This window comes from Urocitellus parryii, unplaced genomic scaffold (genome assembly GCF_045843805.1).
Source record: "Urocitellus parryii isolate mUroPar1 unplaced genomic scaffold, mUroPar1.hap1 Scaffold_321, whole genome shotgun sequence".
In the NCBI taxonomy this organism is placed as follows: Eukaryota; Metazoa; Chordata; class Mammalia; order Rodentia; family Sciuridae; genus Urocitellus; species Urocitellus parryii.
Genome location: NW_027552943.1, coordinates 32,256 through 90,467, shown reverse-complemented (window position 1 = coordinate 90,467; position 58,212 = coordinate 32,256). Strand labels below are relative to the sequence as shown.

General features: G+C 48.4%; 2 protein-coding genes across 2 annotated transcripts; one reads left to right on the top strand and one right to left on the bottom strand.

Moving 5' to 3' along the window:
* Positions 1–4,142: 4,142 nt before the first annotated feature.
* Positions 4,143–30,348, bottom strand: Map7d1 (MAP7 domain containing 1). Its single transcript, XM_077794568.1, has 18 exons — positions 29,999–30,348; positions 15,095–15,445; positions 14,842–14,910; positions 14,180–14,343; positions 13,464–13,578; positions 11,943–12,053; positions 10,658–10,780; positions 10,411–10,561; positions 10,148–10,318; positions 7,862–8,184; positions 7,275–7,452; positions 7,054–7,192; positions 6,871–6,975; positions 6,563–6,616; positions 6,346–6,388; positions 6,155–6,245; positions 5,848–6,041; positions 4,143–5,678 (listed from the first exon to the last, which is right to left on the bottom strand). The coding sequence occupies exons 1-18, from the start codon at positions 30,042–30,044 to the stop codon at positions 5,668–5,670; spliced, it is 2,439 nt and encodes an 812-aa protein (XP_077650694.1). The 5' UTR covers positions 30,045–30,348; the 3' UTR covers positions 4,143–5,667.
* A 7,070-nt stretch (positions 30,349–37,418) lies between these two features.
* Positions 37,419–50,288, top strand: Trappc3 (trafficking protein particle complex subunit 3). The gene is made up of 5 exons (XM_026393408.2): positions 37,419–37,592; positions 46,747–46,844; positions 47,084–47,183; positions 48,963–49,145; positions 49,536–50,288. Exons 1-5 carry the CDS (start codon positions 37,551–37,553, stop codon positions 49,653–49,655), a joined length of 543 nt encoding a protein of 180 aa, XP_026249193.1. The 5' UTR covers positions 37,419–37,550; the 3' UTR covers positions 49,656–50,288.
* The last annotated feature ends 7,924 nt before the right edge of the window (positions 50,289–58,212 follow it).

The following is a 58,212-nucleotide window of genomic DNA, read 5'->3' as shown; positions in this document are numbered from 1 at the left end:
TTGTTGATAGATTTTTATTTTACTTATTTATACAGGGTTCTGTATAAATACCAGTACCTCACACATGACAGGCAAGTGTACTACTGCTGAGCCACAGTCTCAGCCCCACAAACTGACTTTTAGTTGTTTTTATTTGGGTTCTTAAATTCTACAGATGATGTACTTTTTTTGCATACCTGGGGTAGACGTTGCCCATTCCCCTACCCATGGGAGGCCACTTCCAGCAATACTGGATCCAATTACACTTGGCAACTGTGGACCGGAACTCAGTGATGCAGACTCCTCCTTGGAAGCTATTCAAGTTCTCAACCCTTAATCCAAAGAACCTTCTCAGGTATTACCTCCTATAGAAAACCTCTCCTGACATATCCTCTCTCCCTTGACTCTGGATCAAATATTTCTCCTTCATATTGGTAGAGCACCCTGTGCCTACTTCTGTCATTGACCTCCCACATTCTATTACAATTATATGTCTCCTTCCACTTCCGAAAGCCAGGACCTGGTCTAACTGATTAATTAGTACTCAATGTTCTGGCCAGATCAGAAACACACACACACACACACACACACACACAGTTGTTCCAAAGTGAAGTGGTTTGGCGAATTAGATGGTGATACAAAAGAGGTGTTGTTGAGCTGCCCCTCAGGGTAGGAAGAGGCCTTGCAAACAACAAGACTTTTATTCTTTTTTTCCCTATGTTTCAGTTCAAGGAATGTCTCACCCCTATCACAAGCCCTAATTTCCGGGTGAGGAAACTGAAGCTCACAGAGGTCAGAGGAATGTCTACAGCTCTAGGACAAGTCACTGGCCAAACCAGAAGGACAGGAGGCATTTCCTGACCTCTAGGTCAGGGCCCAGGCCGCCAGCCCTGTGTCTGGTCCACCGCAGCTCCCTCCTCTTCATCTTGACGATGCGCTCATTTAACCACTAGGTGGAGCCAGATGCCCGCCCAAGGGGAGGCTGGGCACACTTTAGGGGTTGCAGCGAAAGTTCCTTTGAGGGGGGCCCACTGGGACTGGAGGGCCACAGGCCCCCGGAACTGGGGAGTCGTGGTACAGAAAGGGTGCGTGTGTGTCGGGGGTGGTTAGAAAGCCGGAGTTCGGGAACACTGGCGGCAGGGATGGAGGGAGGAGCCGCTCCAGGGTGTTTTGTTCGCTCCTTCTAGCGCTGCCTTGTCTGGCCGTGTTGGGGGAAAGGGCAGGGCTGGGGGAAGGGAGGCTCTCCCGAGCGGCGGCCCGGGCTTCCACCTCCCTTCTCAGACTCAGTCAGGGCCTGGAGCAGACAGTACAGTCCTAGTCACAGGCAAGGAAACCAGGAAATCAGACCCGGAGACCAGCTTCCCTGCAGCCTGCGCCCGTTCCTCCAAAGGCGGCCGCCGTGCCTCAGGACTTCCCGGAATCCCATTCTCCAAGTCCTAGCCCTTCAGATAGAAGCTCTAGCATTGCCTTTTTCAGAGACAGCCTGGTTCACCTCCTGACTAGGTCAGATCCCTTATTATTTGCTTTCCTAACACCGCATACTTTTTCAGTATTCTCAGATTGTCATAGCTGTAATTCTACATTTGTTTCTGTTTTGTTTTAATGCTAGGCAAATACCCTATACACTGCCTGTCCTGTTCTATTTACATTTTTGTATTGGAGATTGAACCCAGGAATGGTGTACCATAGAGTTACATCCCTAGTCGTTCTTTTTCTGTTTTTGATATCCGGTCTTACTAAGTTGCCGAGGCTGGCCTCCAACTTGTGATTCTTCTGCCTCAGCCTCCTGAGTTGCTGGGATTACAGGTACCTACCACCACTCCTGGATCTGTACCTTTTCTGGTGTGTGTGTGATGCTGGAGATTGAACCCGGGGCCTTATGCATGCCAGGCAAACACTTTACCAACTGAGCTATATCCCTAGCCCAGATCTGGAGCTTTTAAAAAACATTATTTATTACTAGAGTTCCATGAGGGTAAAGGCCATGTCAAGTTTTGCTCACTTAAAAAAATGTCCAGGGGCTGGGGTGGTGGCTCAGTGGTGGAGCACTTGTCTAGCATGCATGAGGCACTGGGTTGATTCTCAGCACCACATATAAATAAATAAATGATCCATCGACAAAAAAAAAAAAAAAAAGTTAAAACAAAAACAATTTCCAGAGCTGGGGATGTAGTTCAGTGGTAAAGCACTTGCCTAGTATGCACAAGGTCCTGGATTCCATTCTCAGCACCACACACACACACACACACACACACACACACACACACACAAATGATAATAATAGAATAAAATTCCAGCAGTGCAAGGCCCTCCTGAGTCAATTTCCAGTACCACAAAAAAAAAAAAATTAAATTAAAAAAATCTCTAGTACCTTCATACCTGGCATAGAAGGTACTGAACAAATGTTTCTTGAATGACTAAGTAAATCTTAATTAACACACTTCTATCTCATCTCCAAGGCTAGGCCTCTATCAATTCTTATCTGGAACTCAGAAATCACTTCTTGCCTTCCAATTTTCAATCAAGTCTCTACCCATGAGTTTCCCACTCAGAAGGCACAGTGGTCTAGTGGAATTGCCAATCTGATCATGTTACCCTACCCCTTCAATAACCTCAGAGGCTTCCCAGGGCCCCGGGAATAAAACCCAAGCTTCTGACTATGGCCTTACAAGGCCTGGCAGGATCTGGCTCACCTCATGCCAAGCTCCACCTCAAGGGACCTTTTTACTTATTTATTTGTACTGCTTGGGATCACATGCTGGGTGAGCTCTGCCATTGAGCTACATCCCCAGCCCTTAGTGGATTTTCTTTTTTTTTTTTTTTTAATATTTTTTTAGATGTTGATGAACCTTCATTTTATTCATTTATTTATTTATATGTGGTGCTGAGAATCGGACCCAGTGCCTCACACATGCTAGGTAAGTGCTTTGCCACTGAGTCACAACCCAGCCCCCTGAATGGACCTTTCTTAATTCAACAAATATTGAGTAACCTGTTCTACAGGCACTCAGGACTCCGGTAAGCAAAAACAGACCCCTTCAGATTTGCTCACAGTCCTGTGGATATTCAAACACAGCCCTTTCCCACACAGCCTCCTTCATTGCCTAGAAAGTGCTTCTCCTTCTTCTTTCTCTACTTTCCTGACATTGTCCAATCAACATTTGCTCACTCCTAGGCTTCAGCCCAAACCCCATTTATTCAGAGATACCTTATGCTACCCTGAGCTTGGGTCCGACCCCTGCTCTATTCGCTTTTTGCTCCACGTTGATAGTCTTAGTTGCATTTAAAATGTAAGTCATGTAATGTAGCACGTTTTTTATTTTCACGTTTGTTTGTGTGATTCTTTGGTTAATATCCGTCTTCTCCACCGGGAAGCTCAGGAGCTCTGGACCTGGTTTGTGCTCACTGTCAGAGCCCTCTGGTGCTTAGCAGGTACTCCACAGGCAATTTATTGATTGAATAAATGAGTAAATGATTCCCCAAGAGTGTTCAGAGGGTGTTGCTCTTCAGGGAAATCTTGGAGTCTCTGCCCTAGAGCAAACAGGAGCTGGGGGTGGGAGGGGTGTGCAAGAGCTCCACCAAGGAGAGGGCCCAGAGCAGCTGTTCCCTTCCTGCACTTGTCATCCCCCTGGTGCCTATGACTTGGCCCCTGACCACCTTCCCAGCCCCATCTAGCTACTCTCCCCACTGTTTCTGTTGCCCCTACAACCCTGCTTCTCCCCAGGGTGTGTGTGGGTGTGTGTGTGCGCCACATGCTCTCCTCCCCTGTGACTCTCCTTGCTTCTTTTCACATGGCTGGCTTCCCCTCAAGTTTAAGTATTTGTTTATTGTCCCTGTATAAGTTAGAAGCTTTGGGGCACAGGGAACAAAAAACCAATTTGCAGTGACTAAACAGGGAAGGAGTTGGCTAATTCAGTGATGCTCAAGGTCAGAGGTTCTCATCTGGCTGCTCTGCCATCCTTGATGTTGGCTTTGTCCTTAGGTTAATTAGCAGGTGGATGCAGAATTTCAAGCAGCCTATTGGGACTTCATATCATACAAGCAGGGTTTTCTCCTCATAATGTATATTAACTATTGCACTGTGACAAATTATCACAAAACTTAACAGTTTAAAACATTTATTATCTCACAGTTTCTGAGAAGTAGAACTGGTTGGTTCTAGCTCACGGTCTCTCATGAGGTGATAGTCAAGCTGTTGGCCAGGACTGATGTCATCTGAAGGCTGGCCTAGGCTAGAAGATCTGCTTCCAAGCTTATTCACATGGTTGCTGGCAGAAGGCTTTGGTTTCTTGATATGTGGGCCTCTCTACAAGATTGCTCAGGACTGCAGCTGCCTTCCCCAGGGTGAGTGACCCAAGAGAGAGAGAGCAACCACAACAGGCTTCAGTATATTTCACAGATTGGTCTCAGAGTGACACACCATTGCTTCTGCAGTATTCTACTGGTATTTTGGCCCCACCCTAGTACAATGTGGTACAACAAAAGGATGTGAATGCCAGGAGACATTGGGAGATCATCTTAGAGGGTGGCTGCTACATTGTGGTTCCTTTCAAGTGAGAGAGCCTTTTCCAGAAGCCCCCAAGTGGATTCTCTTCACATTTGTTGGCTGGAATTGTTCATGCCTAATCAATAGCTCACAAGGGACTTGGGGCCATCACTTTTGGCTCACCACAATCATGACTGATCTCTGGGGCTTGGATCTGCTAAAGCACAGGGTGGGGTCTAGGAGGAAGATGGGTACCTGAACAAATCAGGATTGTGTGGAATGAGGAAGAGGTGACGGCAATGGATGTCGAGTAGGTGGCCCACAATGCCTATGGTGCTTACTGTTAGATGTAACACACAGGACAGAGGTTACATCTTTTCCTACTACTGCATCTACATTGTGTAGCCCGGGCCTGATGCAGGGTAGATGTGACAATATTTGTTGAATGAATGGATAAATGAATGAATTCATGAGCAGACTGAAAGACTATAGAGCAGGGGGTCTAGGACTGGTACAGGCAGGTAGGGAGAGGTATCCCTAGGCCCTAGGCCCCTTCATTTCTTAGAACTCAGGAATCCACCTACTCCCACCCTCACCGCCAGCTCCAAAGATAGACAGGTTTGGCAGAATTATTCTCACTTTATTTCTGGAGAAGTTTGATCAGATGCAATAACACTGATTCCAGGCGAGGGCGGGGGAATGGGTTCCCCTGAAGCAACCAGTATCCTGTGGCCCAAGGTGTCCCCCCATTCCCAGGCCTGGGTTCTCCCTCAGTTACAGTTAAATAGAGAGAGGAAGATCTCCCCAGGGAGCATTGGAAGGAGGGTTTCCTCCTGCACCTGCCCCCTCCACACAGAGGCATCTGAGCACAAGCTATTTACAGTATTCACATCCACTGTACCCCACCAAACCAAGGCAAATACTACAGATGGCCCTGCCCCAGGGGGGAGGCCAGAGAGGCTGTGAGTGTATGTGTGTGTATGGGGGGTGTCTGCGCGTGTGAGCACACGAATGCACTGAGGGGCAGGGTCTGGCTCCAGCCAAAGAGACATCAGTCTATAAGGTGCAGATTAACAACAGAGAGGACCCACCCCCAGGGGCCCAGGCCACTTCCATCTGTGTTCTGTCTCTTTCTCCTCCAGACATCCTGGTAGATGACGCAGAGGAGCCCTCACAGCCATGCCTGGATCCAAGGCAACCCCTTAAAGGACTTCTAGGGGAAAGGAGGAAGGGTAGAGTCAGGGAAAAGCTTGCCGCCTGGGGTCTTCAGGGAGCAGCAGGGAGAACCTCTTGCAAAGCTCTAAGAAGAGAAGGCAGGGCTCGGGGATCTGGAGAGGGATGCTGGAGGGTTGGATCTGGGTCCAGGAGCCAGGGGTCCCTACCTGTGACCTGTGGAGGCTGCACCACAGCTTTCTTGAGGAAGGCTTCTGCTTCTGCAAAGGGCAGGATTGCCTCTGGTGTTCGACCCAGACTCTTGTCCCCAGAAGGTCCCTTGGGGGAGAAGCCATTCTCTTGGTGTGCTGGAAGAGGCTGCAGGCCATTCACCAGGGACCCAGGTAGCTCCTTGCTTGGCAGGCTGTGAATGAGGGGGCCCCAGTTAGCACCTTGCCTCCCAGTCCCCAGGCCACCCCCCAGGTCTAGCCTAAGGCTGCCTTCCTGATCAGGGTCCCTAGGGCTGGGAGCTAGTACCTCCACTGTGGCTCCTGGGGAGCTGGCTCCTCTTTCTGCACAGCTTCCTTCTGCAACCCTGAGGGTCGAGCCTCTACAACTTTCACAGAATCTATGTCAGGGAAGGAATGGTCATTGGCCAGTGGCTGGCAAGTGATGCTGGAGGTTGGGGATAGCAAAAGGGATGGAGATAAGGGGGACAGGGGCTTTACCTGGGTCAGAATTGTTGGATTTTGCCTCCTTTCTGTCCTGTTTCTGCTTTGAAGAGGAACAGCAGTCAGATCCAAGGGCTATCTGGACCCATCTGACTGTGGTCCTCAAGTCTTCCCCATCTGGGCCTCCCCCACAGCCTCCCTCCTTCTCTGGATGCCTTTCACATCCTCCTCCCCTCCTCTCCCCAATCCCTACTCCCAACCCAGGAATCCTGACCTTGGTTTCAGCAACTTCTGACTTCCGAGTCCTCTTCATTATCTCCTCCAGACGCTGTTTGGAGGCCCCAAACAGTTAGGCCCAAGCCCTAATTCTAAACCTCCCACCAACCTCCCACCAGCCACCCCCAGCTCATAACAACCCTTTTCAAGCCGGGAATCAGAACTGGCCCCAAGTCCTCATCCCACCCTCTACAAACTCTGGGCTGGGCTCTCTGGTTGCATTCAATTAGCACCACCCAACCCAGATGCAGACCACGCCCAGTACATAGACCACGCCCATGTGAGCCCCAAGGGCTCCCCACACACCTTTCTACGCTCTTGCCTCTCCTGTTCCTCTCGCTGGAAGTGCTTTTCCCGCTCCAGACGCTGCCTTTCTGCTTCTTCCCGGGACCGGGCTTCGGCCTCCTCTTTCTGCCAAAAACTCCAGTGAGCTTTGGGCACCTGGCTCCAGCCCTCCTCCCTCCTGGGCCTTCCGGCCAGCTGGGGCACCTGCTTCTGCAGCCGCTCTTGCTCCTCCTGCTCCGCCTGCGCCTTCTCTCGGGCCTCCTGCTCCTCCCGCCTCTGGGCCTCGGCCTCTCGCTGTGCCCGGGCCTCGGCCTCCCGCGCCAGCTGCTCCTCCCTCATTCTTCTGAAGGACAGGGGAAATGAGGCTCAGTCTGAGCCTCTTCTCCAGGCCACAGGGCCCCCTCAGTCCCCGAGGGCACACTTACTTGTCCCTTTCTGCCTGCAGCTTCCGTTCTTGTTCCTCGCGCTCCCGCTGCTCCCGGGCCTGGCGCCTTTTCTCAGCCAGGAGTCGAGTGGCTTCTTCTCGGTCTGTGGTGCCAGCCATGGGTTTGCTAGGGGTCACTGGGGGAGCCGGCGCTGGGGGTGAGGTCAGGACAGCAGTACCTGGAGGGAAGCCAAGACCAGCGAGTCAGCACACATCCGTACAGGCACCTCTGCCACCCCAGCTTACCCCTGCTTCCTGGACCTCAAAGTAACCCACCCACTAAACTGCTACCATCCACACTGAGTGGCCTGTGTTCTGAGGGCTGAACCTGCTGGGGGCAGTAAATATTTATTTTTTTAGTTTTTTAGGTGGCTACAGTATCTTTAGTTTTTATTTTTATGTGGTGCTGAGGATGGAACCCAGTTTCCCACGCCTGCCAGGCCAGCGCTCTATCACTTGAGCCATAACCCCAGCTCAGCCCCTCTTCTTGTACCAGTCCCCAGGCATCTCTGGTGGCCCATACCCCTGACCACCTCCCATGCAGGCAAAGCTGGCTTCCCTCGCTTTTCAGTTTCTCTTCATGCCCACCTGCAGGGATCTCTGCTGTGGGCTGCTCCTTCTGGGGCTGGGCAGGGGTGGGTGAGGGCACAGGTGAGGGTGCTGGTGAGGCTGGAGCTGCTGGCTCCTTCTCATCACTTGCCCTGCTCTTGCTCTGGTTCTTGTCCTCTGGCCCTGCTGTGCTGGGGCTCTCCTTTGCCTCCTCCTTCCTCCGAACCCGCCCCTTGGGTGATGCGGTGATGCCTCTGGGGGACGGTGGTTTCGGGGGCAGAGTGTGTCCTGGCCCTGGGCTGGGGCAGGGGGAGGCAGGCCTGTGCCAGGAGGGAGAGGATGGCCGGGCCTTGGACTTGGAGCTGAGAGAAAAGATGAGGGTTAGAACTGGAGGGCAGAGAGTGTTCAAGCATGCACACCACACTGAGCGTCACTTCCTCATGGAAATGTCCCTCCCCCAGGCTAGGTCAGCACTCCCCACCTATTTGCTCTTACAATACTGTATCATTTCCTCTTAGTGCATACTCTCCAGTTTGTAACTGCATATCATTTGTGAGATTTCTTTCTTTCTTTCGTTACTGCGGAGTGAACCCAGGGGTGCAAAACAACTGAGCCACATCCAGCCCTTTTTATATTTTATTTAAGAACAGGGCCTCGCTAAATTGCTTAGGGCCTCACTAAATTGCTGAGGCTGGTGATCCTCCTGCATCAGCCTCCCAAACCACTGGGATTACAGGCCTGTGACACTGCCCTGACTTGTGAGATTTTTTTGATTTATGTCTGTACTCTTGGGTGTATACACACACACAAACACACACATACACATATATAATCTATAGATGGACACGATAACTTTATTTTGTTTATTTATTTTTATGTGGTGCTGAGGATTGAACCCAGTGCCTCATAGGTGCTAGGCAAGTGTTGTACCACAGAGCCACAACCCCAGCCCTAGCCTGTATTCTTTTTTTTTTAATATTTATTTTTAAGTTTTAAGTGGACACAATATCTTTATTTTACATTTATGTGGTGCTGAGGAAAGAACCTAGTGCCTCGTGCATGATAGGTGAGTGTTCTACCACTGAGCCACAACCCCAGCCCCCTTAGCCTGTACTCTTTAAAAAAAAAAAATTTGTAGTTGTAGATGGAGATGGACAGAATGCCTTTATTTTATTTGCTTATTTTTCTTGTATGTGGTGCTAATAATTGAACCCAGTGCCTCATGCATGCTAGGTAAGCATTCTGACACTGAGCCCCAGCCGCACCCCAACCCCTCTAGCCTGTACTCTTTTTTTTTTTTTTGGTACTGGGGATTGAACTCAGGGCACTCGACCGCTGAGCCACATCCCCAGCCTTATTTTGTATTTTATTTAGAGACAGGGTCTCACTGAGTTGCTTAGCACCTCACCATTGCCGAGGCTGGCTTTGAACTCTGATCCTCCTGCTTCAGCCTCCTTAGCCACTGGGATTACAGGGGTGCACCACCATGCCTGGCTAGCCTGTACTCTTTTTTTTTTTTTTTTTTTTTTAGTTGTAGATCAAATAACCTTTGTTCTATTTTATTTATTTATTTTTTAATGTGGTTCCAGGTTTCGAACCCACCCAGTGCCTTACGCATGCTAGGCAAGCACTCTACCACTGAGCCACAACCCCAGCCCCTAGCCTGTACTCTCAGTGAGAGCAAAAACTAAACCTGACTTAGCTCACCAAAGTGCTTACCATAGTGGTCAGGCACTGTTTTAAGTATTGAGATGCTTCAGTAATCAAAACATGAAAGAGGTCAGGCACCGTGTCCCACACCTCAATCCCAGGGGCTAGGGAGGCTGAGGCAGGAGGATTAGAGTTCAAAGCCAGCCTCAGAAAAAGTGAGGCACTAAGCAATTTAGTGAGACCCTGTCTCTAAATAAAATACCAAATAGGGCTGGGGATGGGGCTCAGTGGTCAAGTTCAAACTCAGGTACCAAAAAAAAAAAAAAAAAAAAAAAAGGAAAGAAAGAGGGAGAGAAAGGAAGGAAAAGGAAAAGAGCAAGATAGAATAGGGAAGGAAAGAGAAAGAAAAAGGGAAAGGAGAAAATACAAACTTGCCCTGAAGGGGCTGGGGTGTGGCTCAGCAGTAAAGCAAATAAACAAAATAAAGATACCGAGTCCATGTACAACTAAAAAATATTTTTTAAAAAGGTATTGTGTTAAGTACAACTAAAAAAAAAAAAAAAAATGCCCTCAAGAAACTTTCATTCTAGAGTGCCTGCCCAGCAAGTATTTGTGAATGAATGCGTGTATGCATGGCCTGGGGTGGTGCAGGGCCCGCCCACCACTTGCACCCACCTGAGCTCAGAGGTGGTGCCAGCAGAGAGACGAGGCCGCACAGTTGCAGGTAGCGATTGGCGCTTTTTGAGGCTGCGCTCCCGGGCCAGGGCACTCTTTTCCTTCTCGTTTTCCCTCTCCTTGTCCTTCTTCTCCTTTTTCAGAAGGGTGCTGAGGTCAGTGCCACTCGTGCTCCTGGGTACAGGCAGCCTGTTCCCCACTCTGCAGGCTGCACTCACTCGGGAAGAAAGGAAAGGAAGAGGAAGAGGAAAAGAGTGCCTGGCCGACGGCGAACCGGAGCGGGGCTGCCCCCGGCACTGGGCTTGCGCCGCTCTCCGCGCTCCCCAGCCGGGGTGCAGCGGTGCACGCTCCGGGGGGCGCTGCATGGCGGTGTCAGGGGGCTGGCGGAGGCCGAGCGCGGGCAAACGGGCACGGCTGCGGAGGTATGAGTGCGGTCGGGGTGCGGCCCAGGCGCGAGGCGGGCCCCTGCCCGGCCCCTCGTGGGGTGTCTCCCAGAGCCGCTGCCCCTACCCTGGTCACGGCCGTTGCGGGGCAAAGTGACCGCACTGCGACTCCGAGCCAGGAAAGAGAGGGTGGGCGTCATCAGACGATCCACTATGCTGCTCTCCCATGCACTCAGCTGCAGGCTGCGATCTGGGGGGAGAACACCAGAGAAGCAGGTCACTACAGGCGGAGGTATAGGAGGGGACAGGTACTGTCCTCAAGATGAGCCCAAGGATTCTCATCCAGAATGAATCTCCTGTTGAGTCACACGGGGCCACACTTGTCCTTCCTGAGATCTGGACCTCCACTGCCTACCCAGACAAGAAAACACTTCCCCGGGGTAACACCCTGCATGGCTTCAGGATTCTGCCTACCACTGTCCCCAGATGAAGTGGCTCAGAACTATGAGCATAAGAAGCAGCCCTGCAGGATTGGTGGAAGACCCAATCCACCTCTTCCATGTCCCTCTGTAGGGTCCTGCCTATTCTGCTCTCAGAGTACTGGTCTGGGGCAGGCATGAGCCTGTGCATTTGGGACAGCGAGGATCCTTGGTTCCTCTGATCCAGTCTCTAGAAGTCCTGTGCCAGGGTGAGGCTGCTAGGGGGCCTGGCTGCCCTAGGCCACCCTGCTCTGTCTCCTCAGCTGCTGGGTTATTTTTAAGCGTCAGTCAGGTGGGGTTGGTGCAGCAGCTGATTTGGTTGCTAGGCAACAAAGCAACCAAATAAAAGCTAAAGAAACTTATAAATAACTCCTACCATGGCTCCTTTCATATGTAAGCACCAGGGCATGGTGGGAACGCAGAGACTGTGCCACCCTGGTTAGCCACAGCTCTGGAACTAGCCAAGGCCTTGGCTGGGGCTCTGAAGGCAGAGTGGGGCAGGGTTGTATGGACCTCCAGGGTGGAGCCAGAATGACCCCCACACAGCACCCAGGCCAATCTGACACATGGGGGTAAGGCCATCTGTCTCGGGTTGGCCCAGGCCAGCTGGCTGTGGTTGGGGATAAAGCTGCCAGGCTATTCCCACTCTCAGCCACCACCCCAACTTGCTCTTGAGGCTCCTGCCAGGATTTCTGCCCTGTGGGCCATTGTCCTTTGTCTCTGTTCTCCTCTCCTGCAGGGCACAACTCTGTCCTGAGGGTCCAGATCCAAATGCCGGCTCCCCAGAAGGGCATAACACTCTGGTTGGGATCAAATGGGGATGGGGACCTGGAGTTTGTGAGGGCTCCAGGGACGGATGTTCTGGCTGGCTCTGGAGGAGGCCTGGTAGGGCTACAAGGGGCTCTAGAGGGGGAAGGCTGGGCCTTCTCTTACTTCTACTGGGGGAGTTCCAGAGCGTGGCAGAGGACTTTGAGAGCCGCTTGTTGATTATAGAGTCCACGTGTTTGGGCAGGTTTACTGCCGACACGGAGCACCTGCTCCCACCTGGAGGGGAAAAGACACGGCATTAGGGCCGGGCCAGACAGGAGCCAGGGGGGGCACTGAGGCCTTCCATGCAGGATGCTCCGAGGGTAGGGTGGGAGAGGGAGGAGTGGGCAGGCTAGGATGGGGAGGAGGAGGCAGATTTGGCCCTGGGAGGAGGAGGATGAGAGGTAGGTGATCAGAGACAACTTGGGTTGGGGGAGCCGACAGAGAATGAGCAGAGGGAGGAAATGGTGTGACTCTAGAAAAACTACAGCCTTCCTGGCCAGACCAAAGGAAGCCATTCCCTAGGCTGGGTGCTGCAACCCCTCCCCACAACCACCCAGCATTGGCACTTGCTGACACTGCCCAGCCAAGGCACTATGGATACAACACCCACATACTGGGACAATGCAGACGTTCCTGAACAGAAGAACCCACACACAATCACTAGCACAAATTCACATATTCATCCAGACACACAAAGACAAAGACATGCAGACACAGGCATATAGAGTGGTAGGTACTTATGCATATGCACATGTGTGTGCAGACATGCACAGACAGAAACACGAATAGCAGACAATGTGTCAGACCCAGATGCACACAAAGCATGAACACACTGAAGCAACCTGACTATAGCTGATATTTATAACAGCTAGCATTCATGGATGCTTACCATGTGCCAGGCACTGTGCTGGGCACCACACACCTGTTACCTCACTTGATTCTCCAAACATCTACCTACAATCTCGGAGGCAAGTAGTATTGTTATCCCCATTTCATGATGAAGAAAGTGAGATGTTGAGAAGTTAAAGGTCACAGCACAAGTGCCAGAGCTGGAGCCCCAGTCTGTCTGACTTAGGAGCCCTCATTGAGGTACACAAGGCCACAAATACACCATTGCAAACACGTCAAGCTACACAAAACAGATCCATGAGCACATACGCTAGAAGGTAAGAGCTAGAAATACTGAATTTTGCCATTGCATAAAGACATCCAAACACAGTGGTACATACATGCTGGCAAAGAATCAGACCAAAATCTATGATGAGTCTACATGAAGAGAACTCAAAGACAAAAATCTACCTTCCAAGAGAGGGGGTGACAGTTTTCTTTAAATATCCAGTGTCTGCAGGGCATTAAAATCCTCTTTTATGTATCATCAACTAATAGTAATTGACAGGAGGAAAGAAGACTACTCCTAAAATGACAGAGGTTTGAAGAGCAAACCAAATGGAGAGAATCCATCTCTGATTTGATAGTGGAAGGGACGATTCGGTTTACAGACCACTCCAGAAGATACAAGTCACGAGAAGCCAGACACACCTGGTGCAGGGAGCCACCACCTCCTTATATGGAAGTTGGCCCCTTCCCCACTTTGCCAGGCCTCAGCCTCGCCCACCCACCCATCAGCCCTTCCAGGCCACTCACTGGTCTTATGTCCTGGGGAGCTGTGGTGCAGGGCCCCTGCCCAGGACCAGCGCTGCTGCCGGATTTCAGCCCATGTCTTCTTCACTGACCGCTGGATGGCTGCTTCATAGCGCTCCTGGAGAGAAGTCTGGGCTCAGAATCATCTACCACATCTAAGAGAAAGCCTTATTTCTCCTGTGACAGTGCCTCCCCCTACCCAAGCTTTTCCTGACTCATTGCAGGTAACCAGGGTTACTGAATCCTTGCTGTGATTAAGGATATGTGCAATAGATCCCTTTGGACTTCTTGGAGAGTTTTTCACTGTGCCTGAGTCATTTCCTGGGTGTTCTGAGCTGTTTTTCTGAGGATGGGGTAGGACTCTCCCTGCCTAGAGCTCCTAGGCAGAGCTATGTCCCACTGGCAGGGAGGGTCCTGACCTTGGGGATGTTTCCCCTTTAGCCTGAGGCCACCTGGCAGGGTCAGGCATCTACCCATGTGGCAGTGCTAGGCACATACACACAACCTATGCTACACACACACACACACACACACACACACACACACGGACACAATCACAGGGACCCACAGTGGCATGTAGGGGAGCAAAGGCGGCCCAGGGTCACAGATGGGACCAGTGGAGACATGAATACCCATGTGCATACAACTTCCAGTACAAGGACATGCAGGCCCCAGCGTGCAGAGCTGTGCAGGCCCAGTACCAACCAGCACCTATGCACCTTGTTTTTCTCCAGCTTCTGCCGCTGTCGCTCCTCCAGGGCAGCTCGGCGTTGCTCGGCTTTAAGTCGCTGTTCCTCCAGCCGCCGGCGGCGCTCCTGGAGCTGCTTCTCCCGCAGGGCCTTGGCCTTCTCCTCCTTCTCCAGCCACACTGCCTTCTTGGCCGCTGTGAGGGGAAAAGGAGCCAGGCCTGTGAGGGGTTCTGCAGTAGGTATGGGCCAGACACCTCCCTGAGACCCTAGCCCAGGTAGTCTCTCTCCTGCCTGCCTAGGTGGAGCCTCCACTCCCAGACCCCCTCTCACATTGAAGGGCTTCCTGAAGACAGGCTTCACGGGAGGCCTGTTTCTCCAGCATTGGCCTCCGGTTTCTCGGAACTGAAGGAGAAAGGGGCTCTTCAATGCAAGATCCCCATCTGACTTGACTGGACAGATATCCGTGTATTGTGGTTAAGAGCGTGGATCTGGGTTGCGATGAGGCCTCTGGGTTTGAATCTCAGCTACTATACTAGCTGTGACTTCATCTCTCTGAGCCTCAAAATGGGCAGAGAGAGTTAAAGGAGACATGCAGAGTGCACATGAAGCGTTCCAGCAGCAGCAGCAGCATCATTCACAGGATGCTAAAGGTGATGATGACCGTAAGGGGACGACGATGCCTCCACACTCACCCAGGTACTTGGCCCGCTCTTCTCGCCGCTCCTTTGCCAGCTTGTGTCTCTCTCCCGACTTCTTTACATCTTAGAAGGAACATGAGCTGGTCAAAATGTCTCCCCAAGGAGCAGTCAGCCTGGGGATCCCTCTGTCCTGCCCCTCTCCCCCTTCATCTTCTCCAAGGAAAAGGGGGTTCCCTCAGGCGGCACTGCCCAGTGCTAGAACATGAGCCAAGGGGTTTGGACCCAAGACCGGGGACTTCACACATACCTTGTTTGGTGGGGGGGCTGTCGGAGGCTGGCACTGCAGTTGGGGATGGCTGGCTACTCCTTCGAGAAGGCCTGGCATCCCGTGGGCCTGTGGCTGGTGGGGTGGGTCCCCTGCTTTTTGCTTCTGAAGAAGGGGATTCTTCTTGCAGGAGGGCTGGCCTAGGCATCACCTGCCCCGGTGGACTCTCTGGTCCCACTGGGAGCTGTTTAGGGCTAGAGGCATTCTTCATGGCAGGAGGGGTGTCCGGGGGAGTGTCTGGGACCAGGGCTGACATTGGTGGTGGCGGTGGTGGGGGTGAAGGGTCTCCTTCTGGAGAAGGTCTTGGCTCTGGGGGGATTCTTGCTATCATAGCTGAAAGACCAACACAAGAGAGGAGTGAGGGTCAAATTGTATATCTGGACCATCGGTTCAATACAGAGCTATCTCCCTTGCCCAGTGGACTTATTCATTTGTCGAGGCCAGTGTGGACCAGACATAATGGTGGGGAAACAGCAGAATCTCCGACTTTGAGGAGCGTGCCCTTTGGCAGGGCAAATAAATAGCAAGGTGGTTCCAGGAGAGGGTAAGCACCACATCCTGAGCAGCATGGCAGAGATGGTGGACCTGCATTTGGATGGCTTCCTGAAGAAGCAGCAGCCAAGCTGAGATCACTAGGATGAGTCGGAGTTGGCAAAGCAAGGAGAAGAGGGTTCTGGCAGAGAACAGCATGTGCACGGGCGGAAAGGAGGAGGGTGTGTTGGAAAAACTGAGAGAAAGTTTGAAGCCCTTGTTCATGCACCAAGTGGTAATGACTGTTTTTCATGTCTTTGACCTCACCCTTCCACTCTACCTCTGGACCTCAGTGCCCAGGCCAAGGTCTGGTTCATAGAGGGTACCTGTGCAGGGCACACGGGATTGACTGGGAGGACGAACAGAAGCATGGGCACAAGTGGGATGCCTGTGTTGCTGGAGTCCCCAGTGCAGCAGACAACCAGCTCCATCTACATCTATTTTGCAGTCTTTCTTTTTTTTTCCCCAGCCGCCCTCAGTTTCTTCTTTTAAGACATGAATATTTCATGAACCTTATACAAGACACCAAAGTGCCCAGTAAGGAAGACAAACAATTTGGCAAATATGCATGTACATATGTGTACACGTGCATGCCAAGGGGCAGCGGAAAGACAAGCTGCAGTCAGGCAGCTGAGGGCCCAGTTCTGATTTCACCACCTCAGACAGGGAGGAAAGTCCTACCTCTCCACAGGCAACCTTGGACAAGCCACTCAACCTCTCTGAGTCTGTTTTCATATCTAAACAGGTATAAAGAGCCCAAGCTAGTGGGGATGACAGTAGGGTACTTAGCACAATGCCTGTGTCAGTAATAATACTAAACTCCCTTTTCCCGTGGGTCTTGTGATGCCTCCAGGACTCTCAAAGAGTATTCTCTGGCCTGGTATTGTGGTGCATATCTTTAATTCCAGCCACTAGGGATGCTGAGGCAGGAGGATTGCAAGTTCAAGGCCAGCCTCAGAATCTTAGTGAGACCCTCATCAACTCAGTAAGACCCTACCTCAAAATTTAAAAACAAAAAAGGACAGGCCAGGCACAGTGGCGCACGCTGTAATCCCAGTGGCTTGGGAAGCTGAAACAGGAGGATTGCGAGTTCAAAGCCAGATTCAGCAACAGCGAGGAGCTAAGCAATTCAGTGAGACCCTATCCCTAAGTAAAATACAAAATAGGGCTGAGGAGGCACTGGAGTTGTGGCTCAGGGGCAGAGCGCTTGCCTGGTATGAGTGAGGCACTGGGTTCGATCCCTGGCACCACATATAAAATAAAGATATTGTGTCCATCTACAACAACAACAACAAAAACAACAAAAATAGGGCCAAGGATGTGGCTCAGTGGCCAAGTGCCCCTGAGTCCAATCTCTGGTACCTCCCCCCCCAATAATTCAAAAAGGGCTGGGGATGTAACTTAGTGGTAAAGTGCCCCTGGGTTCAATCCCTAGTACAAAAAAAGAAAGAAAAAAAAGAAATCCTCTGCACGCCTATAATCCCAGCAACTTGGGCAGAAGGATCACAAGTTCTGGGCCAACCTCTGCAACTTCTCAAAATAAAAACACAGAAGGGCTGAGGGTGTAGCTCAGTGGCAGAGTGCTTGCCTAGCATGGGTGAGGCCCTGAGTTTCATCCCCTGTACTGAAAAACAAAAGTATCCTGTGCATGTTGAGCCCTGATGCCATCTGCTGCTGTCCTGTGGGTACCAATGAGATGGGTGGGGACACAACCACCAACCCGAGAGCAGGACAGTGTCTGTGTGAAGGTGCATCTAGGGAAGCATGTTTTTTTTTTTTTTAAATATTTATTTTTTAGTTCTCGGCAGACACAACATCTTTGTTGGTATGTGGTGCTGAGGATCGAACCCGGGCCGCACGCATGCCAGGCGAGCGCGCTACCGCTTGAGCCACATCCCCAGCCCTAGGGAAGCATGTTTTGCTTTTACTGAGGGCCTGGCCCACTACACTAGGGCCCTGTTCTGGGAATTCGGACCCTCTGTGTGTGAGATAAACTCCCATTCCTGGGAGTTCAATGGTGACTGAAGATGTCTTTGGAGTCAAGATGCCTTTCTCAGGGAGGTGGGAATCTAAGGGTTGTTTTGGTCTCTGAAGCTAGACTATTCGAATATGAATTCTGGTTCCCCACTGTGTGACCTTGGGCCAGTGACAGACCCTCTCTGTGCCACAAGGCCTGTCCTATGAAATGCAGACATTACCTACCTCACAGTATTGTGATGAGTGTCACTCACTAACCATTAACAGTACTATATTCATCAAGAGCTTCCTATGTGTGTGCAGTGCTTTTTACACAAACTTGTTTTAATCCTCAGGAAACATCGCTTTCATACTGAAGAGGAAAGTAAAGCACAGAGAGGTTAGGTAGAGTCATTTGAGGTCACAAAGCTGGTAAATGAAGAGGCCTAGACTTGAACCCAGCATCTTTCACTAGAACCCACACCCTTAGGCAGGGGACCTTCCTGCGCCTGTCTCAGGCTTCTGCTCATTCCTTCCCTTCCAGCTTCCTGTGCTCCAAGTAAGAGCCCCAGCTGAGGCCCTGTCTCCCAGTGATCCCTCCAATTCTGCCAGACCCCTAGGCCCCAAGACAGGCCACCCGGCTGTCCCCTTACCAGCTGGAGACAGAGGCCTGGTCACTGCCAGCCTGTTTCCCAGCCAGTTGCAAACTCTTTAACGCCAAAGGGCAACAAAACTAGTGGCAACCACTGAGTGAGTAGTAAGCACCCTGCCACACAGCCACTTTGAGAGGCAGACTCTTACCCCATCATACAGTGAGGCAACCAAGGCACCCCACTAGCTGAATCGCCCAGGGTCATAAAACTGGTATGTGGCAGAATAAGGATTTGAACCCAGGACTGTCTGGGGCCAAAGTCTGGGTGTGTGAGTATCAAGCTTAAAGGCTGAGGGCGAGGCCTATGTATTGCCCTTATCCAAGCACCTGTGCGTGCTGCAGGTGTTGCAAGGAAAACTGGTAGGCGTTGTTGTCTACACCTAGGAAACTCACACCCACCACCCAGGCAAGAAGTGAATCCCCAAGTAGGTCCAGATGAGTCCTGTGCAGGGAGGCTGGGAGGAGCTCAGCCTATTGCAAGGGACGTGCCCTGGGCGTGGAAAGGTCTTAGGCTGCAGACTCAGACATGCCTGAGTAGATCCCGGCTCTATGTGGGACCCTGGGCAAACTCAGAACCTGTGCAAACCTCAGTTTCCTCACCGAGTTGTTGGTACAGATGTGAGAGGGTATGTCACCTCTGGTCCCTGGCAGGGACTCATTAAGCAGTACCAGGCCAGAAGAATCTGTCTATTTCTGACCTCTACCAAAGAGCCCACTCTGTCCAGCCTTCACTCCACTGCTTAGTGACCAGGCTTTTCTCAAGTGAACTCCACACCACTAAGTCCACGAGCCCTTTCCCACCCTTGTCCTGTCAGCTGCATTGGACAGGTGGACCCTTCACTGCTCCTTCAAGCACCCCCTCAGTTGGCTTTGGAGACCAGAGATCCCTGTTTCCTTCTGCCTTGCTGCCTGGGACTTCTGCCCTCTCTGCTGACCCCTCCCTAACTTCCTAACCTCTCCAGCTGCCTGCCCCAGGGCTCAGCTGCACATGGAACTCACCTCTTCTCTGTCCCCACGCTCTCCCCTGGTGATCTCATCCAGACTCAGGGCTTTAAATACCATCCCTCTGCTGACGACAACCAAATTTGTTTCTCCAGCCCAGACCTCTCCCTCCAGGACCAGTTTCGCTCATGCAACTCCTACTTGACACCCCTGGATGCCCCAAATTTAACACATCCAAACTCAGGCTCCTCTTCCCCCAACCCTGCGCCTCCCCCAGTTTTCCCCTGCTCAGTTAATGGCAACTTCATCCTCCAGCTCCTCAGGCCGCTGAGTCGTTTCAGACTCTTTTCTTACATCATACTCCATGTCTAATTTCTCAGCAAATTCTTTTGGCTTTCTCTTCAAAGTATATCCCAGATCCAATCAGTTCTATCTCCACTTCTATCACCTCGACTTGAGCTACTATCATTTCTTACAATACTCTTTGCTCCCATTCTTTTCACAACATGGCAGCCAGAGTGATTTTGTTTAAAAATAAGTCAGATCATGTCACTCCCAGACAAAATCCTCCCCAACCTCCCCATCTTGTGGGGAGGGAAACCCATAGTCATCACCATGGCCTCTGAGACTCAGGGGATCCTCCCTCCATCTGGAGCCTGCGGCCTCTTGGACCTCATCTCCTCCTCCCTCCTCCACCTGCTCAGTCTCTCCAGCTCTTACTATGTCCTCTCTGCTGGGAAGTCACTGCCCCCATATTCTGCTGACCTCATTCCCTCACCTTCTTCAGATCTTCACTCCAATATCTTTTTCCACAAAGCCTTCTCTAACTCCTTATTTAAAACTAGGAAGCCGGGCTCATTGGTGCACACCAGTAATCCCAGTGGCTCAGGAAGCTGAGGCAGGAGGATCTCAAGTTCAAAGCCAACCTCAGCAAAAGCAAAGCACTAAGCAACTGTAAATAAAATACAAAATAGGGCTGGAGGTGTGGCTCAGTGCCCCTGAGTTCAATTACTGGCACTCGCCCCCGAATAAATAAGTAAAACTATGAACTACAGCTGGGCATGGTGGCTCATACCTGTGACCGGGGAAGCTGAAATAGGAGGATCAGAATGTTTGAGGCCAGCCTCAGCAACTTAGCGAGGACCTAGGCAACTTAACAAGACTATCTCAAACGAAAAAAAAAAAAAAAAAATCATGTAGCTCAGTGGTAAGCACTCCAAGGTTCAATCCCCAGTACCAAAAGAAAGAAAAACAACAAAAAACTATGAACTGCAGTGAAAGTCTCCATCTCCTTCTCCACTGTCTATTTTTTTTTTTACTCCGTTTTTCTCTATAATCTCAACCACCATTACTTCTTTTTTTTTCTTTCTTTTTTAGAAAGGGGTTCTAGCTATGTTGCCCAGCCTGGTCTCTAACTCATGGGCTCAAGCAAGCCTCTCACATCAGCTTCCCCAGCAGCTGGACTAAGGGTGCACAGCCCCACGCCTGGCTGCTAACCCCATTTGAACACTGTCCAACTGCTGGACTATAATCTTCTTGAGGGCACAAAGTTTTACCTATTTTGTTAAGTGCTCTAATTCTAAGGCCAACAGAGCCTAGCACATAGCTGTTCCACAAATAATCGGGGAATGAAGAAATTAAAAACCCCACCCTGGAGGGAGCATCGTCTCCCTTCTTACTTGGAGGACTGCAAAGTCCTGTTTTACCACACCTACTGCTGCTCTCTCCTGAGCAACCAAAGTGATCTTTTCTTTCCTTCTTATTTTATTTATTTTTGTTCTGCTTAATGAATCCAAGGCTGCGTTACCACTTTACATCACCATTCCTTTTTTTATTTTGAGACAGGATCTTGTTAATTCTGAGCCTGACCTTGAACTTGAGATCCTCCAGACTCAGCCTTCTGAGTTGCTGGTATCAGCATCAGGCCACAGTAAGTTTTTCTAAAGCAGATCTGAATAGGTTATTCTTCACTACTTGAGACCTCTCAGTCAGTGCCTTCCCATTGTTCTGGAGATAAAGGCAAAATGCTTCAATCTGATCTATAAGCCTGGCACAGTTCTGAAGTCCCTGTTCCCCGCCACCATACATCTTAAATCTCTTCTACCCTTCTCTTCTCTCTTGCTCTCTGAACTCCAGCCACACTGACCTTTTCTTTAACTCTGATAATCATCCAAGCTCCTTCCTTGTCACAGGGCCTTTGCACATGCTCTTTCCCCTTCTTTTTTCTTTTTGTTAGCTCCTACTTAACCCTTCAGATCTTTGTTTAGTCACCATTTCCCTGGTGAGGCCTTCTATGGCCTCTCTGACTGGGATAAATGCCTCCACTGTACACATTTGTGGCTTCATGTGCCTTTATCTGGAGCACTGTCACTGTCAGCCCCCTCCTAGACTGTGAGGAAGGGCTAGGCCACCTCTGCTTTGCTCACTGCTGCATGCCCAGCAGCTCCCATTGTACCAGGTCCACAGAAACAGTGGGAAATGCTGCTGTGCCGTGAGGCGGCCCTGGCATAACGCAGGCGCATATGAAGGGAAAGTTTCACTCTAAAGAAGAGTAGGTCCATGCAGCAATTTATTGCAAAAAGAACAAACACTCCAAGGGAAGCAGAACAACCCCATCTCAACAGAGTCTGGGCCGCTTCCTGGTCTAAAGTACTCAGGTAGAAGTTAACAAAAATAATACTGAGTGTTTCCTCCAGAACTGAACAAGAAAAACTTCTCAGGAGGCAAACAGGGCATCTGGAACTCCTCTTGTGACCTGGCAGACTGTTGACCCTGAATACAAATGTTTCCTCAGAATGATGCCAACTCTCATGAAATATCATTGGGACAGTGTTATCGCAAACAAATTGTATTAAACCAAGTTAACTCCTTGGTTAATTATCTATAAGGTATTGTTGAGTCCTCTCTCATTATTCACATTTTCTGTCATCAGATGTGATCCTTCACTGAACATATTGGTGCACATCTTTAATACCAGAGAATCCGGAGGCTGAGGCAGAAGGATTTCTAGTTCAAGGCCAGCCTCAGCAATTTAGCAATTTAGTGAGACCCTGTCTCAAAATAAAAATTAAAAAAGGACTGGGGGAGACATAGCTCAGTTGGTAGAGTGCTTGCCTCGCATGCACAAGGCCTTGGGTTCAATCTCCAGCACCAATAAATAAATAAATAAATAAGGACCTGGGATGGGGCTGGGGTTGTGGCTCAGTGGCAGAACACTTGCCTAGTGTGAGGCACTGGGTTTGATCCTCAGCACTACATAAAAATAAATAAAATAAAGGTACTGTATTCATCTACAACTAAAAAATATTAAAAAAAAAAAAGAACTGGAGATGTAATTCAGTGGTAAAAAACACCTGGGTTCAATCCCCAGTACCAAAAAGAAAAGAAATGTGTCCTTTGGCTACTTAATTTTTATCTTATTTTTGGTCTATGCCAGATTTTGAGGTTTTAAGCACTGTCAGTTTTATTCTGCTACGTTGATATCCACCAGAAGTATTTGCTGAGAACTGGATAAGAGACAGATAGTTTGTATTTATTTCTTGGCACAAAGAGCATTAGCAGGGCAAAGGTGCAGGATCTGGTTGCAATTGTGGGGTCAAAAGGTCCTGGGTTGGGGCTGGGGCTGTAGCCCAGTGGCACGAGTGAGGCACTGGGTTTGATCCTCAGCACCACATAAAAATAAATAAATAAAATAAAGTTATTGTGTTCATCTACAACTAAAAATTATTATTATCACTATTATTATTTTTTAAAAAGGTCCTGTCTTACTGGGCCGCAATAGCACATGGCCGTAATCGCAGCAACTCAGGAGGCTGAGGCAGGAGTTCAAAGCCAGCCTCAGCAACTTAGTGAGGCTTTAGCAACTCAGCGAGACCTTGTCTCTAAATAAAAAAAATACAAATATATATATAAAGTAAATATATATTATAATAAATAATAAAAAATAAATTATATATATAATTTATTTATATATATATATATATATATATATATATATATATATATATATAAAATGCCTCTCTCTAAATAAAATATTTATATGTGGCTCAGTGGTTAAGTGCCCCTGGATTGAATCCCTGGTACCAAAAAAAGTCCTATCTTCCCCAAAGAGACTGCATTTGGGGTCTGCAGAAAGATTGGGGCCAAGTCCTGGGGAGTGCCGTGACATGTCTGGGGTACTAGCTCCCCCCACCACCCTCTGGAGCTAAAGTCCCTTCCTCCTGCCCTCCCTCACCCTACCCCATCAACTCCTGCTGGCCCAAACAGTTGCATTTCTTTTTTCTTTTGGTCCTGGGGATTGAACCCTGGAGCACTTTACCACTGAGCCACATCCCCAGCCCTTTCTATTTTTCTTTTTTTTTTTAAAGGTAGGCTTTTTAAAATATTTTATTTTTTTTAGTTCTCGGCGGACACAACATCTTTGTTGGTATGCGGTGCTGAGGATCGAACCCGGGCCTCACGCATGCCAGGCGAGGGCGCTACGGCTTGAGCCACATCCCCAGCCCTTTTTTTTTTTTTTTTTAAATCTATTTTTCATCTTGACACAGGTTCTCACTAAATTGCTGAGGCTGGCATGATCCTCATGCCTCAGCCTCCCAAATCGTTGGGACTAAAGGGATGTGCTGCCCTGCCTTACCCAGTCTTGTCACAGCACTGATAACTCAATCTCCCTTCCTCTTCCCCCATCAGTGTGAGATCCAGAGAAGAGATTGCGTCTTGATCCTTTTGCAACCCCAGAGCCTCATACAGGAACTGCCTGGCACAGAGTAGGAGCTTGTGTCTGCTAATGAATACTTGGATGGATGAATAAATGGATGGATGGGTGGATGGATGGATAAATGGATGGATGGATGGGTAGATGGGTGGATGGATGGGTGGGTGGATGGGTGGAGGTGCTGTGAAAGGCTGTATATACAGTGCAATCAGGTCCCAAGGTGCTCCAGGCCCAAATGTCTCTCTAAACCCTAAATGTCATGGTCATATCAGCATCTTGTGCGTACCCTGACAGCTACTGCTCCTAAATCCAGGAAGAGAAATAAACTAATTTGGGGGAGGTGCTGGGGATTGAACTCAAGGGACTTTACCACTGAGCTACATGCCATCCTGTTTTGAATTTTGAGGCGGGCTCTTGCTGAGTTGCTGAGAGTCTCATTAAGTGGCTGAGGCTGACTTTGAATTCCTTCTTCTGCCTCAGCTTCTAGTGGCTGGGATTACAAGCATTCGCCACTGTGCCCCACAAAACAAACTAATTTATTAGAGTCCTATCACAGGCACTTTCCCTGTCTCAGTCAAGTCTTATGACAAGCCCAAAGGGAAAGTACCACGAATGGCCCCTGTTTTACAGGTGAGAAAACTGTTACTCAGACAAGTTATAAGTGGATTGTTCATGTCGGAGTCAGAGGTAGGATTGGAACCCAGCTTTGTCTGATGACAAAACCCTTATGTCACACTGTTTCTGGTATATGGTCACATCACCCCTCCCCGAGGCACTGCCTGTTCCCTAAAGAAGGAAGTGACTTGTCGACTCCCGGGGAGGTTCCCCCCACAAAAGCAAAGGGTGCAGGGTGCAGGTGGGGCAGAGAGGCACTGAGCTCAGAGCACAGGAATGCAGGGAAGGCAGGCTCTTGCCCAGGCTGGCCATCAGGAGACAGGGAGGGAGGTACCTGGACAGCGGGGAGCAGAGGGGGTCCAGACAGCACCCCAGGAGGAGAACACATAGGAGGCAGAGGCATGAGACAAGTGAGACCTCTAACAGAGCCCTCCTGGCTCCTGAGGTGACAACACCAGACCAGACAAATGAAGACAGAGAAGCAGGCAGAGGGCAAAGACACTCGGCAAGACGGACAAGGACACACCAGAGACGGGAGAGGCACCAACAGCATACCTGGCTGCACAGTGGACACATGTTCTGCTTTCTCTCACAACACACAGGGACACACACACATCCTGAGACAGACAGACAGACATACACAGAGCCAGGTACCCCCTCTGAGCACAAGGGAAACCTAGAGACACATATATGCACAGATACTCCATGTCCCCCATATATTTATCCAGCCTTGTCCCGGTCACTTCTGCCCTCCCTTTCACCTGGGCCTGGAGAAAGTCTGACTGGCGACAGGGATGCTGGGCTTGTGACAGGCCCAGCAAACTGCACTGAGCTCGTTAGTTCATTCCGTCTTCAGGCCTAATAAGGCAGATATTATCAACTCCCCACTTTACACATCAGGAAACAGATTCAGCAAGATTATGACAATTGCTTAAGCCACGCAGTTTGGTGGGTAGCAAAGGGGTCTGGAAGCCATTGGGGTGACAGTCTCTACCCCTCAGTCTGCTATCCAATGGGGCAGCTTCCTGGGTTTCCCTGCCTTCTGGAGATGTCTGGGCTAGAAGAATGAGGGATGGGTAGGAAGGACAAAGCTGGGGAAGCCCAAATGTGGGACTGGGACAGGGAGACTCTTAGGGGCAGCATCACTCCTGGCCTGGAGTGACTGGGAGGGCACAGCCTGCCCCAGCAGTTGGGCTACAGGGCACCAGGGCCAGGCAGAGGCTTCTGTGGATGAGAAAGCCCAATAAAGCCAGGAGCCCTACAGACACTGCAGATCTGAAGGAGCTCTCTGGCCCAGCTGGCGGCCATTGTTCCAGCCTCCAATCAGGAGCACCCACTTCCTGTTATTTTAGGCGGCAGGAAATGACCCCATCCCGCAGCCTGGGCTCCACCAAGTCCCTCCCTGAGCCTGAGCAGGGAAACCCAGGCACAGGCCCAGAGGCAGAGGGCAGGGTCCAGCCCTAGGCCAAGATCTGGGGATGGCCCATGAGCTAGATTGTCACTGCCACTAGGGCTGTGACTGCCTTCTGGTCCAACTTACTCAGACTCCAACTAAGTAGGATTCACAGGGAACTCAGAGGCTGTGCTGGCTCTACCTTTGCCTGCCACAGAAAAGATCAGGCAGTCCCCAAGACCAAGACGCCCTCAGGAGACCAGTTATGGAAGAGAAATGGGCTAGACCCTGTCACTAGCCAGCTTAGCAATGATAAATCAGTATAGAGATTTGGTGCACAGACTGAGTTCAAATTCTGCCTCTGCCAGTTCCTGTATGACTGGAAGCAAGTAACCTTGCCTCTCTGGGCCTCATCTGTAAAATGGGAATAATATCAGTTCTACTCATGAGATTGTCTTGTGAAATAATGAGAAAAAAAAATGAGACAATGCACATAATGTGATGAGCATTATGCCAGGCACAGTGAAGGCCCTAAACAAATAGGAGTGGGAGACAATAGAGGGGAGATAACTTGGATTACCAGGGAGTCTGTGTCACATCTTCTCCTACAGTTGGTGAGGAGCACTGAGGGAGGGCAGCAAAACTGATCCCCACCCCCTTACCAGGCTCTCTGCTCCCCTCAGGGCAGAGCCGCAGCTGAGAGGTGATGGAGGAAACACTGGAGGCTGTGCCCTGGGGTGCCAGGCAGAGCAACCACCAGCCAACAAAGCTGCATTATCTGAGCCCGGCTCTTTGGCTCTCTCCCTGGCCCCAAGGCCCAGCAGGGACCCAAGGACATGGTTTCCAGCTGCTTTCCTCCAGGCTTGGTCAGACCTGAGACCTGCCTGATAGCCTTCAAATGCCACCACTATAGTCTGGTTTTTAGCCTCCAGCTCCTTCCCTCACCTCTGCCCCACCAAGAGCAGGTGCCCATCTTGGGGAGGAGAACCAAGCTGACCTAGCACCCCTCCTCCTCATTTGCATATGCATGACTAGGGGTTCATCAGAGGCCTCAGGACTCACCAGCCCAAGGAGGGACAGTGGGAGGTGCCAGTCAGGCTAGCTGATGTATGAAGAGTTGTGGCCCCTTGTGCCAATCCCAGCTTCTACTGGTCCTTTCAGGTCCACATCAAATACCTCCTCTTCCACGAAGCCTTCCACAAGCACAGCACACTGTCCACTGTATCACCACTACACATGGCTTCCCTCCAGGTGAACATCCCCTGCTTTCCCCTCTACACCAGGCTAGGAACGTCCCCCACTCCGGCTGAGCCGGGGTAGGGACTCTGTTCTCTATGTCAGCCAAGCCAATACCAAGCTGCACAGTGGCACGTCAGCACAGTGCAGGATGTCTGCACCTCTTGGGGCTCTTCTCCTACTCCTATTGTCACATGTCTGTGTAGCACTCCCCTCCCCTGGCCCTCTGACCTCTTTGCCTCCTGAAGTTCTAATTCATCACATCTTCTCCTCCTCGGGCCTCTGAATGAATTAGAAATAATACCAACAAAAATCAAAGTGCTGGCATTTATTGAGAACTAATTCCACGCAAGGGCCTAGACTAAGAATTTGAAGTATTCATTTCACTTAATGATCCTAATGTCTTTATGAGATCATTTCTAACATTGTTCTCATTTTATCAATGGGAAAACTTGAGACAGGCTAAGCAACTTACCGGAAATCACCCAGTAGTGTTATGAGGTAGAATTTAAATTGTTTGATTCCAGAGTCTACACTCTGAAACAAACTACCTCCCAATTCCCACCCCCACCTCCCCCATATTTCATCCCTCCCTCCTGGCACCAGTTCCAATGAGCCTAACCACAATAATGGTAATAACACTTTATTGTGGGTGTCTGGTGTCTCTGTGCCAGGTTCCTTCAGGTTCATCATCTCTAACTCTCACACCCCACATGGTTGATAACACGACCCCATTTTCCAGGGGCAGAGACTGTGGCTCCAGGAGGTCATCACTTGCTCTAGTCCAGTAGTCAGTAACCATCTAACTGGGATTTCCACCCAGGTTTTCTATCCCAAAAGCAGGAGCCATACTTTCCCCTGTCCCATGCTGCCTGCTGTTAGTGCTCCCTGTGCAAGTGCACATGGGGGCAAGGGACCTGACACGTGCACTCAGAGTTTCAGGCCCACATCTCAGACTCTCCCAGGGCACATGCTATGGGCATGACATTTACTCCCAGGAAGCCCTGTCTCACTGGGACTCCTGTCACCTTCAGCTTCTCTCTGTGTAGGGACTAGCCACCATCCTGACTCAAGTTCTCATATAATTCCGTTTAGACCCTTGTGTAAACAAGAGTTTCCCAATCCAGGACCCTGTAGGCAGCTCCCTGCCCTCACTTATGACCCTGATTCAGCTCAGAATCCCATCATATCCTCACATTCAGTCTATACCCCCACCCAAGTGTCCCAGTTATAATCTAGCACCTCTCTAGCCCTTTAGGTCACCACTCCATCCACTCCATGTATACTCCAGTGCCAGGGGACTCTTAGGTACAGAGGGTCTGTAAGCAGATGGATGGACCAGGCAGGGCCTCCCTGGGTATCCCCTCCCAGGATCAGAAGAGTCAAAACAGATGCAGATACCCTTGTTTCCAGCAGTCTACACACCTCCTAAAACCCACCAGTTTGACAGTAGCCTCCTCTCCTTAGCCTCCTAGCTCCCACACCTACAGGGTCCATTCCACACACCAATGCTAGCATGGGGAGGAGCCCACCCACAGCCAAGCAGCCCCACCTTGTCCCAGGCTCTCTCTGCACCCACAGACACTGTTTCATCCAGGTCCCATGCCCCAGGGGGCAGGGAGGTGACTGGGATTAGGCTTTAGGACTACATGGAGGTGTGGGGACAGGGCCACCTCCCCCCTGAGTCAGTGGGAACAAAACTTGGGTCCTCAGTAATCATGTTCTTCCCTCCCCTTCCAGGAAGAAAGAGAAAAAGCCCTCCCTCCACCACCAGGCCAACCAGAAACCTGTCCCCACCCCCTCATCAGCTGCTCCTAGATCGAATGGGATTTGCAGAAGTCCTGGGCAATGGTGGTTGGTGGGGTGTCCGGTGGGTAAGGGAGCTTTGGTTGTCTGGAGCCTGGAGAGTGCGAATGTGAGTGTGCGTGTATGTGTGTGTTCTGTAAGAAAGGAGGGAGGTATCCAAAAGCTCAGGCTGAAGAATGATGTGGCAGGTCCGGGGAGTCCAGACCAGGAACCTTCACTTCATTCTGCAATGCGAGACTCAGGCCCACAGTTGCGGGGCACGAGGGCGGGCAGGACAAGCAGATTTACTTATGTCCCCCTCCTCCCCAAATCAGGCTGGGTGGGCTCCGGAGTAGGCCTGGCTGCTGGGGAGGCGGCCCACTCCCCAGCTCCCGCCCTCGCCCCAAACAATGCCGCCTCCCCCTCCCCCTCGCCTTTATCCGGCGGGTTACTTGGCAGCCGCCACTAGAGACCTCCCCCTCTTCTGCCCTCCCCTCCAGGCCGGCTCGCAGCAGCAACAGGCCCTTTGCGCGGCAGCTGGACGGATGGGGTGGGGGAGAGGTCTGGGCCAGGGCCTGGGAGTGGAGGGACTAGGACCTAGGCTTCGGTATGCAGGGCGCCAGGCCCGAGAATCTGGACCTCCAACACACATTCAGGCTAGGGCCACACGTGTCCACACGGGATGGGGAGAGGGACAGATGCCCCAGCTCAATTAGAAGACGATCTTCTGGGCCTGGGGTGGATGGAGAAGAGGGGTGGGGGTAGGGAAGGCGAGATGGCACTGGGCTGCGGTGGAAGGGTCATTCCAAAACTCCCGAGCTGGTCCCCGTGGATCCCGCCTCTCAGTGTGTCCTGGCACCCGGGGTGGGGGAGGGGGCAGCTGTCAGAAGATGCGTCGGTGGCCCCGAGCCCCGGCCACCACCGCAGCCTTTATTTTTAAACTTCCAAGTGGTCAGAGGGCGCGGCGGGGGAGGGGTACCCGCCCAGCAGCCGGCCTCATCCTCGGCCTCCAGGCGGCCCTGGACCTCCCTCCCACCTCGCCTCTGGTGGCTCCCGGCATACCTGGGGGTGCACCGGGACCCGGCTCCGCGTGCGGGCCGCTCTCCATGGCTGCGGCGTCACTGGGGGTCTTGAGGTCTCAGCGGCGGCGACGGCGGCGGCCCGAAGCCAGGACAGGGGTCCCGCGGAGCATCACGCCGGGCCCGCCAGGCGGGCAACGACTCGGAGGCGGCGACGCTCCCGTAAAGTCGAGGCTGGTGGCCTGCGAGGTTCGGGGTCGCCGGCCGCCCACTGTCTGTGGGTTCCGGCCGAGATCCTGCTCTGTGCCCGGCGCTGGCCCAGTCCCTGCCGCGGCCCAACCCTATTGTACCGCCCGGGCTGGGCCTGGCCTCTTCTGCAGGAGCGTACCAAATGCAATGCAGGGAGAGACGTCCCTGAAGAGTCCGGGGACAGAGCCACCACAGGCCCACCCTGCCCGCCCCGCCCCGCCCTGGGTCGCGGCGCTCAAAACCTCGGGACCTCCATTCTGTCGCCAACGCAGAGGGGGCGCCGCGGCTTTGGGAGGACGCCGGCTGAGCTGCCTCCCCCTGCGGTCCCGCGTTGGTACGCGCCACCGCGCGAGAAGTCTATGTAGGGAGCGCTCGGGTGACTCACCCGCCACTGGGACCCGAGGAGTGGGGAGTGGGGCTGGGAACTCGCAATCCTACCCTGGATCCTGGGGGCTATGGCTTGGGGTTGAGTGGGCAGCATCGAGTCTAAATTCTTTACCAAACCCACCTCAATCTAAATTCATCCGGGAGACGTCGGGTGGCTTGAAGGCAGGTAGCAAAGAGAGCTCTCAAGGGTTACGCTTTCTCTCTTCTGGTGATGGCTGGGATGGGGAGAGACCTGGGCGCCTTGCTGCCGCCCTTCCTCCTACATCCTAGGGTTGGTGTCTTCCCGGTTCCTCTGGGGTAATTACAGCCCTGCACGGCTGCTTTATCCAGGTCTCTAATCTGCTGGGTCGTTTCTGCTCCTAACTGGGTGGTCCTGGCCCTGAACCTCCCCCACCCTAACCAGAAGATACCCCACCCCCACCCCCACCCCCGTTCCCAGGATTTCTCCCCTTGGGCTTATTGATGAGGAAGTGGTGAATCCCTCCTGACACCCCTCCTCAAGGTAGGTCTGCTTCCCAGCCCTCTGGAGTGAGCTCCCCAATCCCCTAGTCCATGCTAGAGGTGAGGGCCTGAAGCCAAGTTAGGCCCAGACTGGGACAGTGTGGGGAGCTTGCTGGGAAGGTGGATCGATGATGGTGCCGCTGCAGGGATTGACTGAAGGGAGGAAGGAGGAGGGGCAGCTGGACTCTGCCCACCCTGTCCCTGCCCTTTGTCCTAACCTCCAGAAGGTCACTTCTCTGGTTCTTCATTGTCCAGAGATTAGGCCCAGTGAGTTGTGGGCCCCCTTTCCCGCCAAATCCCCCACCTCTTTAAAAATCTTTTTTAATTGTAGATAGACACAATGCCTTTATTTTATTTATTTTTTTATGTGGTGCCGAGGAGGATCCAACCCAGTACCTCACTTGTGCTAGGCAAGCACTCTACCACTGAGCTCCAACCTCTGCCCTCCAGGTCCTCTTCTTCTAAACAATTCCAGAGAGCAGCTATAAAGGGAGGGTGGAGAACAAAAGGACCAGGGTCTTAGGCAACCTGGGAGCTTCCTGTCCTGGAACATGGGAATAGCTGGGGGCTTGGGGATGGAGTGACATTAGAGAAAAATGATGATAGAAGGCCAGCAACAGAAGCTGGTAACCTTAAGCTAATGATTTAACTTTTCTGAAATGCAACTTGCTCACCTATAAAATCAGGAAAATAATAGTGCCATGAAGTAGCATGGGGTGGTTATAAAGATTAAATAAAGCAGCTGGGCGCGGTGGTGCACGCCTGAAATCCCGGCTGCTCAGGAGGTAGAGGCAGGAGGATTCAGAGTTCCAAGCCAGCCTCAGCAAATTAGCGAAGCTCAGTGAAGCCCTAAGCAATTTAGTGAGAACTGTCTTTAAGTAAAATACAAAATAGGGCTGGAGGATGTGGCTCAGTGGTTAAGTGCCCCTGGGTTCAATCCTCAGTACCAAAAAATTAAAATTAAATAAGGCAATTTATGAACTGCTTAGCATAGAGCCTGGCATATAGGAAGTGCTCAATAAACCCAGCAAGGTAGCACATGACTGTAATCCCAATGATGGGAGGTTGAGGCAGGAGTATCACAAGTTTGAGGCCAGTCTCAGCAATTTAGCAAGACCTTCAGCAACTTTGCGAGACCTTGTTTCAAAATAAAAAATAAAAATGACTGGGGATGTAGCTTAGTGGTAAGGTGCCCCTACATTCAATTCCCAGTACCAAAATAAAAAGAAAGAAAAGGAAGTATTAATAAATATGATTATGATGACTTTGATGATGCAGGGGGCTTTGAAGGCAAAAATGGGAAACAGATCCCCCATCTTTTTGCTAGTTGTACCATCTGCAGGGTGAGGGGACTATTTGGATAATGGAATCCATGACTGTCCTTTGTGAGGTCAAAAGCCTCAGGACCTGCATCTTTCGGGGCTGAACAAGCCACTCTGAGCCAGGCCATGGATAGACTCCAGAAATTTCAGGAACAGAACCCAACAGGGGGAGTACCCTCTGGGGTGGTTCTTTCCCCACCTTTCACCTCTGGTCTTGAGGTTATTGCAGGACTACAGATAGATAGGTGGGCATGGGGAGACACCCACATTGGCTAAAGCTCAAGATAACAGGGAGCTCGGCTGGGGTTGTAGCTCAGTGGTAGAGAGCCTGTCTAGCATATGTGAGGCACTGGGTCCAATTCTCATCACTGCATATAAATAAAATAAAGGTCCACCAACAACTAAAAAAATTTTTAAAAAATGGAATAACAGGGGAAATGGTACTGAAGATGAAACATAAGCCAGGGATCGCCTATGTAGGAGGACTTAAATGCCACTAACTTGGAAACGCAGATCCTGGGAGCTGATGAAGATCAAGCGATTCTTCAACAGAAGAAGGGCAAGCAGGCCTTAGAACTGGGGGAGCTCTGGGCTAGGTGTGGTGGCCCAAGCCTGTAATCCCAGCCCTAAAACAGGAGGATCGTGAGTTCAAAGCCAGCCTCAGCAACTCAGCAAGAACCTGTCTCTAAATAAAATACAAAAAAGGTCTGGGAATGTGGCTCAGTGATTAAGCACCCCTAAATTCAATCCCCAGTAATACAAAAGAAAAAAGAACTGGGAGAGCACACTGAAAAGAGGTAGTATGTGGTATTATTAGCCTGTGTCAGTGGTTCTCAATCAAGGGTAACCACCCCCATGCAGGGGGACATTTGGCAATGTTTAAAGACTTTGTTTACATTCCCAAATCTTTAAAGTTTTTTTTATTTTTGAGAGAGGGTCTTGCTAAATTGCTAAGGCTGGCTTTGAACTTGCAATCAGTCTCCCAAGTCATTGGGATTACAGGCATGCACCACCACACCCAGTTAAAGCCTTAAAGATGTTTGGGTTGTCACACTGGGAGTGCTACTGTCATCTATGAGTGACAGCCAGGGGTGCTGCTTAGCATCCTACAACCCCAAAGGCCCATCCCCAACAATGAAGATTATCAAGGGCAAAATGCCAATGGTGCCGTTTTCATCAGCTTTTTTTTTTTTTTTGAGAGAGAGAGAGAGAATTTTTTAATATTTATTTTTCAGTTTTCGGTGGACACAACATCTTTATTTTATTTTTATGTGGTGCTGAGGACCGAACCCAGCGCCCAGCACATGCCAGGAGAGCGTGCATTACTGCTTGAGCCACATCCCCAGCCCCATCAGCTTTTTTTTTTTTTTTTTTTGCTACTGTGGCTAAAAGAACAACTGACCAGAACAATTTTAAGAGAGGAAAAAGTTTATTTTGGGGCTCACAGTTTCAGAGGTCTCAGTCCATCGACCGCCAGCTCCATTTCTCAAGGCTTGAGGTGAGGCAGAACATCTCGGTGGAAGAGAGTGGTGAAGGGAAGCAGCTCACATGATGGTCAGAAAGCAGAGAGACTCCACTCACCCAGATATAAAATATATACCCCAAGGCACGCCCCCAAGGACCCACTCCTCCATCCATACCCTACCTGCTTTCAATTTTCACTCAGTTAATCCCATCAGGGGATTAATTCACTGATTGGGTTAAGGCTGTCATGACCCAGTCATTTCTCCTCTAAGCCTTCTTGCATTTTCTCACACATGAGCTTTCAGGGGAACAATTTACATCCAAACCATAATAGGTGCCAAGGTTGACAAACCTTTCCCTCCCAGATTGAGATTCCCGCAGCCCCTCACAAGACACTGATGCAGGATATCTGCAGGGCATCTGGGAGTTAGGCAACTTGAGGGCCAGTTCTCTAGGCTAGCTCCGGAAGGCTTCCTGCACAACTGATGTACCCGCAGGCAGCCTGGGAGGATGGCTTAGGGGAAGCCAGGAGAGCAAGAATGCCCCTGATTTGATGTAATCACAGTAGACAGATGGAGTAGATGCCTTTCCTTTGTCTCCAGCAGATTCCCCAGCAGGTCTCAGGCCCCAGCAACTGAGAGTTGAAGATAGATGTCATATGGTTGTCATCTCTGAGTTTGGGACTAAATGACAGTAGTTGGGGGTTCCACTTGGTCCCACAAATGTTAGACATCCCAGAGAATGGGAAATGTGGTATCATGCAATATCAGGTGTTGAAACACCAACACTCACCCTGTCCTCTTCAGTGAGGAGCAGGGAACTCTGTTGCCTCTGCAGCCCAGGGCAGTCCCCTCTTCCTCCACAGAAACAGGCACGAGTTAGTCTCACTACCAGGCTGGGCTGGGGCTGGGGGCAGATCCCTAAGTGGGGATCAGAAATAGGTCTCCTTCCTGATCCCCCTAGGGGGAGGGCAGCAGCAAGAATCTCTTATGTTTGGCAAGACAAAATCCAGGATGAACTTGATGGAGAGGTGAAGGAAATCACTGGGAGATTTGACTCACAGATATGAATCTCAGGCTGAGGCTCTGGGTGCCACCTCCACACCCACAAAGTAGGAAGTGGGTGGGGCCATCTGGGGGACAGCAGAAAGAACAGACATGAGATTTTCACTCCCACCCCACCCCCAAGGTGCTGCTGCAAGAAAGGGGTCTCTAATCCAAACTGGCTTTCTTGGAGAGCTTTAGCCTCTAGGGCTCACTGCTTGGGACTGGGGCTAGGGCAATGGTGACACAAGCTGCATCCCTCCTTCTAGCTCTTGGGGAGGGGAAAGAACAGAGAAGGATTGAAGTGAGGAGGAACTCAGATTCAGAACTAAGTAGATTCAACTCTCTGTGAGGTGAGTCTTTGTCTAGAGCCCCTGATAGGGAAGGATAGCTGACCCTGCAGTGTTCTTTCCAGGTAGAAAGAGATGAGGGTGGGGAGCAGCTACCTGATGTTGCTAAATGTCCTGATCCCTAGAAGTGATGGGGAGGGATTGGAATTTGAAAATGAGAGCCCTCACATCATCTGTATAAGGAATATTTTTCTTTTTTCTTTTTGTGTTGGGAATTAAACCCAAGGTCTAGTGCTACACTCCCAAGGAGCTTTAAGTTCCAATAGATCAATAGATGGTCCCCACCCCCACCCTTAATTCTGGACTGATGACACTTTGAGGATAGTCCCAAAGAGAAAGCAACCTCAAGAGGAATCACAGGCAGAGAAGGAGAATCTGAGTCTGAGACTGGCTGGATGAGGCTCCACCTCCAGTCTCTCCACAACCACCCAGCCTGACAGCAGGCTGGGTGGGGTCGGGTGGCTGGCCGTGACTGTGACTCAGGTTTCTGTGGGCAGCCAAGGCAGCCAGAAGGGAGGAGCCCAGACCGACAGACAGGCTGGCCAACTGCAGCTTTCACCTCAGCTGTCCTCTCTCTTGGGAATGTAGGGGGTTCTTCTCCAGCTATGCTGGCCTACGGGGGCGCGCGGGGGGGGGGGGGGGTGGCGGGGGGGGGGGGCGCAGCTGGCCCCTGCTTCCTCCTCCCTCCTCAACCAACCTTCAGGTTGCTTCCCAAAGTCTTCAGCCTTTGGCCCTCTCCCCTAGAGGAATGACACAGAAGGAAGAGTCAGGGGTCACTGTCCCTAGGGAGGCCACAGAATGTCTGTGCCACAGGGAGAAGGGTATAAAAATGATTGATCTTGCACTCAGAGGAAGGGACTGGGGAAATTCTGGGTCCCCCAGCCTGGCTGGCTGGTGTCTAAACAGACTGGTTGTCATGTGAAAGCTAGGGGTTAGAATACAGATGCTGCAGAGTCAGGTCACCAGGCTGAAGTGAGGAGAGGGTGTTCAAGAGCCCCAGCCCTTGGGGCTGGGGATGTGGCTCAAGTGGTAGCGCGCTGGCATGCGTTCGGCCCGGGTTCGATCCTCAGCACCACATACAGACAAAGATGCTGTGTCCTCCAAATACTGAAAAATAAATATTAAAGTTCTCTCTCTCTCTCTCTCCCTCTTTCTCACTCTCTCTCACTCTTTCTTTAAAAAAAAAAAAAAAAAAAAAAGAGCCCCAGCCCAGTCAGAGTTAATGGCTAAGGAGGGATGGCTGGAGCTGAAACCAAAGACCTGTGGTCGGCAGCTGTAGGACTTCCCCTTGGTGGTGGATGAGGGTTCATCCAGCACATTTCCCAACATTTGTCAGGCTGTCATTATAACTGGTGACTGGAAGGTAATATGCATTTACGTTGTATCTTTTGTGTGCCCAGCGTTCTGCATATTTGCCTTGTTAAACTTCATAACTGACAGAGATCCAGCAACTGGCTTCAGATGGCGAACCTGGGATTAGAACTCAGGACTTACTGCCATCACAGCTGGTGATCTTTCTTTTATGGGAACCAGAGAGTGAAGCTCTTCTAGGACAGGAAAGGGGAGAAGTTGACTTGAACTTTATCTAAAAGATTGGATATTCCATCACGAGGCCATAGGTGATAGGATGCGAGTGATGGCTGCGTATGGGAACAGATGGCAAGTGAAGAGAAAGCCACTAGTGAAATGCTTGACATGGAGTAGGTTGTCATTAAAAATCTGTACAATGAGGAAGTCAGATCTGTTTGTGAACCATAGCTAGTTTTCGGGGACATCTTAGGAGCTTCTGGAGCTGAGATGCAGCAACAGCGGAAGAAGCTAGTTCGAAAGAGGGACTTTCCAAGATCTAGCGGGGAGAGGAATTTGCAGAGCATCTCTGAGACCGGCGTGGGGGAGGGAAAGGGGAGGAAAGGGGACAGTGCACAGATGATACGCGATTACCTCAAGCGGCGGACGCCACCCAGCGGCCAGAGTGCAGCCCTGGGGGCCATACTTAGAGAACCGGGAGCGCGGCATTCTGGGAGTCGTAGTTCGTGTGCGCAAGAGGCGTGGCGGCTGGCAGGACTGACGGGTGCTGTAGTCCGACTTTTGTCGGGTGGAGTTATCCTCGTCGGTCGGACCACGACTCCCGTGGTGCCTCTCGGCAGGCCGCGCAGGCGAAGTGAGACAGATCCGTCAGTCCCAGAGTCCGAGAGGCCGCGACAGGGTCTACCAGCTTCTGAGGTCGCCGAGCGGGCTTGTGGCGCGGCTAGGCGACGCGGGGCGGGGCGGCCGGCACAATGTCGAGGCAGGCGAACCGTGGTACCGAAAGCAAGAAAATGGTAACTTTCTACCATTACCGCGCGTGACTCCTGCGGACAGGGGAATGGAGGCGCCCTGGGAAGGGGCCTGGCGCGAGTGCGGGTGTGGTGGGGAAAGACCTTCTGAGACCTGTGGGACCGGGAGTCCTCCCGGTGGGTCAGTCCAGGGGTGTCCCGGGCTTGAAGCAGGTTGGAGGACCGCTGGAGTAGCTCGCGCGAGGAGACCGCTCCCCCGGGGCCTGAATGCCGCTGTGTGCTGAACCAACAACAGCGACGGCAGTAAATAGCAGTAATTACCACTGACTGGCCTCCTACGCGTGTTAGGCACTGGACCACCTGCTTGACTTACACCACCTCACTTGATCCGCAGAGTAACACTACTAGGGGAAAAATGTTATGCCATTTTACAGCTCGGGGGGGTTATGTAACTTGCCCACATTTACACCCAAGAAGAGTTAGGATTTGAGCCCATGCCTATCTAATTCCAAAGGTAATGCTTCGGACTGCTAGGCTGTGTTCTCTCTCACACTGCTGTGGACATTGCGAGAAGTGCTTAGATATTGGTCTTGTTAAAAAGGAATAGTGACAGAAAGCTGTTCAACAGTGTCACTCCCACCAGGAAGCTCTCTGGGACAGGAACCCATCCACCCCTGTGGGTGAGATTGTCCCTCCAGCAGACTTGTCTGCCACGGTCTTTCTCTCCAGCACTTTCAACACCACATAGTTAATGAGCGGTTGCTGTCTTTTCCTCAAGCGTGAACCTTTGAAGGCAGGAACAACGCATTCACTGGACTCTCCAGAGCTTACGGTGGCACCTCCTTTGGGTAATTTGGGAGTCTTCGTCCTTGTTATCTCTATCAACCTTGTGTTCCCCCACGTCCAAATAAATAGATAATCCAAACAAAAAAAAAAAAAAAAAAAAAAAAAAAAAAAGGAACTTTCTATCCAGCAGAGTAAGAAGTGGGCCAGGGTAAGTAGTGAGTGGAGGGGCTGTATGATAGTGGGAAGGGCTTTGGTGGCTTTTTCCTTCTGGTCCTGGGAATAGGGAGACACCACATGGTCTCATAAAGTTGAGCTGGGTCTGGAGAGTAAGGTAGATAGCATTTTTCTCCAAGCTAAGGGGCCTTCCTGGTAAGTGTTCCTTTTCTGTGGCATATTCTTCTTTCAGAATTGCTTATGCCACAGTTTTGGGAATTTAAAACAGCATCTGGGCTGTGGGTGTAGCTCAGTGAGACAATGTGTGTGCAGGAGGCCCTGGGTTTGCTCCCTAGTACCAAAACCAAAAAATAATTCAGTACTTGAGGATGCATGCTGGATAGGTGAGAGATTGTAGGTTGACACTCTACTCTAGATGGGATGATTAAAATCTTCCCACACCTTTCATTATACCAGCAACAGCCATCAAACATGGGCAGCAGGAGTCAGGAATGGTGACACACACCTGTAATCTCAGTGTCTCAGGAAGCAGACACAGGAGAATCACAATTTGAAGTTAGCCTCAGCAACTTATTGAGCCCCTCTCTCAAAATAAATAAATAAATAAGGGCAGGATATGTAGGTCAATGGTAGTGCATCTCTGGGTTCAATCTCAATCCCTCTAAGATCTCTTTTGAGATGCTGATGATAGCAATGTCTCTTCTCCCCAGATATATTTAATGTACAAATATACACAGGGGCTGGTGATGTAGCTCACTGGTAGAGTGCTTGCCTAGCAAGTTGGGTTTGCTCTTCAGCCCAGAAAAAAATAAAAACAAAAACAACAAAAATCTGAAACATTTATTTATATTTTCTGGGGATTTTTTTAACCCCTGACAGTACTCCATGAATCACTGGTTAAGAATTTCTGTTTGCCTGGGTATGGTGGCACATTCCTGTAATCCCAGGGAGGGGCTTGGGAGGCTGAAACATTAGGATTGCAGGTTTGAAGCTAGCCTCAGCAACTTAGTGAGGCTATAAGCAATGTAGTGAGACCTTGTCTCAAAAAGTAAAAAGGGCTGGGGATGTGGCTCAGTGGTTAAGCACCCCCTGGGTTCAATCCTTGGTACCAAATAATTAAAAAAAAAAAAAGAGAATCTGGGAGCTGGATATGTAGCTCAGCTGGATATGTAGCCTAGCAAGGCCCCAGGTTCAATCCCCAGCACTTAAAAGAAAGAGAGGGGCTGGGGGTGTGGCTCAGCAGTAGAGCACTTGCCTAGCATATACGAGGCCCTGGGTTCAATCCTCAGCACCACATAAAAATAAATAAATAAAATAAAGGTATTGTATCCAACTATAACCAAACAATAAAATGTTTTTTTTTTTTTTTTTTAAAGAGAGATAAAATGTCTGTTTTGGGGAAAACACCAAGAGTTTATTATAAGAATAGAACATTTTACTAGGAAATAGTTTCAAGTAGAGGAAAATGTATAGATATTGGTTGGAATTCTGGCTTACTGGATTGATTTCTCAGTTTCCTTACCTATGAAAATCCCAGGGGCTTGGGAGGCTACCTAAGATTAAATGAGATAGTGTAAAATTCAAGAAGTATCCTAAATGTTTGTTTCTTCCTTTTCCTATGATATGAGCAGAGAGACATTCCTTAGTTTTCATATCTTGCTTTCATTTTTGTACACTTTTTTTCACCTGAAATAATTATTGAATATATCTTTAATATAATTTTAGCATGAATTTGTAGTTTCCACCTCCCCCAACTTAATATTCATTTCATGAAGTGAGCTAGTTGGAGAGGGGCAGCAGCATACTCCTCCCCTCAAGGCCCTTTCTACTCCTGTTTTTGTACCCAGACAAGTGTACCTTTCCCCACAGTAATTCAGCCCACTCCTCATTCCATTCACAGTTACCCAGATGTTATATCCTCAGAGAGGTCTTCCTGGGACACCTGGCTGGTTCTCTATCCTCTTTCTCTATTCTGGTTTTCTGCAAAGCACTATTTCATTTTAAATAATTTTTCACTGTAAGTTATGTATTTGCTTATTTATTGTCAGTCTCCTTCAGGAAATGTAAACTCCAGGAGGGCAGAGATTTGTTTTGTTCTGTGCTCCATTCCCAGCACCTAGAATGATGCCTTGTAGTAGGCAATCAATATTTATTTGCTGAATGAATGAAATGAAGGCTTGAGTGTGTCCTCTCATTCAGTTCCTACTGGTGTCTACTCAGGACTTGTCACATGATTTTCTTTGTGGCCACCTGGTTTTGACATGCTCTTGTCTTCTCTGCTTTGGGACTCTGCCCTTTTAGTGGCTTTCTTCCTAATCAGCCCAGCCTTATGCTAATTACTGTTTTGACTTAAGTCTTCTGAGACCCAAATGGTTGGCATGCCCAAATAACTAGATCTCTGCTTTTTTGTCTGTATTATCAGAAACGATTCATTGTCCATCAAACTTTACCTGAGCCCCAACTATTTGTTAAGCCCTGTGCTGGGTGCTGTGGGAGATGCGGAGATAATGTCCTAGTCCATACCTTGAGAATCATGTACTCTACCAGGGAGACAGACGTGTACACAACACAGGGATATAGCACTGCCTGAAACTGATTCCTGGTTTCATCACTTATTTGCTTTGTGACTTTGGGCAAGTTTCTTTGTTGTTCTGAGCATCAGCTTCACTATCTTTTTGTTTTGTTTTGTTTTTGTTTGAATAAAGAAGTTAATAATAGTACTTATTAATGTTATAGTGTTCTAAGGATTAATTGAGAGAATGTGTGTAAAGCTAGCACTGTAACAGTGACCTAGAACAAAGGTAACAATGTCATCTAGCATCCTTGTTAGTGAAGTTATTAGCCTTCATACTTTTATATAAGTGGTTGGCTCCAGTGTCTCTATTCTCCAGAGCTCAGGTGAGTGAGTGCAAAATTAACAGTACTTAGAGTCTCCAGGACTGGAGGCCAGAGAATAAGAGAGGATTGGACCTAATCTTTTTTTTGTAGCAGGGATTGAATTCGGGGGCACTCAACCACTGAACCACATCCCCAGCCCTATTTTGTATTTTATTTAGAGACAGGCTCGCACTGAGTTGCTCAGTGCCTCACCATTGCTGAGGTTGGCTTTGAACTTGAGATCCTCCTGTCTCAGCCTCCTGAGCCTCTGGGATTACATGTATGCACCACCGTGCCCAGCTGGACCTAATCTTTTTTACGGACCTCTGACCCCAGCTGCTCAAAGGGATTCACATTGGATTACCTGTTTTGACAAAAAATAGTTTGATTCTTGAGCCTTAACTCTAAATATCAGCCACCTTAAGGATATTGGATGTCTTTTGGGGGGCACTAACTACAAGGCCTTCTGAGAACTATCACATAGTGGCTCACCTTAGGGTAGGGCTTACTCTGCTCAGGTTGTGACTGAAGTACTTGGAGATCCTGTTGACTGACTGCCGTAATTCCTTTTTTTTGGTCTGTGAAACATAACTTTAAATCCATTATGTCATTAGATCCTCCAAACAACCCTATGACTGGCATGACAAGGTTTTTAGTGTTACTGTTTTTATGAGAGGAGATTGAGGCTTACAAAGCAAAGTGATTGTGAGGTAGTAAGTCCAGACTTAAATCATCCTTCTTGTGCTTTTTTAATTGTTAGAAAGTTTCTTTTATTGATTCAAAATCTCTCTTCTTATTACTTGTTGTCCTGGAACATACTTCAGGGTGCTCTCTGGCACTGTACCACATAGAAAATAATAGTGCTGAGGAATATAGCTCATAGAGCAATTACCTCACATGCATAAGGCCCTGGGTTCAGTCCCCAGCACCATAAATCAATCAATCAATCAATCAATCAATCAATCAGTGTGTTTTCTTGAGTACTTACTATGCAGCAGATACTCTGTGTACATTATCTCATTGGAATTGCACAGTTACCCTGAAGGACAGATAATTTTGGCATCATTTTACAGATGGGAAGAACTGACATTTGAAAAAAACATTGGTTAGAAAAACAAACTTTTTACAGGACAGTGTTCAACTATAAGAAGACATTTAAATCTCAGTTATTTAGTGATCATCTGTAAAATGAGTACAACTAATATTGGTTCTGCTAGTTTGGGTCCCATAGGGTCAAGGAGATAAGAACTTCTGAAGACATTCTAAAAATTTAAGTGTTAATGATCATTGCTATTATTAAATATAATTCAAAGCCATCAAATTATAAGTGTCGCAGCAGAAGAGATTCATGTTTCTTTTTTCATATATATATATATATATATATATATATATATATATATATATAATCTTTTTTAAGAATTCAACCTTTATTTTGTTTATTTATTTTTATGTGGTGCTGAGGATGGAACCCAGAGCCTCACCCATGTTAGGCAAGCACTTACCACTGAGCTACAACCCCAGCCCAGAGATTCATGTTTCTGTTGATGGAAGGGAATGTGGTACTTAAGTTCAGTGAAGAAATTGGACTAGTTGAATTAGCTGACCTTTATGGCCCTATGGGAACATTTGTTTTAAGGGTCATGAGGTCCCAAACCCAGATCTTTAGACTCCATAGTTCCCGTTTCTTCTCTGATTTCCTCTTCTTCTCTTACTCATTTCTCTCTACTGACACTGTTACTCAAACACTCAGACCTGCCAGGCATACTCCCATCTTGGGACATTTACACTTAACCACCTAATTTTTAAAAAAATATTTTTTTAGTTGTAGATGGACACAATACCTTTATTTTATTTTTTATGTGGTGCCGGGGATCGAATCCAGTGCCTCACACTCTACCACTGAGCCACAACTCTGGCCCAACTACCTAATTTTTTTGGGGGGGTGGGCCCTGGGGATTTAATTCAGGGGTGCTTTTCCACTGAGCTACATCCTCTGTCCTTTTTATTTTTATTTGCTTGAGACAGGGTCTCTCTTAAGTTGTTGAGGTCCTCAGCTTGTCTCAAACTTTCAATCTTACTGCCTCAGCCTCCGAAGGCGTTGAGATTCCAGTTGTGCACTTCCGCTCCTGGCCCTGCCTAGAATTTTTTTCACCCAACTATCTTCATGAATTACCCATACCTCCTTTAGGTCTTTACATAAATGTCACCTTGGCAAAGTCTTCCCTGACTACTTATTAAAAACTAATACCTGCTGGGCACAGTGGTGCACACCTATAGTCCTAGAACCTCCAGAAGCTGAGGCAGGAGTATCACAAGTTCAAAGCCAGCTTTAGCAATTTAGTGAGGCCTTAAGCAACTTAGCAAAACTCTCTCAAAAAAAAAAAAAAAAATTAACAGAACTGGGATGTGGCTCAGTGATTAAATGTCCCTGGGTTAAGTCTCTTGTACAAAAAATAATTAAACAAGCGGGGGATAAGGAGGGCAGCAGAATATAACTGACACTAGGATTGCTGTATGTATACACATGGATGTATAATCAATGTGATCCTGCAATCTGTACAAGTGGAAAAATGAGAATTCATACCCTATTTGAATCAAATGTATGAAATGTCAAGATCATTGTTTTGTCTTGAGCAACTAATAAAAAAATAATTAAACAAATAAAAACTAACATTCCCCAAGATAAATGAACATAAACACTCCCTAATCTACTTTAGTGCTTTATTTTTCTTCGTAGCATTTATCACCATCTGTAAAATTATTTTTTTTAATTTATTGTTGATGGACCTTTATTTTTTTAATTTATTTATATGCAGTTCTGAGAATCAAACCTAGTACCTCACACATGCTAGGCAAGCATTCTACCAAAACCCCAGGCCAAAACCATATTATTTTATTATTTTATTTATTTGGCTATATTGTCTGGTATATAGTAAATGTTGAATGAATAATTTTCTTTCTATATCATAACCCCCTCAGTATTTTAAAAATATGAAGACCTTTAAGTTATATATTTATGTTACTATTCCAAAAAGGCTTGATTCACAGTTGGAAGATGAGGCAGATTTGCAGACTGAGAGAGGGCGTGGAGAACCTGAGTCAGGGATCACAGATCCCAGGCATATTGATTTTGTCACCATGGACAGATGTGTTCAGGACCCTGATTTTTCTTATCAGTAAATTGAGAGCAGCTTATGTGTAAGGTGCTTGATATTATCATGATATGCATGTTACTTGGCATCATGGTGGGCTGAGGCTCTTGGAGTCGCTGTCCAAGGGCTTATTAATAATGAAAGGAAAGCTCTCCTGATTTAATGCAGTGGTGCCAATTCTCTAGACTGGTAACTGCTGGATGGTCTCCATCCATTCATGTCCAGGCCATTCTAGTGCCAAACTTAACTTTACTGAAAATTCATTCCCCTCCTTAATAGCTTCCCTTTAATTGCCATATTTGGTAAATGGTCTCTTGGAGACACCCTGATCTGACTGTTTTAGTTCAGTTCAAAGAGCTTCCAGATTGTGAAATTGATTTTCTTTGACTCTAGTGCTGTTAAGGCTTTTTTATTTTCTGTTTATTTTTGTTTCTATTGAGGGAGGGGCTTGTTAATATGGCAGCTTTCGGGGCTGGAGGTGTAGTTCAGTCGTTGAGCTTTTACTTAGTGTGCAGGAGGCCCTGAATTCAATTCCTAGCACCCCTACGTGCACACACACACACAGTGCAGTTGTGGGGAGCAGTGGATACAATGAAATTGGCTAGGAATTTTTGGCCCCCCCCCATTATTTTTCTTAATAACTAGCTGTGTTTGACTTGGGGAAAATTAAATCATTCTGATCTCAGTGTCCTCTCTGAAGCGGGATTAAGTCCTACCCTTTCTGCTTTACTAAGTTGTCATTGGTTAGAAAATGAGATGAAGAAAAGGAGTGTGCAGGATGTAAGAAGCATTCAAATCATTATCACTGGCAGACCCCACCACCGGGCCATGGCGATGCAGTGAGGGGCATTGTGCTGCAAGAGCTGGGCCTAAGCATTTCTTGGACTTTCTTCCCCAGAAGACTTGAAGACAGAAAGGTTTTTTTGCCTCAACTCTGACCCAAGCCTCCCTGCCTGCTCCTTTCATTCTGTGGTCTTGGTATTTGCCATTCCTTTTACCTTTCACATCTCTCTGTTTCTTCTTAGGTAGGTGGCAGGATTCTTTTATTTATTTATTTGTTTGTTTGTTTGTTTGGTTTTAGGTGGTCACAATTTCTTTATTTTTTATATTTTTTATTTTTACGTGGAATGAGAATCAAACCATGCTAGGTGAGCAGGCTACCACTTGAGCCACATCCCCAGCCCCCTTTTATTTATTTTCTTTTGTAGTACTCGAGACTGAACCTAGGGACACTTTACCCCTGAGCTACATCTTCAGTCCTATTTATTTTTTAATTTTTTAAAGTATTTTTTAGGTGGACACAGTATCTATATTTTATATTTTGTAGTGCTGAGGATCGACCCCAGTACCTCAAGCATGCTAGGTGAGCACCCTTCCACTGAGCCACAACTCCAGCCCTTATTTTTTAATTTTGAGACAGGGTCTCACTACATTGCTGAGAGTCTTGCTAATTTGACGAGGCTGGCCTCCCAAATATTTGAGGTTGCAAGCATGCCCATCATGCCTGACTAGAATTCTTCATTCGAGAAAGAGTTTCTATTTTTTTAACTGAGGTTGTAATGGAAACCAGTTCAGGTGAGTATTGTGTTCGAGTGTACAAAAGATTGTATTTCTTTTAGACTTATCCCTTTTTTGGAAACATTCCAGCTGTGTATTAGGAGGAACATTATTTTTTCCTGTGCCGGTGACTTTGGAGAGGCGTTGTCTTAAGGGCAACGGGTTTCTTTAGAACTTCCTTCCTTCCCTGTGGACTGGCCGCTGGGTCCTTGGCTGCTCCTGGATGCAGCCTTGGGAGTGCAGCTTAACTCTAGCTTGGGGCATTCATTCTAAGGTTTGGGAAGGCATTCTTCAGAGCTGAGGCTAGTTTGTGAATGTCTTCTTCAGGTCTCTTTCACAGAATCTTAAGTGAATGTGTCAGCTTCCACATTGGATTCTGGTGACCTGCGCTTAGGCTTAGCGGCTGTGGTAGAGACTTGGGTTGGCAGAAGCAAGAATGACTGCCCAGTATATGAGGTACCTTTTACACCTGTTTTGCAGTGGGTCTATCTTCAGCCTTAGTATATTGACCTTGGGTCCCAAATTCCCTGACCAGTCCACAGGGGATAAGGTTTTTTTCCCCACAAGCAACCATGTGATCTTCCATTGAATCCTGACAGTTGCATCGAGGCTGATCCAGATTCTCACCTGATTGCCTTTTGAATCTCTTTTAGAGCTCTGAGCTCTTCACCCTGACCTATGGGGCTCTTGTCACCCAGCTGTGCAAGGACTATGAAAACGATGAAGATGTGAATAAACAGCTGGACAAAATGTGAGTGAGAACCTTTGCAGGAGAAATGAAATGGGGCTCCCTAGCACACTTAGTTTACATTATACTTAGAGCCATGAGCAGGGTCTTCTGTCTTGTAGCCAGCATCTGGGTTACAGTTTACACTGAGCTCATTTATTGGAATGTTTTGAGATTGTCCCCATTTTCCCTTTACCAATAATAGCCTATGTTCAGACTTAAGATGTTTAGACCCATAATAGTCTCTTTAATTTCCTTCCCAGGGGCTATAACATTGGAGTTCGACTGATTGAAGATTTTTTGGCACGGTCAAATGTTGGGAGATGCCATGATTTTCGGGAAACTGCGGATGTCATTGCCAAGGTTGTTATTCTAGGCCACCTGTCCATGCTGAAAGATTGCCATTGGGAAGCACTGCTTACCATTTTCTCTGCCCCAGGCCCTTAATTTCCTAAAAGAAACCTTACTCATGGTTTGGGAAGAGCAGATTATAAAAAAACAGGAAGAGTAATTGGGATCATTCCTGTGGATTAAAGCCTCACTGAAATTAAAGCCAGATGATCTCTGTGAAGGTACAGCGGAGTAGCGTAGAGGTTAAGAAAATGGACTTTGGGCTGGGCGCTGTGGCGCATGCCTGTAATCCCAGCAAGTTGGAAAGTTGAGGCAGGATGCTTGCAAGTTCAAATCCACCCTCAGTAACTTAGCAAGACCCTCAGCAAGACTCTATCTCTAAAGAAAATATTTAAAAGGGCTGGGGATGATGGGGCTGGGGATGTGGCTCAAGCAGTAGCGAGCTCGCCTGCATGCGTGCGGCCTGGGTTCGATCCTCAGCACCACATACCAACAAAGATGTTGTGTCCGCCGAAAAAACTAAAACTAAATAAATAAATATTAAAAAAAAAAAAAAAAGGCTGGGGATGTGGCTGGCTCAGTAGTGGTTAAGCACCCCTGGGTTCAATCCCTAGTACAAAAAAAAAAAAAGAATATGGACTTCAGGCTTAGTACAGTAGTGTACAACTATAATCCCAGCAATTTAGGAGACTGAGGCAAGAGGACTGCAACGTTGAGGCTAATCTCAGCAACCTAGCAATACCATGTCTCAAAATAAAAAGGACTGGGGGGACATGCTGTGGTTTAGTGGTAGAGCGCTTATCTAGCATGCGTGAAGCACTGGGTTCAATCCCCCACACCACATAAAAATAAACAAATAAAGGTATTGTATCCAACTACAGCTTAAAAAAAAAAAGGATTGGGGATGTAGCTAAGAGATAGAGCACCCCAAGGTTCAATTCCCTGGTACCATCAAAACAAATAAATAAGTAAATAGGCAAAAACTATAAAAAGGGCTAGGGGTGTTTCCCGTGTTTATTTTTTGTGGGTTCTTGTGTAAGTTGCTTTTAACATCTTTAATTACCAGTTATCTTTAAAATGAAAAGAGCTACCTCACATGATTGTTGTAAGAAGTAAAATTATGGACACAAGCATTCAGGTAAAATTAATGCACTTAGCATAGTGTTATGCTTACAGTAAATGTTTATTGTTATTAACATTAGTGCTATTATTAATATTATACTCTATATTATGGTATAATAAATGCTAGAGCTTCCACAGTTCTGTAATGTCAGGTACCACAGGGAGGGTTCTTTGAATTGTAAGTTCTTTCAGTTGTAATTGGCCATACCCGAAATCTTCAAGAGAATTGATTGTGGAGAGAGCTTTGGAATTAGGAAATGGGTAGAGAAGGAGATCTTGAAAGTAATTCTGTCCCAGTGACCTGTATTCACCTTCAAGGAAGTGGGTTCAGGTAGCACAGACAGAGGACAGGGAGTGGGATCAGCACCTCTCGGCACTCAGATGCTGGTTCAGGGTAGCTGCCCCTGTCAGAAGATTTCTTCTCCCTTCCACTGAGAAGCACAAATAGATGCTGAGTTGTTGCTTAATTGTATGATTGAAGGGATAGGGGTGTGGAATTTTGTGCGGATGTTTCTCCTTTTATTGCCCTGATTCCTAAGGTGTCATCATCTTTCAAAGACCAGTTTTATTCCTGAGCTACTGTTTCTCTCCTTTGCAGGCCTGATGCCTTCACTGTTGTACAGTTTCTGCTGTCCTTCCCCATAGTGCTATTGTGTGTTCCCTGAACAGGTGGCGTTCAAGATGTACTTGGGCATCACTCCAAGCATCACTAATTGGAGTCCAGCTGGTGATGAATTCTCCCTCATTTTGGAAAATAACCCCTTGGTGGACTTTGTGGAACTCCCTGATAACCACTCGTCCCTTATTTATTCCAATCTCTTATGTGGGGTGCTGCGAGGAGCCTTGGAAATGGTGAGTTTCCAAGTTTACCTTCTGCAACACGTGCGATGCAATAGGGTCTTGAATGAGAGAGAAAGTTGGTTATATAGGATTCAAGATGGACATCTCTAGATGATGATGATCCTCCCTATGAGGCTGGGAACTGGTGCTGTCAGCCGCCTAGTCTAGGCATATCCTTTCCCAAATTGACTTACTTGGCCAGCCTCATTCCTGAGTTTCTCCTTATGGGTTAAGGCCACTGTCTTCTGCAGTGGAACACTAGACCTGGCCACCCTGTCCTTTTAGAAAACCAGCCCTCCTTTTTGGACTGCTGTGGGTGTTGTCAATTATAGCCCCATCCCCAGTGGTTCCCCAGAGTCTTTGGCTAGGCATCTGCTCCTTCATTTTCTCACTGTCCCCTAGGTCCAGATGGCTGTGGAGGCCAAGTTTGTCCAGGACACCCTGAAAGGAGACGGTGTGACAGAAATCCGGATGAGGTTCATCAGGCGGATCGAAGACAATCTCCCAGCTGGAGAAGAATGATCATTTTCAGGACTTGAGGGTAGCCAGCAGGAGCGTTTGTTGGAATAAAAAAGGATCCAGTGCTCCCTCTGCCCTCTGGAACTCAGTGACTCTAACACGGATGTTATATATTCTTAAAATCTTGTTTCCATTCTCCATGCTAATAAAGAGCAGACTGATACAGTCCAGTTACCCCACAAGTGTGCACATTCAGAAGGGAGAAATTCTTTGCTCCCTTTCCCTTCAGAGGGGGCTGGATGTAATTGTCTTTGGTTGGACTAGAAGGAGCTCAGACCATTTTACATTCCTGTGTGAATTTTCCAAAGCAAAACCCACTTTGACCCCATTTAGAGAAGCCTGGCACATCTATCCCTGGGCCTTCATAAAGCCATTGGCAAATGTCTGCAGGGAATCCAGGCTTGTGGGGTAGAGGGTGGAGGGTTGGGAGAAGGGTGGGTAGGAATTGCTAGCTGTAGTGTGACATGCTGTAGTGCTTGCCAGGACACAGGAGCCAGTAATGCCAGAAACACCGACTTCTGGGAAGCCACCCAGGTCTCATTCCTCCCTGCTGTTTGGAGGCAACATCTCCTCTTTTTACAGAGGATCCATCCTTTTTTCTTACAAATTCTTCAATAAAGACACATTCTTGAGTGAAATCCCAATCATGTCCTGTTTTCTTTCTGCTCAGCCATGCAAGGTTTGACTAGAAAGACCATGTAAACCATGGTGCCGGGGTAACACTGAGCACTTATCGCATGTTGGACACTGTACTGAACACTATATGTTATCTAGTTGACAGTAATTCTATTTTCAAAGAGGAGACCACAAGTTAGTTGTCCAAGGTCATGAGTTATTAAGTGGAGATGCCAGGGTTTAAAGCTGGTCCAAACTCAAAGCCTATGCTCTTGATTTTTTTTTTTTTTTTTGAGGCCTGGTTAACATTTGGGGGGAGAGGGGAGCAGGCCTTCAGCTCCCTCTCCCAGTTTTTTTTTTTTTAATATGTAATTTTTTAAAAAGTTATAGGAGGACACAATACCTTCATTTTATTTATTTATTTGTATGTGATGCTGAGGATTGAACACAGTGCTTCACACATGCCAGGTAAGCCCTCTACCACTGAGCCACAACCCCAGCCCCCTTCTCCCAGTCTTACTGAGTTTTTAAAGGTAGGAAGCAGAGGGTGCGTTAGGCCATATTTGGTAGCACTCTTCTTGGAGACAGCCTAAGGCCTTGAGTTCAGATAGGTTGTTGGGTGGAAATGGGGCTCTGAGCCTTCCAAAGTTTAGTGGACAGGTCTGAGTCAAGGGGGAACCAGTTGTAGGTGCACTGTGCTCAAAGTGTGGTTTGGTTGTGCAAGGGTAGCACCGGGTTCTGAGACCCCAGGAAAAGGGGGAAGGTTGCACAGGACTTGCCTCCAACTAGGTTAGGCTCTGAAAAGTTATGGTCACTTCTATGTGAACAAGTATAGGGAGGCTTATCCTCTAGGATCCTTTTCTTCTCTGAGTCTCAATCTTTTTCCCTTCAGATAAAATCTGGGGTCCCATGTTCTCTCTGATGAGGATGCTCAGCCACCTGTGTGTGATGGGGAGAGAAGAGAAGTTCAGTGGATTAGATAAAGGGGAATGAAGGGAAGGGAGGGGGATGAGAAGGAAGGAAAGGGAGAGAAGAGGAAAGTAGAATGAATTAGAACTTTCCTGTGTTCATATATGAATACACAACCAGTGAAACTCCACATCATGTACAGCCATGAGAGGGGGGATCCTAATTAGGATAAGTTCTAATCCATGTATGTATAATATGTCAAAATATATTCTATTGTCATAAACAAATGATGAATTAAAAAATAAAATCAAAGGCATTTTCTTACATAAATAAATACCTTTAGAAAAATCTGAGGCCTCCTCTTTTGGTCAACTGTATCCTTAGTGCCCAGGATAAAGCCGGGTCTAGTCACACCCGAGCTGAATGGATGAATGAATGAGGTTGAGGAAATGAACGTTGGGGCCCAGATGTGGAAAGCTTTGTGTAATGTCTAGACTCTGCCAAAAAACAGCTGCACCACCCTTTCCCTTCCCTCCTCCCTGTGCCACATTCTACTTTCTAGCAGCCATTTATATAGCATGAGGTTTTGAGCATTTCCTTTCCCAGAGTTAGACATGGGCACTATTACAGATTGGCTAGCTGTGGAAATAAGGCCCCCTTAGTGACTTTGCCACCCACAGCCCCATGATTGTGTGGTATGCTCCCAAGGGCCCAGGGAAGGAAAAGGCCTGGGGACTGCAGAGCTATTTGGAACATGACATCATCATCTTTCCAAATGCACCAAACACACAAACCCTAGAAACCTACTTCCTGCTCCCCAGTCCTGTAGTTGATAGGTTGTAGATATGTGTCTCTTGGCCCGTGACTATGGCTGAAACACCTACTCCTATTTTCCCTGATGTACCATACACTCCTTCCCAGCAAGATGGGGCTGGATCGTGGGGCCAGTGTGGTAGACACTGACCAGTGAGGATGGTTTCCAGGTAGCCTAGTTTGTGGCAGAGTTCTAGGGATAGAGGAATCCATGGTGGTAGCCCATGAGCTTGGAGCAAGCTGGGCAAAGCTCTGGAAAGGTCACCTTTCACAATCTTTGACCACCAGGGGTCTCCACGTCACCATCCTACTGTCCCAGGAAGTGACCACTAGACTCTGGTTTTCAGAATTTGCTAGAAGAGGCACCTAATGAAGCAAATCTCAGAGGCTTGCCAGAGCCCTGAAGTATCCCCCTCCTTTAGTCACCCTGACAAGATTTGAAAGCAAAGCTCACATCGCTGGCAAGCTAGGTCCTGCCTACTGAACTCAGGGCATTGGAAAAACATGTTGGCTGAGGATGTCTGGCCAGCATACACTCCCAGGTTCTCATACTAGCTTCCTGAGTTGTACAGGCTAGCTCCAAGTCCTCCCCTAGCCAGTCCCCTTACTTCCTGACTCTGGTGGCATCCAGAGCACCAGACCCATCTCCCTGATGTACCAGTCCTCGTCCTGCCCCAGACCCCCAACATGGGTAGAATTTCCATATTCAGGTTACACCTTCTCCTGGGAGGTTGGCCTCCCCTACATTTGTACTGGGCATCCAGGTCCAAGAAAAGGGTGGCAATAGAGACCCCAGGAGCCGAAATCACATTAAGTAAAATTAAAATAGTCTCCTAACAAGTAGTTCATTGTGGCTGGTGGGAGGTGGGGGTGTCGGAAAAGCATCCTCCATCCTCCAGAGCTTAAGTGCTACCATGTGCCTTTTCCTGGAAGCCAGTGGGGAGGTGGAGGGGAGGGCTGCCGAGGGGAAGGGAGCCGCAGGAGAGGAGACACTGTTACTGATCCTGAGCCTTTGATGTAGGGCCAGGCCTGAGCCCAGGACATCTGATGGCCACTGCCAGGAGAGCCATGGGACATAGCACATTCCTGGGGGCAATTTACACTTTGGCAGGAGGAGAGGAAAGTTTCTACTGTGGGGACTGGAGTGGAGGGAGCTGAAGCAGAGGTGGGGGGTGGGGAGGTATTGTGAGGAACACTAGAGGGAGCTAAGACACCCGGCAGCACCCTTTTGCTTCTACCTGACTCCCTCACCCAGCTTGGTTGGATGTCTCCCCTAGGAAGTCTTCTCTGACGGAACCCAGGGCTAGTGAGGAGCAGTACTCTCAGCCCCACCACTCCTGTGGGCTGGCCCAGGTTAGCCCAGGTGGATGCAGAGAAGCAACTGCCTTTTCCTGATGGCTCAGGGGCCTAGTCTGTCAGCCACAAGGCCATCTTCAACTAAGCTAGACTGGAAGGGGTTGGGAAGACAGTGCCCACGAACATGAGAGGTTGTGTGAGTATGTACAAAATTATCCATAGCAATATGCTGATATTTGTGAGGCCTGGTGGTACATGTCTATGATTCCCGTGACTCAGGAGGCCAAGGCAGGAGGACTACAAGTTCAAGACCAACCTCAGCAACTTAGCGGGACCCTAAGCAACTTAGCAAGACCCTATCTCAAAAATAAAAGGGGAGCTGGGGCTGAGGCTCAGTGGCAGAGCACTTGCCTAGCATGTGTGGGGCACTGGGTTCTATCCTCAGTACCACATAGAAATGAACAAATAAAATAAAGGCATTGGGTCTATCTATAACTAAAAGAGAAAAAAAATGGACTGGGGGTGTAGCTTAGTGGTGAAGTGTCCCTGGGTTCAATCCCCAGTACCAAAAAAAAAAAAAAAAAAGCTAATATTTATCAGAGTGGCTACGTGCCAGTGCTGGTCTTTGAACTTCACATGTGTTTCATCACTGAACATAAACAAGAACTCTATCACAATTTCCACTTTGCCAATGTAGAAACTGAAGTACATTAGCCAGGACCTGGGAGATCAGGGTTTGAACCCAAATAGGAATTGAACACCCAGCTCTGTACTGTATCCACTACATGTTACACATGTATGCATTTAAGCATGGTTTGTGTTTCAGTGTGTATTTGCTTCCTTTGCTTCCTTTTGTCCCATGGGCAGGGAGGCTGTGTATGAATTTTTATTTATTTTTTGATACTGGAGATCAAATTCAGGGCTTCGTGCATGCTAGGCAACTGCTCCACCACCAAACTATTTCCCCTGTGGGTGAATTCTTTGAACAAAAATGTAGACCTGTGCTGGGGACTGGGGCTGGGAGATGATCTAGACCCCAACCCTACCTGCAGAGAGCTTCTGCTCCTGGGGAAGCAACCAAATACAATACAATCAAATACAATACAAGGGGAGAAGAGGAGAGGCTGAAAATGAGGGACAAGGACAAGCCCTGGCTCCGCTATTAGTGATGTGATACTGCACAAATTATATAAATGCTAAGTTTCAGGGTTTTTTTTAAAAAACCCCTGAAACTTAGCATTTATATAATTTATTTTTTTAGTTGTAGATGAACACAATACCTTTATTGATTGATTGATTGATTTTATGTGGTGCTAAGGATTGCACCCAGTGCCTCACACATGCCAGGCAAACGTTCTGCCACTGAGCCACAATCCCAGCCCCAAGTTTCAGATTTTTTCACCTGGAAAATGGAAATAGTAGTGCCTACCTTTCTGGTTGTTTTGAGGATAAAAACAAGACAATGTGTGTAAATGTCCTGGCACATATTAATTATTCCCTAATTGACAGTTATTAATTGGGGGACATATTTTGCAAAACTATATGGATATATGAGTGTCTAAGTGTGTGGAGGGGATAATTTTACAAAGTTGGGGCATTTCTATGTTGTTCTCTTGGTAGCCCCAAGCATATAACACCACTTTTTAACCTGGTCATAGTGGTAGTGCCTGCAATCCCAGCTACTCAGAAGGCTGAGGCAGCAGTAATCCCAAATTTGAGATAGGTGGGCAATTCAGTGAGACCTTGTCTCCACAAAACAAAACAAAACAGGAGGAGCTCAGTGGTAGAGTGTTGCTCCTACCTCCCCCTGGTACCCACCCCCAAAACAAAGCACAAAGTAGGAGATGAATATTTATTGACTGCTTGTTAATTGTTAGTATGGGGTGGGGAGGGCCCATAGAGAGAGGTGTGTGCAGGGGACCCTCCAACAGGACAAGCTACATAATTTATGGGGCTCAGTGAAAAAATTAAAATGCAGACCCCCTACTACAGAAATTGTCATGTATTTCAGGACAACCCAGCAGAGCACTGAAGGAAGCTCTTGTGAGTGAGGAGCCCTGTGTGACTCCCATAGAGGCTGCAACCTCACTAACCTCCGCCCCTTGCCCCCAGGCAACTCCCCAGTCCATTGGGGAGAGTATGGGGCCTGCCTGGAGAAGGGGAAGAGAGGAAGGCCGCTCAGTGTGGGTGGGCCAGGAGAAAGCAGAGGGAGGGACCTAATGACCAGCAGACCTCTCCCCCAGGAAGCCCTTCCAGAGCCAGCCCATGACTGAGAGCAGTCCTCGGCCTTCCAGCTCCCCAAGAGCTCACCTCCCACCACCAGCCAGGCCACTGGGTGGTCTGGGCACATGTGGTCACATTTAGATGTTGATTGAAGCAAAATTGTTATAAGATTAGAATAGTTAAGGTAACTTTAATTTCCACTGCATTCCTGGGATTTTTGAAGATGGAGCTGAAAGATCCCCTGGGGGTAGAAGTGGGGAGAATGGTGGGGGCTGCTGAAGAGGACTGCATTTCCCTAGCTCTGGGGGAGAGGCCCCTGGCAACCACAAAGGAGAGAGAGGAAGAGAGCTAGACAGAGGAAAGGACTTCCCAGGAATCTCATAACCAAGAGTCCAGTCCTCTAGCAGATGTGGGGAGTCAGGGCGGACCCTGGTGGAGCAGGAATTTACCAGCACCACACCCCCTCCTCAGACTATTTGTATGCCCCCAGTCACACATCTGTGCAAACATCTCTCCCCTTAGCTTGCCAGACAGACAGAAGGATGGCAAGAGGAGAGTCCCATTCTAGGTTCTGCACAGGCTCCAACTGGTATTGGCTCCACCCAAGGCCCTGTGCATGCTAGGCAGGTGCTCTACCACGGTGGGACATCCCAGTTCATTTTATTTTGGTACTGGGGATTGAACCCAGGGGTGCTTAACCACTGAGCCACATCCCTAGCCCTTTTTATTTTTTATTTTGATAAGTTGCTGAAGCCGGCTTTGAACTTGAGATGCTCCTGTCTGAGCTGCTGGGATCAGAGGCTTGTGCCACCATGACCAACTTTATTTTATTTTAAGACAGAGTCTTGTTAAGTGGCCTAGGCTGCCCTAAAATTTGTGATCCTCGGCTGGGGATGTGGCTCAAGCGGTAGCACGCTTGCCTGGCATGCGTGGGGCGCTGAGTTCGATCCTCAGCACCACATATAAATAAAATAAAGATGATGTCCACCGAAAACTAAAAAATAAATATTAAAAAATTCTCTCTCTCTCTTAAAAAAAAAGTTGTGATCCTTCTTCTGCCTTAGCCTCCTGAGAGTTTTCTTATTGGTAGAGAAAGAGACATTTAGAAGGAATTGGGGGAGAGCCAGGTGTGATGGCACATCCCTGTAATCCAAGTTACGCGGAAGACTGAGGCAGAAGGATTGCAAGTTTGAGGCCTGGGTAACTTAATGAGACTCTTTCTCAAAAAAAAAGAAAGAAAAAAAATTTTTTTTTTAAAGGGACTGGAGAGGGCCTGGGGTTGTGGCTCAGTGGCAGAGCACTCGCCTAGCACATGCAAAGCCTTGGGTTCAATCCTCAGCACATTAAAATAAATAAATAAATAAAAGGTATTGTGTCCAATTATAACTAAAAATATATATATATATATTTTTAAAAAAAGGACTGAAGGGGCTGGGATTGTGGCTCAGTGGTAGAGCGCTCATCTACCATGCATGGGGCACTGGGTTCGATCCTCAGCACCACATAAATGTAAAATAAAGATATTATGTCCACTTAAAACTAAAAAAATAAATATTAATAAAAAGGACTGGAGAGATATGTAGTTCAGTAGTAGAGCACCCCGGGTTAAATCCCCCATGCAAAAAGAAAAAAAAAGAATGGAAGAACAGTGGAATAATAGCAATATTGCTAATATCTATTATTGTTACATGTTAGCAATTATGGCTACCGACATTATTATTAAATGCTTGATTATTATGGAGTTATTACTATGTGCCAAGCTTATATTAAATTTGTTGCTTTTTTTTTTTAGATTTGCATTTTTACTTTTTAATTTATTTACAGTGCTGGGAATTGAACTCAGGGGCTTGTACATGCTGGGTGAGTGTCTACCACTGAGCTCCATCTCTAGCCCCTTAACTTCTTCACTTTTAACTTTATTGTTGTTGTTGTTGTTGTTGTTGTTATGCTAGGGATAGAACCTAGGGCCTTGAACATTTTTTTAATATTTATTTATTTACTTTTTAGGTGTAGATGGACACAACACAATGCCTTTATTTTTATGTGGTGCTGAGGATCAAACCGGGTTCCCGCCCACCCGTGCCAGGCGAGCACTCTACGGCTGAGCCACAATCCCAGCCCCTGAACATTTTTTTTTTTTTTCTTAAACAACATTTACCTCTCATAATACTGGAGGCTGGAAGTCTAAGATCAGGGTGGCAGCATGGTCAAGTTCTTGGTGAAGGCCTTCTGCCTGGTTTGCCCCTGTCTCCCGGTGTACTGGAGAGAGCTCACTGTCTGTTCTAAGGAGCCCAGGGGGACAGTGCTAAAGCACTTCCTGAATCAAACCCCAGCTCACCCCCTTCCCAGCTGAGTGACCACAGGTGAGTCGGTTAAAGTCTGAGCTTCAGTTTTACAAAGTGAGGACAATGATACCAGCTTTTCTTTTTCTTTTGGTACGAGCGATTGAACTCAGGAGTGTTTAACCACTGAACCACATTCCCAACCCTTTTTAGGTTTGTTTTTTTGTTGTTGTTGTTTTTCTTTTTTTTTTTTTTTTTGGAGACAGGTTCTGGCTAAGTTGCTAAGGCTGGCTTTGAACTCACTATCCTTCTGCCTCAGCTTCCCAAGTCACTGGGATCACTAGGATTATAGGGGTTAGCCATGGCACCAGGCCTTCTTTTTTTTTTTTTTTTTCCATTACTAGAGATTGAACCCAGGGGCA

What these genes read in the sequence shown, in the direction of transcription:
- Trappc3 (XM_026393408.2), top strand. Translation starts at nt 37,551, where the DNA reads ATGTCGAGGCAGGCGAACCGTGGTACCGAAAGCAAGAAAATG. An exon ending in GTACCGAAAGCAAGAAAATG is followed by an intron (nt 37,593 to 46,746) that starts GTAACTTTCTAC and finishes AATCTCTTTTAG; the next exon opens with AGCTCTGAGCTCTTCACCCT. An exon ending in AATAAACAGCTGGACAAAAT is followed by an intron (nt 46,845 to 47,083) that starts GTGAGTGAGAAC and finishes TTTCCTTCCCAG; the next exon opens with GGGCTATAACATTGGAGTTC.
- Map7d1 (XM_077794568.1), bottom strand. Translation starts at nt 30,044, where the DNA reads ATGGAGAGCGGCCCGCACGCGGAGCCGGGTCCCGGTGCACCCCCAG. An exon ending in CTGCAGGCAGAAAGGGACAA is followed by an intron (nt 7,193 to 7,274) that starts GTAAGTGTGCCC and finishes CCTGTCCTTCAG; the next exon opens with AAGAATGAGGGAGGAGCAGC. An exon ending in AAGAGCGGCTGCAGAAGCAG is followed by an intron (nt 6,976 to 7,053) that starts GTGCCCCAGCTG and finishes AGTTTTTGGCAG; the next exon opens with AAAGAGGAGGCCGAAGCCCG.